The sequence below is a fragment of the Myotis nattereri genome (genome assembly GCF_964212035.1).
Source record: "Myotis nattereri genome assembly, chromosome: 1".
In the NCBI taxonomy this organism is placed as follows: domain Eukaryota; kingdom Metazoa; phylum Chordata; class Mammalia; order Chiroptera; family Vespertilionidae; genus Myotis; species Myotis nattereri.
In genome coordinates, this window is record NC_138075.1 from 190767218 (window position 1) to 190839306 (window position 72089).

Sequence of the window (72089 nt, forward strand, 5' to 3'; positions counted from 1 at the left end):
CCACATTTTTCTAAATCAGTCTCTCTCTCTCTCTCTCTCTATATATATATATATATATAGAGAGAGAGAGAGAGAGAGAGAGAGAGAGAGAGATTATATATATATATAATCTCTCTACAGTAGAGTTAAAAATTCCCTGATAGCAACTAACTGTACCTAACATGAAAGCGAATGGTAATCAGTATTCACCAGTAATCAAACCAAGCTACAAATATGGTGCTTTATTTAAAGAAGAGATAAAAATAAAAAGAATCCCTGAAGATGTCATGACAGTTTTCTTGCCCTCTGCTTATGAGTGATCTTTATGGAATATGGTGCTACAACATCATTACTTGGCTTTTCTATGATGTAAGCATTTGTAATATGTGATTTGGAGGCATATTGGTGGGAAGAAAGTCTAAAACATTTTGATAGGTAAGAAAGTTTCACCCATCTGTCAGGAAAACAGCTGATTTATGAGGCCTATCTTTCAATAATTAAAAACCACTTACAGACGTTCTGTGGTTTCAGAAGACGTAATGTTGGGCTAACTCACAGAACATGATTCTAATGTACAGCCAAGGTTGAGAACCACTGATCTAGGCTATGTGTCTTTTTTAAGCAATGAAAATGCATCTGGTACAGAACCTGCAATTAGAATCACCACATGCTTATGTTTGCAATAATCCACTGCCATTCTCCAAGATTTAGCTGTTTGCTACTCAAGCAAAATAGACAAGTTGAATGAGGATGTGGTGGAAATTACCACTCTATCCTTCAAGTCCTTGATGGTGACACTTAATCTCTTTAAACTTTTCAGGCATGCAGTATTGCTTTTGATTTATAATTTTCTTAGGTAGAAGCAGTTCTAGTGGCTTCTACTTAAAATTTCCTACCATAGTAACCCTCACTGAGTAGGTCAGGAAACCAATGCAGAAATTCTGCCAATTGTTGATTATGTCTATTCTTATTATGCATTCTGGAAGTAGCTAAATAACCACAGGCATGAGGCTCTATGGTGCCTACGGTTTGAAGACCCATTCCAGGGGTGGGCAAACTTTTTGACTTGAGGGCCACAATGGGTTCTTAAACTGGACCAGAGGGCCGGAACAAAAGTATGGATGGAGTGTTTGTGTGAACTAATATAAATTCAAAGTAAACATCATTACATAAAAGGGTACAGTCTTTTTTTTCAATAGTTTTATTCATTTCAAATGGGCTGGATCTGGCCCGCGGGCCGTAGTTTGCCCACGCCTGCACTAGACCCACAGTGAGATGGACCTGAACTAAAATTACACTGATCACCTGACTTCCATAAGCCCTTATTCTGCGTGGTGGACCATACTGGTGTTTTAGATCTCCTGAGATTAGTGTCAGTGTAGAATAAGTGTCCAATAATCCCTGAGAAGTCTGATCACTCCCTTTTCCTCTATGCATTATGCAGTCAGCCTGGTAAAAAGATGCAGACCACTTTGGGGAAGGCTGGGAGAAAGATTGATAGTGTAAAGTTTTGGCAGTAAAGTCTTTCTCCAAGGAACCCCTGCTTCCCCTTAATTCAAGGGGTTCTGTGTTGTAAACAAGCTCAAGTTTGAGAAGTTTATTGAAGGTATTTTATAATTCAAATTACACTTCTGTTTACTTGACCTAGATACCTCCCACTTATACAAGCTACGTAAGAATTTTGTAGACTACTCATCTATTTCACTTCTAGGGACACCATGTTCAATTAAGCAATGCTATAGGTCCCTGTGGACTGAATTATTCTGATTACTGTTTTGATTCTGATGTCCATTACCATAACCATGTTCATCTTTCCCTTTGGAGACTAAGTACCACCAAGTGGCTTCTGCCACCCCAGAATTATAATTATCCCAATTGCTTTTAAGGAGTTCACTCCAGTGGCAGCAGTTCTCACTGTATGTTCTGTACTAAAGAGAAGATTAACCAGAAAGCTGGACTCTCCCTGGCCTCTCACCAGGGTGAGCAAGCTGGTCTTATATGATGAATCCTCTTCAAAGTTCTAATCCCTTTAAGCCTTGGGTACTTTATTTGACCTCCGAGCTACACATTGAATCCAGAACCTCTGCTTAATGGACCAATATCAGCGAGTTCTATCTGAGCCACCTTTATGTTCCTTCCACCATTATTCCATAGCCTGACTATCCATTCATGTACAAATCCCCCCAGGATTATGTCTACATTAACCAGAAAAACCGTGCAGTTATTTTGCAATGTAGAGCACTTCTTTAAGTTTCACACATTTACCTTACTTTTCAGGGCCTGCTGGGACTGAAATCTAGTTATAGGTCTAGATACAGCGGTTCTCAACCTGGGGGTCGCGACCCCTTTGGCAGTCGAATGACACTTTCACAGGGATCGCCTAAGACCATCCTGCATATCAGATATTTACATTACAATTCATAACAGTAGCAACATTACAGTTATGAAGTAACAATGAAAATAATTTTATGCTTGTGTCACAACATGAGGAACTGTATTTAAAGGGCCAGAAGGTTGAGGACCACTGGTATAGAAGCAAAGAGGAAGGTGGATTCTGAAGTAAGTGGGCAGAGTCTCTCAGGAAAGAGCAGCACAGGCTCCTGAGAAAAAGCAGGGTTAATTAACCTTCTCCAATGAGGATTGGATCCAGGGCTGCTTCTACTGTTAAAAAAGACTTATGAGAATTTAGGGATTCAATATCCAGAGCTTGATCTGAATCTTCCCACAGAATCCCATTCCAATTCACAGAATCCCATTCCTCCCCTATCAAGCCCCACACTTTAAGAGTACACACCCTGCAAGGTTGGTAATTCAATTCGCACTGAATTTCAGCCCCTTTATCGACCTCAACTCTGCAACTATGGTAGATAAGGGTTTTGTGTTGTTTTTCAACTAAGACATAGAAACATTTAGGTAATTTATGTGACATGAGTAGAAAATTGGAAGCTATCAGCTCACCTTTTTCTTACCACACTGTTTCAAGTACAATTAGTAGCAAGTAGTCAATTTCATTACTCTGTAGTTTGACAAAAATGTTCTAAGGTAACAGATGCATAGTGATCCAGAACAGTGCCTATAAGTATTTGATTAGGAGTATCAAAAGGTAATATTTTACATGTCTTTATTCCACCTCATACCATGAACTATCATAGCTCTCTTTACTACTAGAAATAATCACCAGTGCCCTTAAAACTGATTAGAGAACCAATTCCCAAAAACCCTGAGCCAATGTAGAAAAAAAAATTCCTAAGATTCTGTTCCCCTGGAACCACCCTCAGTACCAAAATCTGTTCTCCAAAGAAACATATGTGTGCGCCTTTATGTGTATAAAATTAATGTTCCTTTTCAGTATTGCCCATTTCTAGATTGTCCCCAGACATGCTTCGCCCTCATGTTCTCTTCTTTTCCCTGTTTTAAAACTTAACCTCTGGTCCTTTTCAAACATACACAGTTTGAGGTATTGCTATATCAGATATTTAGAGTGAATTTAGCTAATGCATCTCTACAATTCAGATTTTCATCATTGTTCCTGAGGAGTAGACATTGGGACATTTCCCAGAGTAACACTAATACCAACTGAGAGGCATCGCTCTGCCTTGCTTGAAAGGGAAATACATGGTACACATCACAGATCTCTCAGAGGTACTAAATAAATCCCAAGCAAACTTTGTAACTAAGAATTTATCACACACGTACATTGCTATTCTGGGTCACATATATAGTTCTGATAAAAGACATTTTGTGGAAATGTGTGGCCTGGGGCTGAATTATAAATAAGTGGGTGAACAAAGTTTTACTGATGTTGAACTGGGCCTGCTACCAACTGATGTGACATTGGAAAATATCAGCTTAATTTGGAGAAGAAGAGCAAATTCAACCTTATTGTTGATGCCTGGGGGATTATGATTCTACATTTTCATTCTGATTCATTTATTTTGATCTTAAATTGTGAGACTCAATTACTAGAGATAAATTCCATCTTGTCTCATTGCATAATTGGTTTTAGTAGAGTCCATTATCCTAATAATTATACTCTAATTGGTGTAAAAATGAAATATTCTGATAAGGAACATCAGGAAATAATAACAGTAATTAATAGTAATTAAATTCCACATAGCCCATTATAGAGTACAGAGTTTTGAGGTGAATTTAAACATAAATTTATCTGGCCCTAGCTGGCTGGCTCAGTTGGTTAGAAAATCATCCCATGCATCAAAAGGTTGTTGGTTTGATTCCTAGTTGGGGCACATACCTAGGTTGCAAGTTTGATCCCTGATCAGAGTACAAAAGGGAGGCAACTGTTCAGTGTTTCTCTCTCATATCAATGGTGTTGTTGTTGTTTTTCCTCTCTCTCTTTCCCTTCCTCTCTCTCAGAAAAGCAGTGGAAACATATCCTTGGTGAGGACTAAATCATCATCATAATAGTAATAATAATAATAATAAATTTATCTGGGACTTAAAGCAGAATAATGAACACTTAGTATGCATTCTTTGGTTGTTCATTTACCTACATGAGGTAAAATATACTAAAACTCACAATCAAGAATTTTTTCCATACTTAAAACAATTTTGAGTGAATTTAATGAGTATGCTTATACTAGAAAGGTAGTGCAATTTCATTCATTCATTCAATCCAACATGTTTATCCTATTTTATCATTGAGTTGAACTCTGAGTCAGTAAAAACATACATAAGATACATATTGAGCCTTAGGTATGTTAAAACTTCTTCAGAAATTCAAGTTTTGAGATGAAGTCTCTTAATGGGGTTCTATATATAGGAGAAGATGTAGCCCCTGTTAGTGGTAATGGTGGGGACAAAGATTGGAAATACCCTTTCCCCCTACTATTGTTTCTAAGTGGAGGAACAACATATAAAGATAGCATTCTTGTTTCTATTTCCTCCATGACCCTACGTTCCCTTAATCCCCTGTGAAAAAGGAGTGAGTTGTCTGATTAAGTTAGAGATAGTTGAGTGGGCATGGCCACATCCTTCTTCTGTTCCTTTTAGAATGTGCCTGCCTGCAAGGGCAAAATCAGTTCTGCTGAATAGGCCACAAATTTTATGTGGGACAGATTCATACCTGTGGGGAGGGACTTAGAGTTACCAGGCATTTTCCATAAATAGGAGGTATAAGACTGTCCATTCTGGGGTTCAATTTTAGGAAGCCCATTAGGCTATATACCTATAAACTTAAGCCATTTTCTCCAACATCTCTTGTTTCATCTACGTTAGTGTTTTACTGATTTATTGCTATATAACAAACCAGCCTCAAAATTCAGTGTCTTATAAGTATTATTTTCTTGTCTCATAACAGTGTGGATTGGGCTTAGTTTGACACTTCTGCTGTACATGATTTAGCTGAGGTTATTCATACAAACTGCATGCAAAGCAAGTTCAAAGCATGTCACATTACCAAAGTTGAGGTCAAAGTGTGAGGTGATCTTACATGCGTCTGAATACTAAGATGTGTTTATCACTAGGAACTAAAATGTAACGGTCTACCACAATCTCCTTGACCCCATTTACCTAGCTCTCCATTGATTCTGAACTTGGGAGAAGGGTTGCCATTTATTATTGAAACTTATTCTTTTTCTTTCCAATTTTTTTCTCTCATTGGTGCAATTTTCCTCTTAAATGTTCTCTATATAATTTAGCAATATTTTGTTGCAATTCTATTGATTATTTAAACATTACCTACCATTTCCTTGCTATATTTGCTCCTAATTTTAATACATCTCATACATTTCAGCATTTAACCAGGTTGTCTGATATTAGCAAATTATATCCAAATCATGGATAATAGTTTATTTTTACTTTCATAGTGCCTACCTTTTCCACAAGAAGCAAGAGCTCTGTCTCATTAAAGAATTATTATTTTCACCGGATGTTTTTGACTTTATTATTTCCATAATTTTTGTGTTTTAAACCAGCTAATTATATGTGAAATATTTAATGAAAAATTTTATAATTTTATTCAGGTGCAATTTATCATGTTCCACTTTAATGTAATCAATCTGGCACACTGACTTTCCTCAGAGTCACTTATAAGATTACTAGGGGCCCGGTGCACGAAATTCGTGCACTAGGTGTGTGTGTGTGGGGGTGAGTGTCCCTCAGCCCAGCCTGCCCCCTCTCACATACTGGGAGCCCTCAGGCGTTGACCCCAGCCCAGGCCTGACGCCTCCGACAGAGGCGTCAGGCCTGGGCTGGGGGCAGAACCCGTGATGGGGGGAAATGAGGGTACCCTGCTGGGCGGGAGAGTGGGTTGGGGGCGAGTCGCCCTGCCAGCCCGCGTGATCGGTCCCGGGCGACCACCGGCACTCACGGGTTGAGGGCGTGAGTGCAGGCAGACGCCGCAGCCGCCCCGCCGGCTCGCGTCCCGGTTTGCTGGCCGGATCGGGTCCCGGGTGACCGCTGGCACTCATGCAACCAACCCACTCTCCCAGGTTGGCAGCGTGAGTGCGGGCGGACGCTGCAGCCACCCCACAGGCCCGCGTGATCGGGTCCTGGGCGACCACCGGCACTCATGCCCTCAACCCACTCTCGCGGGTTGGCGGCGTGAGTGCAGGCGGACGCCGCAGCCGCCTTGCCAGCCCGTGTCCGGCGGCGTGAGTGCAGGTGGACGCCGCAGCCGCCCCGCTGGCTCGCGTCCGAGTTTGCCAGCCGAATTGGTCCCGGGCGACCGCTGGCACTCACGCCCCCTACCCGCTCTCGCGGGTTGGCGGCGTGAGTGCAGGCGGACGCCGCAGCTGCCTTGCCAGCCCGTGTCCGGGTCTACCAGTGGGATCAGGTCTCGGGTGACTGCTGGCCCTCACACCCCCAACCCGCTCTCTGATGGCGCTTTACCATCCTGCCTGCAATATGCAAATTAGCCGCCATCTTTTTTGGCGGTTAACTGCCAATCTTAGTTGGCAGTTAATTTGCATATCTCACTGATTAGCCAATGAAAAAGGTATCGGTCGTACGCCAATTACCATTTTTCTCTTTTATTAGTATAGGATAAGTAGTACAATACCAAGAAGTAGCATTTTGTTTGGATTAAGAAGAATAGCTTGAAATGCAGATATAAAACTAAGACTTTCACAAAAAGATAGGAAAGTAGCCTTAATAAAGTACATATTATAGCAAACAGTGTAATAATATTGGATCTCACAGAGTGGTCCACTTAGCCATGAACTAATCTAAATAGCTAAAATTTCAAGAAAAAAAATATATGTAATTTTCATGAAGCTAGCACTGTGTAAAATATATAGAACACAAGGGGAAGGGAAATGACTGAATTTTTCTGTATGTCCAAATTTAAAACAAATATGTAGAAGTATATAGTAGATGATAGGCACTCCAGACCTGTAATATGGAAGGCACATGGTTTGGATTACTTTTTCCAGCATTGGGACAATTATGCACTGATACATTTGTATTCTTTTAGCCTTTCCCATTCATGACGCCACATCCTATATAACAAAAGCCTAATATGCTAAGTGTCTGACCATTCAACCGTTTGACGAGTTGCTATGATGCACACTGACCACCATGGGGCAGATGCTCCAACCAGTAGGTTAGCTTGCTGCTGGGGTCTGATTGATTGGGAGTGGACGAGACAGCCCGATCAGCTCCAATGGCCCTGATTGGGACTGGATAAGATGGGCCAGAAACACTCTGGAGCTCTCCCGCAGTTTCTCCCCAGCCAGCCAACCTCCCGGGGTCCCACCCCAGCCAGCCAGCGCCTATCGGCCCTAATCGGCCTCGATCAGGACTGGTAAGACAGGCCAGACATGCCCTGGAGCCTTCTTAGGTCCCTCCCCATCCCCAATCGTGCACCGGTGGGGTCCCTCGGCCTGGCCTGCACCTTCTCGCAATCCGGGACCCCTCATGGGGATGTTGGAGAGCCAGTTTCAGCCAGATCCCTGCAGGCCAGGCCGAGAGACACCACTGGTGCACGAATCTGTGCACTGGGCCCCTAGTCTATATAATAAAAGCCTAAGCGACCACTATGGTGGAACTGCCAGAATGATGCACACTGACCACCAGGGAGCAGACACTCAATGCAGGAGCTGCCCCCTGGTGGTGAGTGCTCTCCCACAGGGCAAGTGCCACTCAGCCAGAAGCCAGGGTCACAGCTGGCAAGTGCAGCGGTGGTGGTGGGAGCCTCTCCCGCCTCTGCAGCAGCACCAAGGAGCAGCAACCAAGTGATAAGGAGCCTGCCACTAAGGAGCAGCGAGACGAGCAGTAAGGAGTGAGCAGGTGGGTGGTAAGGATTGAGGGATCCCAGATTGTGAAAGGGATATCCCCTGGGGGATTGGGCCTAAGCCAGCAGTCGGACATCCCCTGAGGGGTCATGGACTGAGAGAGGGTGCAGGCCAGGCTGAGGGAATCCCCCCTCCCCCCGCCACCAGTGCATGAATTTAGTGCACTGTACCTTTAGTATATTAATAAGAGACAGAAGTTCTACTTAGAGTAATGGGATGAATAAAGAAAACTGATCCATGTAGGTTTGGAAAACAGAATAAGTAAGTAAAACTTGAAGGAACTGGTTATGTATAGCCATGGGGCAGAATATAAAAAGAAAAAATGATAGATGTCTTCAATTTTAAGGATTGCCATGTGAAAATTTGAAAAATTATTTTCTATTATTCCAGAAGAAAGACTTTAAGATCAATAAACAGAGCTTATTCAAACACAAATTTGAACTCAACACAATGTCTAACTTTCTGGAAATTAGAGTTATCCAACAATAAAATCCAATAATATATTAAAATTTTTTTTTATTAGAATTGTGTTAGTAGATGTAGTAATTCAACGACTATTGAAGAAATTTCTTTACTAGATGGAGTTTGAACTAGATGAACAATAACACTTTTTCTTGCCATAATATTTTATTATTTCTAAATTTTATAATGATAACCTTAATAAGAATTTATGGTAATTACCCTAATTAAACATGAAAAAAATTAGTGACTGTTTACATACTTTGTTTTTTGTTTTTTTTAGCATTTTTTTATTTTATTTTATTTTTTTAATTAAATCTTTATTGTTCAGATTATTACATTTGTTCCTCTTTTTTCCCCCCATAACTCCCCTCCTCCCAGTTCCCACCCCACCCTCCGGCCCTCACTCCCCACTCACTGTCCTCATCCATAGGGACTGTTTACATACTTTGAAGTAAATTAGTAATTAAAATTCAATGAGCTAGATTTTGTTTTAATATTATTTAATATTAAATAATGGGAGGTTGGTCGCCAGTGCATTTATCTCTGATTGTTTCACATGTCATCTAAAAATAAATGACTTGGGTCAAAGATTCTAGGCAGTTTAATAGTAAACCATAATATGACTGTACATGCATTAATTCTCTTACTAATATTTCCATTCCTATCTACCTTCTCTGTCTTAAGAATGACTGGGCCTCTAGTTATATTAGAAAGCTAAGCAACATATTTCATCTTAAGAAAAAATATCAATAGCAAGAATCCAAATCCAAGTGATAAACAGGATTAAGAACATAATTGGCATTACTTTCCTGATCGTAGCTTGATAAATATCAACCAGCATTTCAGCTTTAGTGACAAGGGACAATAAGAAATTGTGAAAAGTATGGCAAATAAGAAAATATGTTTCTTGTCTATAGGTTGAGACATAAAACATAAAGACAATGGTTTGACTGTAAATGGAAATGAAATATCCAGACTATTATGTAATATATGATTTTTAAGATTAAGTGATAGATGTAGTTTAAACGACATTTGTAAGCCAAAGAGCCTGTATATTCTGCCAGTTTAACCTCTGATCTATGCATATATTACACATAGCTGGGGAGAATTATGACAGCTGCCATGGTACATGGTTCTTTTCTGCCCTTGGTCATATACCTTTCAACAAGTGTACAAAGTTAAGACTAATGTTCACTGAATAGATATATAATAAATACCTACTCACATGAATGTTTCTGTGATTGGGCAATCACTGAGGAATTCAAAATTTATAGATATACTTTTAGCATATGATACCCTAAAAATAAGTAGAAAATTTTAAAAATAAGCAAATAATTACAATTCAGATTATACTTGTCAGACACTTAGTATATTAGGCTTTTATATCCTATGTTGTAATAAAAGGGTAATATGCAATTTGATCCTAATGGCAGAATGACAGGTCGCTTTGACATTCACTGACCACCAGGGGGCAGATGCTCAATACAGAAGCTGCCCCCCCCGCCGCACCCCCGGTTGGTCAATGTGCTCCCACAGGGAGAGCTCTGCTCAGCCACAAGCCAGTCTGACAGCTGAGAGCACAGCAGCAGTGGCAGGAACCTCTCCACCCTCCTCAGCTGTGCTAAGGATGTCCGACTGACGACTTAGGCCCGCTCCCAAAGGGGAGCGGGCCTAAGTCGTCAGTCGGACATCCCCCTAGGGCTCCCAGACTGCGATAGGGCACAAACTGTGCTAAGGGACCCCCCCACCCCAAGTGCACAAATTTTTGTGCACCGGGTCTCTAGTATACAGATAAGCAGATATATCCCATATATCTTCTTTCTGGTCAGCATTTGTACCCTTTAGAAGAAAATATCAAAATTTATAGTGATGAAGTGGGAGTAGGGTACAGTAGATAAGGGTTTATAGCAATGCCTTTTATTTATTTTATTTATATACTAGAGGCCCAGTACATGAAAATTGTGCATGGCTTCAGTCCCTGGGCCTGGCTGGTGATCGAAGTGTGAGAGTCAGGCGTGGAAGGGAAGGTTCCAGCTGACCTCTGGGACCTGGGCAGCATCTGAGTCCCTGGGCCCCCGTGCACCCCCCGCCCCCTGAGTCATGGCGCCTGAGTCCCCACACAGAGATGCGGTGAGTACAGCGGATGCTGTGGGCCAGGGTGCAGCATGGGTTTCTGGGCCGCCCAGCAGCACCACACGGAAGATGGGCGGGCAGTGTGTTCTCTCCTGGCTGGCCTAGCAGACCGGCTCTTGCACAAACACATGGGGAGCCCGACTGACCCCTGCAGTCCCAGCAGCTGTGGCCTGGCACACCTGGAAGAGGCCGTATGGGTGTATGGCAGGCTCCTCATGGGTGCCAGCACTTGATTGCGGGGGGGGGGCTACCCTGGTGTGCGAGCCCTGACGTCCTGGAGGAGGGTAACAGGGGGAGTGAGAGTGAGCTCAGTGGACACCCCACATTCTCAGTGCACCTTCATCCCTGTCATCCCCACCCCCTGGTAGCCAGCAAGAGGTCACAGCCTCCCGCCTGGGAACCATGGGAGGTTGGTTGCCACCACTCACCCCCAGTTCCCCAACCCAGTTCAGGGCCCAGCCCTGATCGGTCAATCAGGGCCTGCTGGCCACTGGTTGCCATCTGTGGGGTGATCGGTGGTGTGATTGGGCCCCTGCTTGAACCTGCCTTGGCCTGGCGCTGCCCGCTCACTTGCTTCACCATCCTGTTGTGGTCCTGCTCTCGTCGGGGCCTGCAGCACCTCCATTGCCGCCCGCTGCCAGTTCCACGCCACCCCCTGGTGGTCAGCGCTCGTCATAGTGAGCAGTCGAACTCCCTGTCAAGGGGGCAATTTGCATATTAAGCTTTCATTATATAAGATGTGAAAGTCTCTTTTATTTCACACACATTCTAATAAAATACAATGCATGTTATCATGCATATCCAATTCGCAATCCAAACACCATTAGCTACTATATAATTCTTGGACAGCAAGATGCCAAAATGTATTCATTCAAACAGTGGTAAAATTAGTGAAGAGTACAAACTGGCTGACTATTTCAGTCGAAAGCAACATAAAATGGTGGTTACCTGTATAGGCTCTAGTGTCAAAATTCTAGCTCTCATGTAACTAGACTGATCTGGGAGAATTAATTGATATCTTTGTAAATCAGTTTACATGTCTCTAAATAAAATGGGAAATATAAAAATGCTTAATTCTTAGCTTTTTTTGAGGTTTAAATATCACCAGGTAGAGTACTTTAAAAAAGTGACAGGCATAGCAAAAGGACTCAATAAATATCAGTTTTTTGTATATATGTATACAGATATGTGAGCTTTGGAAATCGATTAGTAATACTTGCTGTTATTTTTTAGTATCAATTATTTTTAGCACAAGTCTTAAAAAAGTAAAATTTTCAGTAGTGCATTTTCATAATAGATAAACCAGATGCCAGGTGTTTGATTGTTATTTGGCATATGCCATGCTGCAGAATTGAAGGGTGGTCAATTTTCAATATTTATACTGCATTTAAGAAAACTTTACTTTTATCTTGTTATTTAACCAAAACAAATGTATTTAAATGAAGCTCTTACATCCCAAAACTTCACCTAGTAGAGTATAGTATCTAACTTTGGGAAGGCATTATTGAAATTATCTCCTAATCTATATATTGGTATAAATTCTTAAGGAGCGGCTCTCCTTAAATGCTAGCAGAATCTGCAAGTGAGATCTTCAGAACAAATTACTTCCAAAAACTATCTCCTTCGGTTACATGAGAAGGACTTGATGTTTCTCCCTAACTTTAGCCAGGAAAAGGCAAGTGGACTGTTACCTGGACATTTCTTTCATTGCTTGGAATTACTTTTTCTTTATTTTGTTTTCTGTTTCCCACTATTAAATTTTCCTTAGTATTAAAACCTGAGGTGAAAAGTAATCTCATTTCAACATGGGCACAAGTTAGAAATTTGCTACTTAATTGAATAGTCTATACACTGCTGCAGATACAATAAGCAAGACTGAAAGGAGTCAGGAAGGGAGCTGGCAGAGGGCATGTCAAATGATTTTGAGTGGGGTTGATGGCCAGCCTGTGACAGGATATCAGACATTTCTGTTACTTGCTTTTGTGATTGTTTCTAGATGTCCTTAGAGATTATGGTTGTTCAAGAGTAATTTTTTGTTGGTAATTTAGTAATACAATGATTTTTTTTTACAAAAGTTGAAATAAACCAAGAACTATATCAATGAAATATGTTTTACAGGACTCATGTCACTTCCCAATGCTGTTTAAAATTTGGGTGTCATATTTTTCAAATTGGGACACTTTTTCAAATGAAAAGAGGCACTATTAATAATTATATTAGGAATATAGTAATAAATCTGACAGTGTCAGGCAAACTAGGATGTACAGGTAACCTGATTATAAGGATGTTTACTGGGTATTTTCATTCTCAAATAACTTGCTTGGGTTAGCAATTAAGACTTATTAAACAACTGCTTTTCTCTGACACAGTTTAAAAGAAGTATTCTTTAAAGGAAAACAGAAAAGGAACATAGAAATGCTTGTAGTATTTTAAAGTGAGTTCAAAGACATTAATCATCAGAAGATGCAAATTAAAATTACCATGAGGTATCACCTCACATCTGTCAGAATGGATACCATCAACAAATCAACACATGACAAGTGCTGACCAGGATGTGGAGAAAAGAGAACCCTCGTGCACTGCTGGTGGGAATGCAGACTGGTGCAGCCACTGTGAAAACAGGATGGAGTTTCTTCAAAAAATTGATAGTAAAACTGCCATTTGACCAGTGATCCCACTTGTAGAAATATACTTTAAGAAACCCAAAACACCAATCAGTAAGAATATACACACCCCTATGTTCATAGCAGTGCTATTTATAATAGCTAAGATCAGGTAATAGCTCACCTGCCCATCAGTAGATGAGTGGATAAAAAAGCTGTGGTACATTTACACCATAGAAAACTATGCAGCTATAAAAAAGAAATATATCTTTCCCATTGAGACAGTATGGAGGGACCTGAAGAGCATTATGCAAGCAAAATAAGCCAGTCAGAGAAATAAGTATCATGTAATCTCACTCATATATGGAATCTAATGAACAAAATAAACTGATGAACAATATAGATCTATATAGTAGCATGGGACAGACTGTGGAAACTCAGAGGCAAGGTGGGGGTGGGTGGGATAGGTGGGGAGAGATTAACCTGGGAACTTATATGCATACTAGAGGCCAAGCACATACTTGAACTCATGCACAAGTAGGGTCCCTAGGACTAGCCTGTGATCATGGCCATGTCTGACGCCCCGCAATGCCCAGCAAAGCTTGCCGCTGACGCCACTGCCCCGTGGCCTGCAAAGCTCTGTGATGCTTTCCTCCCCCGCCCCATGATGCTCTGTGAAGCTCCCCATACCACGACACTTGCCTCCACTGCCCCACGATGCTTGCCCCTGAGTGCTCACAGCCTGCCGCCCGCCACTGCTCAACAGTCCCCAGTCCCACCCTGCCTCCACCCCCAGTGGGGGAGGGACTGAGAGGTGGTCAATGCACCTCATAGCAACCAGTCAATGGTCATTATGGTCGTGACACTGTTATGGTCCCTGGCCTTTTATTGTATAAAACTAGAGACCCGGTGCACGAAATTTGTGCACTGGGGGGGAGGGCGGGCGGTCCCTCAGCCCAGCCTACCCTCTTTCACAGTCTGGGAGCCCTCAGGATATGTCCTACTGACCTGACAGCTTAGGTCCGTTCCCCATGGGGAGCAGGCCTAAGCCACAGTCTGGCCTTGGAGGCTAGGAGCAGGTGCACCGTGTGTGTGTGTGTGTGTGTGTGTGTGTGTGTGTGTGTGTGTGTCTGCTGGGGCCCTTCCCCCAACCGTGCCATGGAGACTCAGAGAAGCCGCCCCTCTGTGATGATCTCTCAGGCTCGGGGACACACCTACGTGTTGTTCTCTCAGGCTCAGGGCCGTGCCGGCCCCTCCTCCTGAGCTGGTTGTGACTGTTACAGTCCTGACCTCATTTGCATATTACTTCTCTCTCTCCCTCTCTCTCTCTCTCTCTCTCTCTCTCTCCATATATATATATATATATATATATATATATATATATATATATATAATGCTTGTAGTATTTTAAAGTGAGTTCAAAGACATTAATCATCAGAAGATGCAAATTAAAATTACCATGAGGTATCACCTCACATCTGTCAGAATGGATACCATCAACAAATCAACACATGACAAGTGCTGACCAGGATGTGGAGAAAAGAGAACCCTCGTGCACTGCTGGTGGGAATGCAGACTGGTGCAGCCACTGTGAAAACATATAAATATATAAATATATATTTATAAAATATATAAATTATATATATATATATATATATATATATATATATATATATATAGAGAGAGAGAGAGAGAGAGAGAGAGAGAGAGAGAGAGAGAGAGAGGCCTGGGAGGGGCTGGTGTGGGATAGAGAAGGTCAATAAGAAAAAATAAAAGGGGACATCTGTAATACTTTCAACAATAAGATAAATTTAAAAATAAATAAAGTAAGGATGAGGGTAAAGGTAGTTTTCCTTTCTTACTAATAACGATGGTACTGTTCCATGTGTCAACCTGGATTTTAGAATTGACCTTGATCACATTTCAAACATTGAAACCTCTCATCATTGTGTTCTACAGCAATTGGATCTGAAGCTAATATAAGTTTATTCTTCCTAACTCTCTCACTAGTGGATTATCTCATTCCACTAACTTTGAGATTGGTATAAAAATAGGCATATCTTGCCTGGCAATTCAGTCAGGATCTATATGGATTAGTGTATTTGTTCATCTGCTGATGTTTCTGTTGCCTTCTGAAATATTACTTTACCAACTTCACAGAATTTGCTGGTCAATTTACTAAATGTATTTATATTATATTTACATGTTATACGTAAACTACTTATATTTGCATTGTTTCCTATAGAAAACTCTATGGGTCTATGAGTTAAGAATTTTATATCCCATACTTTTATAAGTTAATGATGTAGATAAAAGCCTGTATCAAAGAATCAATAATTACCAGTCCTTGACACATTTTCTTCTCACAGGGCTTCTTAATTTTAGTGTGTTTAGGAATCCCATAATTCTATTTTCAAAAATTCTCTTTCAGAAGTTATTGGGTGATATTCAAGGACTTAGATGTTTTAACAATGTCTCAGATGATTTTGCTGCCAGTCATCAATGGGCTTCGTTTTATAAAACTGCTTTGCAACAAATATAAGAAATAAGACTGCATACAGTTAAGTCTCTCATAAGTTTTTCATATCAGTTACTTGCTGGGGTCCAACCCCAGCGGGTTCAGGGGTCCCCAAAGGTGTGGACGGAGTCGGCGAAGACTATCCACCCTCTTTCTACGGTGGAGTCCTATCCATCCTGAGAGTGGGGCTTACCTAGGGGTCCCTGTTTGGGCGCCATATGCTGGGGTCCAACCCCAGCAGGTCCAGGGGTTCCCAAAGGCGTAGACAGAGTCGGCGAAGAAGGAAGGACACGGAGACAGTGTTCAGTTGATCAGCAGCCTAGCCAGGATCTCCAACCAAGTTCTGGTCTCGATCTCCAGAGAGATTCTGCTTAGGGTCTCCAGCCAGGTTCTGTGTCCATGTTCTCTTGCTAGGTTCTCCAGGTTCTCCAACCAGGTTCTGTAGCCATGTTCCCTCACTAGGTTCTCCAGCCAGGTTCTGTCCAGGTTCTCCAGCCAGGTTCCGTCACCAGGTTCTAGTCAGGTTCTCTTGCCAATTTCTGTAGTCAGGTTCAGTCCAGGATCTTTTGCCATGTTCTCTCGCTAGGTTCTGTCTCTAGGTTCTGAGGCCAGTTTCTGTCCAGGATCTTTTGCCATGTTCTCCCCAGCGAAGTTCTTCTGTCTCTAGAGAACGTTCTGTGTAGGTTCTGTGCCAATTTCTCTCTCTCTCTGTCTCTTGCTGTCTTGTTACATCTGTATTTATACCAGTTGATTCAATCCTATCAATCTCTATTACAAAGGTTAGGGCGTTTCTTATCTCCATTTCAGGGAGTAAAGATTATGTAGCTTAAGCATGATTGTTCGTAGTTAAAGTGATTAATTACCCGCCTGGCACTTAGTTGAGGGGTTTTCTTCCCTCCCTAACTTCAGGGGAAAATCCCTACCTGGGGAAACAACCTTTCTCAGAGAGGAGACCTTGGCTAAAACACACAGTGCCAAGAAGGTGAGCAAACATATCAAGAACAGTATGCCATATATGCCAGGTCCCTTGAAACAGCAAGGAGGGACCGGCTCCTGGCAGTTACTAAATAAAATGTCTTAATATTCCAGTCGAGGAAGCTTAATATATTATTGATTCCATTCATGCACTCAGTTCCTGATTACTGAGAACACTGATGGATGCTCATGATGGGATGGTACACCAGAGAGTCTAGTTCCTTTCCTCCAAGAATCCAGCTCAGGCCAAATGATAAGACTAGGACATGTACAGTGCTTTGGAAGCACATAAACACATTCTTAACCCAGAAAAAAATACTTCAGAAAAGTCTTCTCAGAGAAAATGTCATCTATATGAAGAACCAAAGATTAGTGTGATTTAGTTAGGTGAAAAGAAAAGAAAGTGGGAAAATGATCACACATAAAGAAAGTCAGTTTGAAGAACTGAATGATTAGACATCATATAAAGTGTACTAGTATTGAGATGGGGTCAGGAGACAAGAAGAGATGATGGTGAGAGGTTTATCTTTATTGGAAAGATTTTATGAGATATGAAATGACTGCTAAGCAATGTACAGAGTTTAGATTCAATTCTAATTCTATAACAACTTTTATTTTTAGCTTTTATTTAGAGTAATGTTCTCTTTGATCAAATTAATATTAAATACCTTCTTTTGTTTCATGTGTGCTTTGTATCCAAATGATTTCTGGTGGTTTTATAATACTTAGTAACTATTATAAGGATTACTAAAATAGTTAACATATGGTGTTTTTTTGGTCACTTTTTATACTAATTATTACTATTTTTAAAAAGTAGTACCTTTACCAAGCAAAGTGCCTAAGATCAAATAAAATATCCTATGCCCATTTTAGTCACTAGTTTTATTACAGGCATGCCATTTCTAATTGCATAGATTCCTCTTTGTTGTTTTTCTTATTAAGGATAAACTTAATTGATGAGTTCAATACCCCAGCAGCTTTAAAGTCATCATTAATTTAATGCCACTCACTCTTCATTTATTAGTAATCCTAATTTCTCATCAACTTTGAATTATTTGGAAAAGCTGACCTATATTATTTGTTCCCAGTTGCAAGTATTAATTAGTCTAACTTCCCTGTGTTTCCCTGACAGCTTTGATATTGAAACAATCTTTACTGGGAATTTTTATCTCCTTCACTTACAGGACCATCCTCTTATGTCAGTAAAATTTAGAAAGAGAACTTTGGAAAAGTGATGTGTAAATCGTATCAGAATGGAAACCCAAACATTGCTTAATACTTATTTAAATAAAATTTTATTTTATTTCTTGATCATATCAAGCAATTTGGAAGTATATACTAGAAACAATTCTTAACTAGTATACAGAAAATGTAATTCCCACCACATTTATTTGTAACAGAAATTAAATTCTACTACATCTTAGAAAGATGCTTCCAATGTGGTGTCCAAGGACCACTTATGGTACTCAGGGTACTGGGTTAACATATACCTATTGAAGTAGAACCTTAGGGGTAAGTCTATCCATCAATATTTTAATAATTTTTAATAGGTGATTCTTCATTCCAAAGTTTAGATTTAACTGGTAGAAAATTTAAGAAAATTCTCTTTTCACAATTCAGCATTACATCTATACTCACTCAGACAATTGTGAATATGATTCATATAAATAACATATGGAATCAGCTCTTTTATATACAATTATAGTATGGATTTTTATTACTTTCATATGCAATAAAATTGTGACTTTTCTACTATAGGAAAGAAATTGAGCATTTACATTCATATACAAAAATTGCTTGATGGATACAATTCCATTGGGTGGGGTTGTCATTAGATATAAAGCAAAGATTTGAGAATTATATTGATTTAGAAATTGATTTCTTATATCATTAGGGATGTATATCAAAGATAAATAAAGTAAATATTAAAATTTGACTCAGTTTTCCTTGTAAAATTAAAAGGGTAATTGAAATAAAAAATTATTGTGTTCTTGTGTTGAAAATTACCTCTTCTAAAATTTAATTTCAGGAGATCACACAATGTACTAAAAATATTCAACAACTAGAGGCCCAGTGCACAAAATTCATCCACTGGTAGGGTCCTGAGTGGCTGCCAGCTGCAGGCCAGGTACTCCCTCCCTTTCCCCCATTGCCTGCCACTGCCACTGCCACTGCCTGCCAGGGCCTCCCTCCCTTCTCCCTGCCAGCCCCACCCCCACCCCTGGTTGAACTCCTGGAAGAACTCTGGCCGATGGGACAATTTGCATACAATGCTTTTATTATATAGGATTGGCCCTCTCTCTCCTAAAAGAAACCCTAATTTTTAGTGCTTGCTTATTTATATACTAGAGGTCTGATGCACAAAATTCATGCAAGGAACTCAGCCCTCGCAGCCACGGCAGCTTCCCTCGGCCTTTACAGCCCCAGCTTCATCCAGAAGGTTGTCCAGAAAGTTGCTCAGCAGTCTGGTCTAATTAGCATATTATGCTTTAGTTATTATAGATTGTGTAAATAATCCTATGGCTAATTTCAAGGTGAAAATATGAGACCATTTATGTAGATTTTAGAAGAAATGCACAGTAGCATCTGTCAGGGCCAGCATGACAGGTTAAGCCAGGCTGAGGCAGGGAGGTGGGAACTGAGAAAAGAAAGAAAGACAGTAAAGTGGGATCGGGAGGACTACAGCTCATTCGAGGAACTACAGCAAATTTATTAAGCAGGTAAAGCCTGATATACACAAGACACTGAATAGGAGGTCTGTCAAGAGGAATGTATTCTTTGTTCCTCTTAATCTCTAAGGGAGGGACAGAACAGAAGGATGAGTTCTCAGTACAGCATATTTCAGTAAATAGTTACAGACTTCTTGGTAAGCCATGAAAGGCTGTTCTCATTCTACAAAGGTTGCTCTCATTCTACTGATAACCGCCATCCAAACAAGTCTGGGAAAACTGTGTGGGTAAGGGTCCCAGCCTTGCTAGCCCCTTCAGGTGCAAGGACCTTGCCAGCTTACATCTGGCCCCCAACAAGCATCCATTTTACAGTGTCCCAATCATACAAATATAATAGATGTAATTAACTTAAAGAACCTAGATAAGCGGTTCTCAACCTGTGGGTCGCGACCCCTTTGGGGGTCGAATGACCCTTTCACAGGGGTCGCCTAAGACCATTGGAAAACACATATATAATTACATATTGTTTTTGTGATTAATCACTATGCTTTAATTATGTTCAATTTGTAACAATGAAATTGAGGATCACCACAACATGAGGAACTGTATTAAAGGGTCGTGGCATTAAGAAGGTTGAGAACCACTGATCTAGATAATAGTAAAATGGAGTAATATAAATAAGAATTTATGAATTTTTATTACCTTTTTTCATTACACGTTATTTTGTTGGTAGATTACATAATTTAACTTTTATAATTAACTAAATTTAACAACAGAATGGTATAATTTCCAAAAATTTTACATTAGCTCTCACAAGCTAATATGAGTCAGATCTAGTACACTGATGGTACAATGAGTTTGTATCCCTTTTGATATAGAAAAGCATATATCATTGTGTGTGTACATAGAAGTATATGCATGTATATGTTTAAGTGTGTATTCCATTTATGACATTCTTTTTCATTTGTAGTTTATGTAATCCAGTGTCATCTAATTATAATCCACCCCTCTAATCCTTATCACCACTGAGAAGATAATTGTATTCCCTTGACTAGCTACATGTGAAATAAATAAAAAAGTATAAAATACACCTTGGGAACAGGTAGGTGAAGAAGGAGGTCAGTTAAAAGTAAAAGGAACAATATAAACAAAGAAGCATTAAAGCTCTAGGTCTTTTCTCATTGATTCATATACATGAAATAAGTCACTGGACACAAGCCTTCAGATTTTCTGACATTTTACTACTTCTATTGATTCAAAGTTTTCTCTTTTAGATATTTGAGGATGTAAAGTCCATAATAAAAGTTGCCCTTGACAGTCTGACATAAACAGATGCTACCAAACCATATACATAATTTTAAAATATCATGCAAACTGTGAAAGAGGAGTATACTTTAATTCACCACTAGATTTTCAACCTTAAATCTCATGGTGGATCACAACTGAACCTCTATTACGTAAGCATGCCCATTTATACCCAAGCAGTAGAAATCGAGCCTCCTCTTAAAGTCCGTCTAAATGCTCTCCTCTAACCAAAATAGAAGACAGGGTCATGTCCATATTTGCAGCCTCCATCCACACAAGACCCTCAGGGTCTTTGTTGCTATCTAGTCCCCTTCTCATTCTGGTGGCTTGGTGTTGTGTTCTGCTTTTAACCATTCGATTTTAACAGCTTGCTTCTAAATTTCTTCAGATTTCTCAGTTGTCAGGCAAGATTGATACTTTTTAAATTGTTTCAAGAATGTGGCTATGAAATATGCTCATACACCTAAAGTTAAAGAACATTTTAAACACTCTCAGTGCAGACCAATATATTTTTCCATGTTGTCTTAATAAATACAGCTTTCAACAACTTTGACAACTTGACATCATTATTTCATGGAGCAATCAGAATTTTTCCAATCATACAATTCGTAAAACTTTGCTCTGGGTGTTAACTGACAAGTCTTCCAATGAACAGAAATATTTCCAACATTTGCAAAACTTTAAAGTGCTTTATTATTACATTAAATCGGTTTAAATCATTTTTAAAGTCAGACTTTAATTAGAAAATAAATATTAGAATGCTGCTAGAAAGTCTAGAAAGTAAAATAGCTAGGGATCAACAAAATCCATTAAATATATGGGACTATAATATTGATAAGACAGTTTCATCTCACATTTTCAAGCATTAGAAAGTGTTTTCATAACGGTTTTGAGGGAAATTAAAATTGTGCTGAATCCTTCAGAGGTGTCCTATGTGAAAATATATAGTAATCATAACTTCCAAGATAGTGCCTTGGCTCCAATTTATTGTATATTTAACTACTTAATCTGTTATTATAGTTTTTTTAAAGCAATTGCACTTGAAATCTATGTGAATTTGTACTCTATTTTCTTGTTTTCTCTAAAGATCTTCTTAATGCAAAGTAGTTGTCACAGCATGAATCACTTCTAATAATATTTAGCAATTTGAGAAAATTGCTGACCATTCAGTAGTTGTTCCATATCAGCAGGAATTTTTGTGGCCTTTCAATTAAAAGGAATCATTCTAATAGTTGTATTTTGATACTTTTCTTATTCACATATTTCTAAGTGGTGATAGAATGCTTTTACAATTTACGGTAATGGTTTCCTTTAAAATTTCTAAATTATCTATAAAAGGGGGTGGTTGAAATATCTGCTAACAAAATAAATAATTAAAAAAATAAATTAAATATCTGCTAACTGCTTTTTCTTTGATATTACTGGAAAGCATTTAAATAAGGGCTATAAGAAACTTTGTATTCATTTGGGACAACTGTTTAGAAAGCTCTAGAGTAGTATTAATAACGAGTACTAACAAAAATATATTTGCACTTTCTTATAAACATGATTTGGGGTAGAGGTAGTCTAAACTGAATGCACATTCACATTTTTTTGTTTATTAAAAAATGACCTTCATTTTCCTGTTCTACAATTGTGGGAAGCCGCCTATTGTCTTCTCTAGCAGAGAGGTGTGGACAAGGAGCCCGGAATGCTGGTGACCCTTGAGCCCTGGCAAAGATCAGGGCTATGCACCCACTGTTTAGTCCAGACAATGGCAGCTGAAGCAACTTCCTCACCAGATAGTCATGTAAATCCTTACTGATAAGATAGTCTGTCTGTTACTGGAAATTGCCTGCCTAAGGGCTATAGGTGTATCCCAAATTGAATAAAAGGATGGTTAGGCCTGAACCCAAGCGGAGTCTTTCCTCTTGCCATAGGCTCCTGCCTGGCCCCTCAATTTCCAAATTATTATTTCTTGTCTCATCTCTGTCATTTGCGTGCGACTTCTTCTCCAGAGCCCGAACCCTGAACCATGCAGGATGTGGGTCCTCACATACAATTCCTTTAGATTTCCAAATGTTTAAAAATACACTCAAAGGAAGTGTTTAAATGACTCTTATTCCCATTCTATTACTATGATGCCACCAGAAGTACAATGGGAATATTTTTAAAAGGGGAAAAAATGGTTAAAGCATTGTTGCCAACTTCAACCATTTGGTTTATCCATCTCTAATATTTATGTATCTGGACATACATTTTAATTGTATTTACTTTTAAAAATTATATTAAATTAGCTTTGTCAAGAGCTGAGATAGAGAGAGAAAAAGAGAGAGAGAGAGAGAGAGAGAGAGAGAGAGAGAGAGAGAGAGAGAAAGAGAGAGAGGTGGGGGGGGAAGAGAGAGAGAGAGAGAAATGTGAGCAAAGAGAACTCATAATTGCCTTTCATAATCTTGACTCTTGACTTGGCAGTCACATCGCATCACTTAGGTCACATGGTATTAATTAAGGCAATTAATTGATGGAAGGGAAGTGAATATTGTTAAGTGAAACGTCAGAGGATCCAATGTGTTTAATCCTCTTGAAGGACATTGAATGGTTCTTTCCTTAGGAAAACATTTTCAAATATAATAGACTCCACTTTTGATGGTAAATGACAAGGATCTGGAAGTGCATGTGGCGTGGTAGATATTGTTGTGACTGCTTAAAAAATAAGCTGCCACACATAACAAGCATGGCAGAAGGTAAAATCATCTCTACAGAAAAACTCAATGATAATCTGTCTCCAGGAGACGCAAACTATGAGCAGGCATGCTTACTACCACTGAAAAGTCATCCCTGTGGCATTGCCAACTGTGTGAGAGGAAGTGGAGAGTGGTTGGAGTTTCTGTGATGAGCCTGAGAGCTAGAGAACCAATAAATCAAGTTTTCAAAGGTACTAAGTCACAAACTGAAGCATTTTCCAATTGGCAAAAAATGTCCGGAAAAGCTGAAAATGGGAGACAGAGTTTCCCAGATCACAATTGCATGCATGCAAGGAAACTTCCAAAATCAGCCTCAGCACATTCAAAATTAACTCACTAAAGCTTTCTTCTAAAGACAAAGTCCTGCTCTCAGGAAAATCTTCTGAATAGAACCTATATTTAACTGCACAGAAACACAAGACACAAAGGACAAGAATGTCCAGGAGAAAGTGTGAGAAGGGAGCAGAAAAGAGAGTGTGGGATGTAAAAGGGCATATTTTTAGACACTTTAAAGTAACAGCAGCAATGGGAGTCAGAGAGTCATGAAATGAGGAAAGCTGGCTTAGCTTCCTGGCATTGCTTGAGAATATGTTTTTAAAGAAAATCTTGAGAAATAAAGTTGACTAACAAAAAAAGTATAGTTTAAATTATAAGAGTAGGACTGGCAATAAAAGCAGTAGAGAAGCTCCCCACATTTTAGAGTTACCTATTTACAAAGACAATTGTTTCAATCATCAGAAATTTTTCTATCTACTGATCAAAATTTTCAGTAGATCATAACTAATTAGAAGGTTAGATTAGTAATTACTTGAAAGATACATTTGTACACTTCATTTATTAAGATTCAAAACCAATTCAAAGTATTAATTTCATCAATTAGATCTATGTGTGTTTTTTCTACTCAGAGAACCTAAATTAACAAGACAGTTTTACATAACCATATATATTTTTTAGGGGCCTGGTGCATGAAATTCGTGCACTGGGGTGGGGGTGGCATTATCCCTCATCCTGGCCTGCACTGTCTCCAATCTGGGACCCCTAGGGAGATGTCTGACATGTCTGACTGCCTGTTTAGGCCCAATCCCTGTGGACCTAAGCCAGCAGTCAGACATCCCTCTTACAATCCGGGACTGCTGGCTCCCAAGCGCTTGCCTGCCTGTCTACCTGATTACCCCTAACTGCTTCTTCCTGCCAGCTTGATCACCCCCAATTGATCAACACCTCACTGCCCCCAACTGCACTCCCCTGCTGGCCAGATCACCCCCAACTGCCCTCCCCTGATGGCAATCTTGTGGCTGTGGGTGCCACCATCTTTGAGGGCATGGCAGTCAATTAGCATATTCCCTCCTTATTGGCTGTGGGCACCACCATCTTTGCAGCCTGCTGCTCAGTCGTTTGGTCATCCCTCACTAACCTCCCTTCCGGCCTGGTCGCCCCACACAGCCTGTTCGGTTGTCCATTCATTTGTGATGGTTGCTTAGGCTTTTATATATATAGATATAATAGAGAAATATTCTAATTAACCAGGACGCCGTAATGGGTCGACTAAACAGGAATAGGTTACGGGAGCAGCCTCAGGGGCTGGGCAGCAGGGGCCTCCGTGTGCCTGCACTGGGGGAGGGCCTGATCAGCAGTGGCCACAGCTGCTTCAAGGGCTGGAGAGGGAGGCAGGGCCAGACTAGCAACTCGAGGGTGGGTGGCACCACACAATTTCAAATTGAGCACTGAGCTCCTAGTATATATAAATTTTGCTACCTGACATTTTCCTTCGCATGATTAATACCTGATATAGCTATGGTTGTTCTATATTTGGAATAAATATTACAAAGGAATTTGACCATTTTTGATTATTTAGTTATATGTGGTTTAGAAATGCCTTTGTTTTAGCTCTCCAAAAATGCTATTACTGATTACTCCTCCCTCTACAACCTTCACTGATAGGAGAGAAGTATGCTTACTGAAATGTCATTTTAATTTCTCAAGTAAAACAATTGATATTGCTGACAGTTGCTCACCCCACTGTTTAGGGAAATTCATTTTAACCTTTGATAACCCCTTTATCCAGCAAGAAAATGTCAATTTGGCCTTCTTTAAAAGAGCTTGACCTTTCCTACCTTTACTGGAAAGGGAAAATTTAATTGATTTAGAATAATTACAGAAGTGTGTTAGCTTACTCTGGGGAAAAAAAAACAAGAAACACAAACATTTATACATTCTACAAATCTCTAACTTCATTATCAGTTAGGTCCTATAGACAGAGGGTAATTAGAGACAAGTTAGCAATTATAGGACTTACAAGGGTGATCATCAATGCTCCTAGCTGGTGCCACAGTTAGGGACATTATTTTAAAAAGACATAGTTAAATGAGCAATAATTGAAACATGGTCATGTAAACGGTGCACTTCCTTTTATTTGTCTTTGGGATTTCCTGCCATGTGTTTATAGTTCAAATGAAAGAAGTATTTATATATAACAATACATGTATAATAAATATAATGAAGTGATCAATATTTGATTTTTTTTATATTTCTTTATTGATTAAGGTATTACATATGTGTCCTTATTATCTCACTCATTTATGGAATATAATGAGCAGCTTAAACTGATGAACAAATATATGTGATTTTTATGTAAGGGTACTCTTCTTCATTATTTTGTGGACATTGTCCTTCAAACTGTGTTAAGTAAAAGAGAAGTTTCATGGCCAGATGAATTATGGGTAATGATGAATTAATAGACATTTGCTCCAGTCTTTATAGGCATGTGTGCTAATGGACTTAAAAATTAACTGGCTACTGTCACTCTTGCTTTAATGATATAGGAGGTAAATTTCTCATTTATTTTCTTCTTTCCCAGCCCCTTTAATGGCAACACTCAAGTCCTTCCTCTTCCTCTTCCTCTTCCTCTTCCAAAGAATCACACTGCAGCTCTTTCATATGTTTCTCATTTCTGTTCAGGGAATGGCTGTAGATGTGTGGTGCTATAAGGCATGAATGGAGGGACTGAAAGTTTTTTCTTTTGGGATGGAAAGATTGTTCCTACAATGCGTGAAAAATAAGTTTTCTTTGCTTATTTTCTCCATCATTCCTGGAAGAGATTGACAGTATTTTATTTAGTTATAATAACGTAGGCTATTTTTTTTCACTTTGGGGAAATTATGTTCTTATACCAACAGAGTGTTTCCAAATGATGTTGCTTCTCTGGTAATGAATATATGGTTTCTGGTTTCTGTAGGTCAACAATTTTCTGCCTAGTAGAATGTACCTATGAGCTCGAAAGCATGCTCATTTTGTGGTTAAAAAAACATATCGTGCTCAACCGACATGAGCGTTAACCTGTGAACCAGGAGGTCACAGTTCCATTTCTGGTTGAAGCTACATCCCCAGTGGGGGGTGTGCAGAAGGTAGCTGATTGATGTTTCTCTCTCTCCCTGTACCTTCCTCTCTGAAATCAATAAAAATATATATTAAAAACAACAACAACATATTGTCACTGAAAGAATCTACCATGTCATATACCTGTATCTATCAAGTTAGTATATATGTTGGAGTGAATGCAGTAGACATATTTTGAGGCAGGGGGTCCCGCGGGGGTGAGGCCGACGGAGTCCTAACGAAGCATGCCCGACTCCAGAGACCAGGTTCAAAGACGCAGATCTGACTTTATTGTGTAAGTGAAGCAACATATATAACTTTTTGGACCAATCAGAAGTTTATACCATCCTTAAGGCAACCAATGGTAGGAAAGATCAGGGTACTATGTAGGGGCTCTAGGGGGCTTGCTCAGGCGGGCGCTGCCACTTCCCGGTGTGCCGAGGAAGCTTGTATAGGCAGAGTGCGCTCACGCCATTGCATCCGCCACTGCACTGAGATAAATCTCCTGAGCTCTTCCCACAATATTTAAGAAATTTAAGATTAGATTCTATGTTCAAGGAGTCGTCTAGCTTGACAGAATAGGTCAATGCATGCAAAACAACAGTGAATTCAACAATAAATATAAATGCTGCTACTGGGCAGGAATGAGAAAGAGGCTTCAGAGTGCTCCATGCTGCTGGACAGCTGCCCACTGGTTCCTTCTCCCCACTACTATCAGCCTCAACATGAGTATTTTCCTCAGAGCACCTTGGGATGAATCTCACATACCCTACATCTCATCCATCAGTCCTCACAAAATGTCATGGGTCTATCTCCTTCTCAACCTCACCAGCTAGGCTCACAGCTCCATCAGACTCTGTATGCCCATTATAAGCCCATCTCCCACTCATACCTACCATGAAATCAACTAATCAGTCTTGTGGAACTCATAGTATAACATAAATACAATTTCTTTTTTTTTATCTCCAATTTCCTTTGAAACTTTCCCTTCCAGGTCACCTTCTTCTTTTTTTCTTTTTTTCATCTTTATTGTTGAAAGTATTAGAGATGGCCCCCTTTCTTCTCCATTTACCCCCTCCACCTTACTTCTGACCCCCACCTCCCCACACACACATGGCATTTACTTCACTATTGTCTATGGCCATGGGTTATGCATATGTGCATATAAGTTCTTCGGTTAATCCCCCTGCCCTTTCCTCTGAGATTTGTCAATCTGTTCCATGCTTCCATATCTCTGGATCTATTTTGTCCATCAGTTTATTTTCTTCATTAGTCTCAACATATAAATGAGATCATATGATACTTGTCTTTCTCTGACTGGCTTATTTCAATTAGCATAATTCTCACTCAAAGGATAAGAGATCCTTCTTTTTAGTACAGCTGCATAGTATTCCAAGGTGTAAACATACCACAGCTTTTTTATCTACTCCTATACTGATGGGCACTTGGGCTATTTCCAGATCTTAGCTATTGTAAATAACGCTGCTATGAACATAGGGGTGCATATATACTTTCTGGTTGGTAATTCAGGATTCTTAGCATGCAGTTTCCTCAAAGTTTTAAATATGGAACTTCCATTTGACTCAGTGGTCCCACTTCTAGGAATATATCTGTTTTTAATTTTTTGAGGAAACTCTGCACTGTTTTCCATAGTGGCTGCACCAGTCTGCATTCCCACCAGCCATTTACTAGGGTTCCTTTTTTCCCACAGTCTCAGGCAGCACTTGTTGTTTGTTGATTTATTTATGGCAGCCATGCTGGCAGGTGTGAGGTGATACCTCATTGTCATTTCAATTTGAATCTCTCTGGTGATTAGTGACACTGAGTGATCTAACTGAAATCTGCTTCTGTTCTGGAGAACTAATTTTTCTTTGGTCCTTTCAAATATGGCTGCTAACCCACATTCTTCATGTCACCTGGCCTGGAGGTAATGTGACAGTTTCCAACATTCATTATTGTTGCTTCTAAAAAAAATTCCCTCCCCTGTCCATAAAAATGCGGGACTTGATGCACAGGCCATGACATCATATTTTTCAGTATTGCTCCTTAGAGGAACAGCCACAGGCTCCCAACAATACTTGGTCTCTGTCTTTGACTAATTCAAAACCTAGTTTACACTCACTCTCCCTAATGCTATTCCCATCATAGTTATTAATAATTTGAACTTCTATGTAGACCATAACTTTGTCATTAAAAATTACTGCACCCTCTTTATAATCTTGTTTGCGAGCATTTCATTCTTGCAACATTCCTGCTATTTTTCTACAACTCTCCTTGGATTTCAACTCTAACTTTTGTTTGATTCTACTGAGACCTTCAATCCATTAACCTGGCAACATTTTAATGTCCCTCACTTCCTGGTATTCACATTCCTTTTTTCTTGGTTTAAGTGCCATGGCCTGTCAGCCTATAGCCACTTGCTTGCAGATAATTTTATCCCTATTTCTTCTCTACTTCTCTCAGACTTACCAGACAAACATCTGACTGGCTAAAACCATCTCTCAGTGTGCTTTTCTCTGGAGCTCTACAGCTAAATGTGACTGAAGAAAAACTCACTATGATGTCAACTCATTTCACTTTCATCATAACCAGGTATTATAAGCAGAATATCAGCGATAGGGGAAGGGCACAAGATAGAAATAGAATCACACTTGTCTAACAGCTGCTCTATATAGATCAGAGATTTTCTTACAGACCCTGGGAAACTGGAGGATGTGTTACAAGAAGAAGAACAGGCCATGGAGATAAGGCAGCCTCGGAGCCCATGAACCTATCACTCAAAAGAAAATACGTTGTAAATGCAGCTCCCGGACAGGACCTATCTGAAAGGAGACAATGTTCTGGGCTAATCTGCAAGGCCAGTGGTAGAAGGCAGGCCCTGGGAACTCACTAACTTTAGATTTTTTCCCACCCACTAACCCTGTATAAGAGCTTTTAGAAATGAAATGTCAGAGTGGTTTTTTCAAGATGTTACACCTGCCATTCTCTGGGATTGCCAGCTAGCTGGTTAATATAGCGCAGCATAAAGATTCAACCTCCTCTCTACTCAGCAGGAAGCCCAGACCCTCCACGTCCAGTATCATTAGTGCTGCCCAACAATTTGATCCCATTTCAGTAGTTGTTAAATTTTCTTCTCTCTATGTGACTATCTCATACCTTTCCTCCAATACAACATCTATTGTTTATTCTTAGTTAATGATGCTGCTTCTTGTTTTTTCCAGAAAACAGAAAACACTAGAAAAAAATCAACCATAAACTCATACTAAAACTAGCATCTTACCTGAATGCCTCTGAATGCACATGCTTCATTCTCACCTCAATGGACGGACTGCCCTAGTTCCATGCAACACCATTCCTTCACTCCTTCTATGGATTCTATCCCATCATCCCACCATGAGGATGCTGCACCACTAGCCCTGCATCATCATTTCTTTCCTTTCTCTACTGGGTCAGCCCCCAAGAGCATACAGATAGTCTCTAATAGCTCCTGTATTAAAAATAAAAAGAAACTTCCTTTACTACAACTCTTGTTCCATTTATTACCTCCACATTTATCACAAATTCTTTATGTTCTTGTCTCTACTCACAAAGACCCACGATAAATCAACTAGTAATCTTATTGGCTTTAAGTTGTAAGTCAGTATCGCCATGCCTCAAAAGAATTACTGCAAACACTTGAATGGTTTCTAAGAATCCATTCATTCTCTTCAGAGGCTGATCCACAAAATAGCAAAAGTGATCCTTCTAAAATATAAGTCTGAGAATACCATTCCTCTGCTAAAATCCCACTTTGTTCAAAGCAAATTCCAAATCCTTATATGGCCTACAATACCCACATGATATAAACACCATAAACTTTTCCTACTCCCTTTCTTTTCTCATTTCTAACTTGTTTGGTGTTTGTGGGGTTTTTTTTCTTTCTATCTCTCCTCAAGCTTCTAAATGTAAGACTTCTTTATAGATATGCCCCTCCTCCGGATTTCCACATGATTTTTTCCATACTACTTATTGCAGATCCATCCTCACATGTTATGATATTATTTGGACCTTGCTAATCATACTATATAAACTAACAGTAACACCTCATTCCTTCCTGGCCTTATTTTCCTCTACAGCACTTCTCACTCTCTGATGTATTATATAATTACCTGCTTATTTCCTTATTGTTGAGTGGCAATTTTACCATTGACTGCCAAATACCTACCTATAAAGTTGCCAGGTACATGCAATATGTTCATTGAATATCTATTAAATAAATTATTTTGATAAATACCTCATAGTAAAAATTTCACATGGAACTATATATTTCATCTATTGTGTGATGGACATGTGTTGTAAACTTATAACAAGTTGTACTCCAGGGTGAATTATATTGAAGCAGGGGTTTCAGTTTATTATCGTTTTTAATTCCTAATCTCTGGTTGAAATAAAAGATGACATAAATATACTTTCTGAGGCTAATTTTCTACATTAATGTGCAAATGACACTATATTGATAATGCTAACAAGACAGTTATAAGTGATTAAAGCTGGTGGAACACATTAATGTTTAATGAAATGTAACATAAAAGCACATATTTGTATCAAAAAGTAAAAAATTTACAAGAAAAGGAAACATCTTTAGTGTGAATGTTTTTGAAACTCCTTTATTTATTTATTTATTTATTTATTTATTTATTTATTGCTATATCTCTGGAAAGAGAAATCAAATATAACAGTTATGTTGAATAATTTTTCTATTCTGGTTTATCTTACAATTGCATGTAAAAGCCAGTGCCTTTCACCATAGTAGCCTCTCAGATTTATTGTTCTCCTTAGATGGCCTGTCCTTAGTCTCAAATCTTCAGGATGTGAAGTTTAGTTACTTTAAATGATAACAAAGTGGGAATAATTTTATGTAACATCTGCCAACAAGAGATTCAATACATTAATTTATAGCCATATACCTTGCCCTTTGAGGGTTCTATTGAATGTATGAAATCATTCTTCTCAAAATGTGTATTCTGGTTTTAACATGAATTAGGAGCATTTGACTAAGTTTATATTTTGAGAGAAGAACTTCATATCTTTGGGGATGGATTTTTAAAATGCCCCTGAAAAGTATACTTTGTTCATTTCCCTTTTTAGGATGACTTGCTATTTAAACATATTATTATTGATAATCTCTTTACCTTCTAAGAATAGAGTTTTATGTAAAAAATATATCGTTTCTTTATTCTTATTACCTAGCATTATGTGTGCTGCAGATAGTAAGTGCTAATTAAAACTTGAATAAATAAAAATGAACTATGTATAAGGAAATAGATTTTCTGCGTGTCATTCAATTTTGTATTGGCTTTATTTGCTATGGCAGATCTAAGTAATTTGTTTATATGTGGACTTATACAATAACTAGAGGCTTAGTGCACAAAATTCTTGCACTCAGGGGGGTCCCTTAGCACAGACTGCACTCTCTTGCAGTCTGGGAGCCCCATGGCCTAAGCTGTCAGTCGGACATCCTAATGTCGCTACGGAAGCAGGAGAGGCTCCTGCCATGGCCTCTGTACTCACCAGCTGTGAGCCCGGCTTCTGGCTGAGCAGCGCTCCCCTGTGGGAGCGCACTGACCACCAGGGGGGCAGCTCCTGCCTTGAGCTTCTTCCCCCTGGTGGTCAGTGCTCGTCATAGTGACCAGTCATTTCACCGTTTGGTCAATTTGCATATTAGCCTTTTATTATGTAGGATTACATGTGGAACAATTATATAAAATTTAATTACAATATAACTTATTTTATAGCTGGGAATCTGAGTAATATAATTAAATAAGTTAGAGAGATACATAGTTGTCATTTTTTTTTTTTTCAAATCTTCACTGCACCTCGCCTTGATTTTGTCATTGGAAAAAAAAAGTGGGAAAAACTGTTTTAAAGTTCTTTTCCAATTCTAAAATTTTATTACCTCAAAGCACAGGATATCTAAAAAGTTGGCCAGTTATATAGGACTCCATTCCAATGCATTTAATTACAGTCTATTTCTCTCTCACTCGCTTTTGTCTCTCTCTCATCTTATTTCTCTCTCCTAACATAAGTACAATAGGCCAATTCAACCTCCGGTCTAATAACTTGTTAATGTGATCTTGGGTAAGTAACTAAATATGTCTGTAGCCCATTCTTTTTATCTTCAAAACAAAGATGAGTATAGTATCTACTTCAGCAAGTTGTAAAAATTAAATTATATATCATTTGTAAAGTACATAGTAATTTTCACAATGTAAGCAACCTATAAATTTTAGCTATATTAAGTGTATCATATTTTTCACCTCCTATTCTATTGTTAATTTTCATTTATGTATTCATTCACCCAACATTTATTGAATTGCTCTGAATTCACTTATCTAGTCAACAAAGCAATCTGAATATTTTTCTAGGAATCTGGAAGACATTAGAGAGACAAAATCTTTTTTAGTCTTATGGAGATTAAATTTTGTTGAAGAAGACAGACAATAAACAATACACATAATACTTGAGTAAATTATGTAGTGGAAGTTATAGGTGCATGGGGAAAAAAAAAAGTAGAAAGAAAGCAAAATAATGAAAACCCAGATTCAGGGAGGATAAAATACAGCTTTAAATGGTGTGGTCAGAATAAGACTGAGTGATGAAGTGACATTTAAACAAAGCTTTAAGGAAGTAAGTAGTAAGAATCCATATATGTCTATCATATGTTTTCACATAATTTGGGGCTAGATCTTTTATCAGGTAAAAATTGTCTTCAAAGTACATTTGTACTGACAATATGGTGTAGTGGGAGGACATCTCCTCCAAGAAGAATTCTAAAACTTCCTTGAGTATGCATCAGTCCCTCTTATATGGCCCTATGTGCATAGAGTATACCAGATCTATTTTTATTCTCGTTTTAATTATTTTAATAAGAACAACTTACCGATTGCCTAAATATTATTATTTATTAATTAGTAAACAATTGACTTAATTGACCTGGCTTAAACTGCTGAAATCAAATAGTGATAGATAAGAATTTAATGAAAACAAGATGATTTGCGGTCAGCTTTTTGACTCACTCTGCCGTGAAATAGTTACATTACATTGCAGGAATACTATTTTAAATGAAGAGACAATTCCTTTAAGCCTTGATACTCACTCAATCATTTACACGTTAATCTGCTATTTTTTTTTCTTTCAAAGCATTTCCCTTATATATTTGAGGGACTTTAAAAACATTATTTATTATAAATTGTTTTCTTTTACTATGGGAGACATTATTCTCTGGCATTTATTCAGGAAAATTTGATTTACCAATTAAAATCAATTGGAAATTTTATCTATGAGTATTTAATTCTTTTATTTATTTTTAAAAGATTTAAGAAATAAATGATGTGTCATTTTAAACTAGATTAAAATATGCAACTGTATAGGATAAATAGCAAAATAGGACAAAAAAGAAGGGAGTTGGTCCATACAAATGGCTTTAATTTGTAAAGAGCTCAGTATTTAACGCTAGGAATGGCTCCAATGACTGGGGCTACAAATGGTGAACTGGTCTCTGAGCACAGGCTAAACTCCTCCCTCCTTCAGAGAGGGGGGCTTCCCTCCACTTTCCAAATTGGATATCTTTTCAAACTCAGTTATTGAAGGAACATCATTATCAGTATAGGAGTTCAGGGTGACGTATGTGATCATGCTACCTGTAGAATATAGTATGAGCCAGATGAAAGGAAACAGCTTAACTAGCAATGTTAATATGAAGTCAGGAGAAAGCTCTTAGTGACTTCATCACACTTCTATGCAGTTCAGCAACTTTTATGTTCCCCGTTGCCCAAAGTGAACAGATGCCACATTTTTCTTACAGGTAGCATAAACTTAATCAGTTGTAATTGTTTAAAAAGAAACACAAAACACCAGAGCTCTAGAGATAGAAATATAAATCTAAGCAGTCTCATGCTAATTTTTTTTTTCCCCGATACCTGAACAGCACAAAAATATATTTGTTCATTCACTCTGGCTGATAAGCATTAAATACTGAGCACTTTACAAATTAAAGCCATTTGCTATAGACTAACTCCCTTCCTTTTTGTCCTATTTTGCTGTTTATACTATACAGTTACATATTTTAATCTAGTTTAAAATGGCACGTGACTTACTTCCTAATCTTTTTGAAATAAAAAATTAAATTAAATACTCATAGATAAAATGTCCAGTTGATTTTATTTTTTCCAATTGATTTTAATTGTTAAATCAAATTTAAAATTTTCCTGAATAAATGCCAAAGAATAATGTCTTCCATAGTGAAAAACAATTTAAAATATCGTTTTTGAAGTTAGAAGTTTCACGTCAATAAAAATTATGTAACAACAGATTTCTAACTGGATAGATATTTTTATGACTAAAAAGGAATTTTTAAAGTACAATAATTGAAAGGCATATATATTTGCCAAAAAGAAAATTATTGTGATAGTTAAGTGGGACTGTGAGTGATTTTTTCATTTCTTATTTTCCCAAATTTTTCACAATACATTATTTTAGTAAAACTACAATTGAGAGAGCAGAGATTTTACAATACAAGAAAGATCAACTCTGAGGATTTAGCTGGATAATATTTACAAAGTTATTTAACCTCTTAGATTCAATTTCTCATTTGTAAAATGGGAGTTAAGATCATCTACCTCATAGGATTGTTAAAACCAGTGATATAATATTGAAAATCGCCTCTGTTTAATTTAGCACATTCTATTGCATAGTAGCAGAGTTCACAATGTCTTAAGAATTGATAAATTAAATAGAATCATTTTTCATTCAAACTTATTTTAGAGACCAGCTCCAAGGCTAATAGTCAAGTATCATAGACGATGTGAAAAATTTGCTCTTCATGATGATTCTATGAGCTATGTATTATTTTACTCTTTTTTTCAGATGAGAAAAGTGAATCTATAAGGGATCCAACAACTTGCCTATAGTAATGTAGTAATTAGTCTTCCACACATAACAAACTCATGCTCTTTAAACAACCTTTTGCTAAACTGTGCAGTGCACAATAACAGCATTTATGCATCTGCTTCCCTCCTTCCCCAAGTCTCAGGGGAGTGAAGAGAGGTGGTCCCAGTTGTATCTGTGCACGTGGGGTCTGTTTTATAGCTAACAATCTCTGACATTAGAAACTCTCCGATCTTATAAGAGGATTGCCAGCAAAATTGACCTGCTCCCCTCCAAAAAGAGATATTTTATAATCCTGGAATATAAGTAAGGGAAGCAAAAAGACATTCTCTATCTTTATTATTCTGCAAATTTACTGCCTGACACACACATACACACGTAAAGGCATTATCTGTAGCCTCTAAGACTGCTCTAAGACATCATTGGAAAAACCAGTTCAGGACAAAACCTGTACAAGACCTGTAGAAACATCATGCATAATTCACACACACACACACACACACACACACACACACACACACACACACACCTCCTCCTGCCACAACAGTTGGGTGCAGTGGGTATCACTGTCTAATTTGCTCCAACTTGGGTCTTGAGAGCACTTTAGGTCATTTAAGAATTTGCTATAATCTGCATTGAACCCCTGATCTAGCTGTTATTATAAGCCTCTGCTGCAGACTTACTTCATTCCTTGCTACATGGACACCATGGTCATTAGCTCAACTCATATACCCTCCAAACTCTCCTTAGGACCTGAAAAAAATGAAATTGCAGCTCAATCTCTATTCAGCCACACTGTTTTTCTTGTTGACTTTTGCAACAAGGTGGGGTAGGAGCAACTTGTCAGGTAATCCCATTCTATTATCTACATGCAAATATGAGCAAGGGCCCTTTATTTTCAGGTTATCCTTAACCTACATGTTTACTTTTCATCCAGCTGAGGGCCATAAAGGGGAGCTCAGAACCGAAGTGACCCCATGCCTCTGTCCTCAACCCTTTCCCCACCATACACTAGGAGTTGGACTTCATGTTTCAACTTTCAATCACCTTTTATGCCAAAAGTGTATCACTTCATCTATCATCAATCTATCTATCTATCTATCTATCTATCTATCTATCTATCTATCATTTATCTATCTATCCATCTATCTATCATCTATCATCATCATATATCTAATCTATCATCTATAACAAATGCTATTATTTGAGTTATCCCTTGATTCTTTTTGTTTATAGCAACTTAGAAAACCCTTGCTTTCTTGTTCTTTACAAAACCTATCTTTCAAGCATATTGCCTTACAGTAAAACCTGTATACAGAACTCCAGAACCTGAATATTATTAGTATTTTTATTTTATACTTAGTTGATGATGACACAAAACTCCCATTATTTCAACTCCAGCCTCAAATCTTGCTTTCACTGGGGAAAATGTCACATTTTGGTGTTAAAATAGATAAAAGAAATCTCATTCAAAATGGAGATGGAATTGGGAATCCAAGAAGGTAGTTTTCACGCACGTTCTGCTTATGCCACTCATTGCAACTTACATAGTCAGCACCTCTCCACTCAACAGGGAGAAGGAAGAACCTCTTGTTACTGATTGCCTCAGTAACAATCAACTGCCCATCCTCATTCCCAGCAATAGCAATCAGCTACCACCAGCCACCAATGAAAGACCACCACAATCTTATCTTAAAACCCTGCAACAGCTGGCTTCTTTTTTATTTTTATTATTTATTTATTTATTTATTTATTTATTTATTTATTTATTTCAGAGTGGAAGGGAGAGGGAAAGAGAGATTGAAACATCAATGATGAGAGAGAATCATTGATTGGCTGCCTCCTTCACACCCTCTACTAGGGTTCAAGCCCGCAACCCAAGCATATGCTCTTGACTGGAATTGAACCCAGGACACTTCGGTCTGTAGGCTGGTGTTCTATCCACTGAACACAACTGACTAGGGCCTGCCTGACTTCTTTTTTATCTCCTTTGATTTGCCTATGGTTTACCATAGTTTTCATGTCCTGAGTTGCAGTTCCTCTTGTACTCTCAAATAGACTCGGTTGCCACTCAAATAACCTTGCTGCTTTATTTTTAAGGTTGACACACAAAAAATGCAAATAAGAAATCATGTCACTCTGTCACTAAATATTAACCCATTTACAACTAATAATTTATTACGTCTTAGTTATTTAGGTTTACATTAAGGACCACCATAGTTGGCCAACAGTCCAACCTAACACTGTCTGTCTCAGCTATTGCATTCCAGAGAATTATCTTGTTTTTCATCAGCACTAGGGTCTATGTATGTGCTGGCTCCACTGTTTTGAGAGGGAAAAATTGGATGCAGTTTTTGATAGAATGCTGACAAGAAGATTATCCTTTGACTATATTGTGATCCCCTCCTATGGCTTCTTCTTATTCCTGTTCCTAGAGCTATGGACATGAACAACAATAAATGCTACAAACTGCATCCCATGATCTAACTTCTATCCATATTTAACCATTTAACTTTTTAAATATATTGGTTATGACCATACTCATTAATTGTTAACATTATATTTTTTGGTACATTGTGAAAATGAATCAATTTGGTCATCGAAGCACTCAGTTATTTTCAGCTGCTGAGCACTCATTACTCTCCTCCCAGATGCTCAATTTTATATCCATTTTTATCTTGTGCATTCATTTCAATATAATGAATACAGGCAATAATAATTTTAGAAAATTAGCATCTCTTAGAAGCTTCAAACAAATCACTCCCCCTATAGCTTATGTTACTATTCTTCTTTATTTTCAAATATTCAGAAGAGATTCTTGAATATTCATACATTTTTGCTTTTAACCATGGCAAAAAAAAACACAAAATATTGGCAAAAACTCAACTCTGGATATTAGGAGGCCTGACTTTTCTCTTGGCCTAACAATAACTAAATATAAAGCCTTGAGAAAGAAACAAGCTGTGTGAAACTGTCTTTTCATCCCTAAAGTTAGGAGGTTGAATTGTATAGTCCTAAAATCCTTTTCTGTTCTATAATCCCATGAATCTTTCTATCTATATATAGAAAAGCCCAGTGACCGGACAGCAGAAAGACCAGAAGGACCGGTCAGCCAGTTGTTATGACATGCACTGACCACCAGGGGGCAGATGCTCAATGCAGGAGCTGCCCGTGGAGGGAGCAGCCACTAGCAGGCCTAGGGTGAGCCTGAGTCTTTGCACCTATCAAATATGTGAGACAATCCAGACTCTGGTCGGACCCACCAGCTGATGCAGGCCCTCTAAGTTGTGTTCTAGAAAGAGCGCGGGGAGCTGACATAAGCAGATGGCAAGAGGGGACCTGACTGTGGACCCTCCCCAGGAGGCTGTCCTGATGGCTGAGGATCCTGGAGAACGGCTGCCGTGAACATCCCCAATGGTGTTGCCAACCTGGCATCACACATCAAGGACATTCACCGAGTGGCTTTGGGATGCAAAGCTCTACGCCAGGTTTCTCCAGGACACAGAACAAGCCTTTACCTAAGACATTACCCTGAAATATCAGCTCAGACTAATTTCCTTATTCAGCAGTCGCTCAGAGGGTGGGTTCACAGCCATTTGGCTGGCCAGGATGAGTGGGGCTCCCACAATGGCCAATCCCCAAAGGCCACACCCCCCACCAGTGCATGAGTCCATGTACTGGGCCTCTAGTTTATTATAATTAAGTATATAAATAAAAGTATAATTTAAACAAAAGAGTAATTGCAATAAAAAGGTTTCAATAAATCTAATTGCAATGAATTGGCTCATTAAATTATTCAATAAACATCTATTGAAGTTGTAAATGTTAACAGCAGGTAGTCCCTCCTGAGTACATGCAGAATGGTGACACACAGTTCCTGTCATTAAGAAGTCTGAGTATATTTTGATAGTCCAAATAGACAGCACTTATTTGCTACTAAATCAGAACTAAAATAATCACCAAATTAATTTAAAAAAAATTTTTGAAGACGTTTTTAACCAATAAGAGCAAAGCAAACTGTATTTAAAATCTTAATGAAAAAAGAACTAAGAAAAATATTTTCACATTTTGTTTGATCAACTAATCCACTCATTCAACAATCGGTTATTGTTTACATACTGTGTGACTAAACATTGGTAAACAAAACAAAACAAAAAATCCAGGGCCTATGCACTTGCTCTTTTGCTCCCTCGCTTCATTCATCACTGGAGGCTAAGCTCTGTGAAGACAAAAAGAAGTGAATGAGGGAAAGAGAAACGTCAAGGATGATTCCTATATATATATATATATTTTTTTTTTGCCTGATCACATTGGTGATAATAATGCCAACTCCTCGAACGCTGAAGACTGGAGGATGTTCAGAGTTCTAGGAAGAAAGACACAACTTATCTCTGTATGTTTTATGTTGGAGAAGCCAGCTGTGTTTAAAAGTGAACATGTAAAATTAGCAATGGCTTGTCTGCGTCTGAATGCCTGGAAACTCATTGGGACTGGAGATATAAATTTGGGATTATTCAACATATAAATTATATATAAAGTTGTGAAGCTTTAATAAAATTGCTTGAGGAGTTAAAATTGACAGAGAAAAGAGTTTTTCATTATCTTAGTTGAGACAGCACTGAATGTGTTATAAATATAAAAAGATAATACATTTTAGAAAAAAAAATTGATTTGTTTTTACGCTTGAGTCTGACTTGAAAGCTAATTTTATTTGATGTATCTCTCTTACTGCTAAGCCTCATGGTTTAGAATGAGAACTATTTCAAAGAATTGGAAAATAAAATCGGGGTAGAAAAAGAAAAGAAAATTACCACAGAACAAGTAATAGGGGAGGGCGTTGAAAGAAGGAAGTTCCAAGATCCGTGTTATCTTTTATTTATGTACTCATTTGCATTTAAGTGACTATCTCAAGCACTTAGTTTCTTTTTTATTATAGTTTGCTGTATTATTTTCTTTTTGCCAATAACTCATGATATATTTCTATGTGAAAATGAAGGGTGTTTAAGATTTTCTTCTCTTTTTTCAATTGATAGAAATGAACTGAGTTACTGGAAAATTGTGTTTTACAGTAGAAGTTAGAAATATTATCTAACTTGTTGACATGGGTGGAATATATGTGTCTTTATCTGCACTATTGAACTGTAGAGGAGGAAGAAGAAGAATAAAAGTTAAATTGCAGGTAATGTTTAGACATGCATCCATCTTTATTGAAAATAGCCCTATTTTCCTACTCGTAATTGGGCCCTATGACTATGGGGACTTTATGTGAGTACTTCTTGAGAATGATAAACTTGCAGATTTTTTTTACAATTTATACTACATTTATATACCTAAGGTATTATTAAAAGATTCATGTAAATCCAAGTTATCTATTATATCAGAGAATTGTGCTTTTTCTTAACAAATAGTTTTACATTTTAATGCTTTTATTATACCTTCAAAGAAGACACAGAAGCATATATATAGAGAAATCCTCAAACTCTTTAATAAACAGAAAAAGTAAATTAAGACCAAAAATCACTTTATAAATATTCTACTGGTGAAAGTTGAAAGGTTGGATATTGCCAGCTATTGTCCACAACATGTGTTAATCTTGGAAATGTAAATAATACGGTCATATTTGAGGAGCAATGTTTCAGTTATTCTTTTCCTAAATATTTCAAATAAACTATTTCAGAAATCCTGAAAGACACATATAAATATATGTTCATTTCAACTTTACTCAGGTCAGTGAGTTGGAAGTAACATGTGTTCATCATGGGAGAGGAAATACGTAAAAAATGTGGTAGCTGCAAATAGTAAATACACACGCTGGAGCAACAGAACTAATAAACTAGATGTACACATGGCAATAATTATAGGTCTTACAACAGTGTATACAGTAGAAAAAGAAAGGGGAAAGTAAGAAACAATGAGATGTTTAACACAATACAATCTACTTAGAAGTACATGCACATAGGAATTTTATAAAACATGCAAAATGTATATTAAACAGAATTGTATGGTTGCTTATTGTTGGGGAGGGGAGTGGGGTATAGAAGGAAGAGGATCCTTGAACAGAAAAAGAAAAGATAATAACCTCACATAAATAGTGGTTCAAAGTATTAAAAATAATATCGAGAGTCAGAAACCTATAGATGTTGGTTAAAACCACAGGACTTAATGAAGTCCTTCAGGGACTAATGTACAGATAAGGTGAAAGAGCTACCTATATAATTCTGTACACCAAAAATATGTAGATGGTGGATAGAGAATATGCAGCAAAGGAGGTGAATATGGAACTACAAATTAAATATTACTGAGTACTTACATAGTCTGTCCTTACTGTGCAATGATTGTTCGAACTCCATACCACAGTTAGCTTATTTAACACCAGCAACAATATAAGTTAGGTAACATTATCTTAATCATCATCTCCAGTTCACAGATTTGGGGAAACTAAGGAAAAAAAAAATTTTTTTTTTTCTGAAGTCACCCGGAGTGGCAAAATTGGACTTCAAAGTCAAGGAACTTTCCTTCAGAGCTTAAAGACCTAACTACTACACTATGTCACTGTGCTGTCTGCACACTTACAGAGCCAAAATAGAGTTTTGGAATCATGAACAAGAAAGTTTTCAAATCAAGGCGGTGACCAGTTGGGTTAGATGTAATCTGTCATAAAGAGAGAAGAGCTACCTGCAGCAGGAAGGCAGTTAAGTCACTAACTTGGTAATTTTATAGAGCTCATGGCCCTGAAACTTTTCCCCATCCTCCTGATCATTTCAACTTTATGAAATATTGAGTTGGAGGCAATCACAGTTTGTGCATCAAATTCAGGTTTGGGTAAGGAATGAAACAGAAAATTACAGTGAAAAGCAAAAAGAGAATACAAGGGTGAAGAAAAAAAGAAAATAATGCTGATTAGAACAGATGGGGTTCTTGAACAGCAGACTAAATCATGCTCCTGAGCAGTGGCAGAAAAGCTTAGAGCTCTCAAAGAATCCCAAAGAGAGAGCTCTGTTAAAGAAGCACCATTGTGCCGAGGTTTAGAATGAAATAAAAGATGAGCCCAGAGCCATTCAGTATCCTCTGAGGAAGCATAGCATCATGGATAATGTCAGATACTACTGCTGTTGATTTTTAGTGATGAAAGATAAACTATGTTTAGTAAACTTTATAATACATATTATGAAGTGTTCTATCTAAAACAAAGGAGAGTGAGATTCAAAATCAACTGGGACCATCAAATATATATAGCACAGCACTCCTCACTGAAGTCATTAGATAATGAAGGTATCCTAATGAGTAATTATAGATTGCAATGATATGCTATGAAGAGAACATAAATTCTGTATGCATAGTGTAGATTTAGTCAATGTTCATAAATCATCATTCGAAGTAGTCTTGATGGAAGCCAGAAAACAGTTGAAAAGATGTTAAAGAACTTATTAAGTAGGATAGAAGGTACCCATAAATTTGGAAACCATGTTATCTAAAAACAAAAATAAAGAGGAAATATTAATAATTTATACTTATAGAGGCAGACACCAGGGGGGTGAAGGCATGAACGAGAGTGGAGTGGGGGGCCATAGGGGGGTAAGGACACATATGTAATACTTTAATCAACAAAGAAAGAAAAATAATAATTTATACTTAAGCCTGAATCAGAAATTATTTTCTAATTTGTTTATCAAGTGGTTTTATTACGTTTGAGTTGTAATGATAAAAGGACAATAACTGGGCTGACCCTACAGGTGTAACTTGTTTCTCTAAAGCTAGAAAAAGAATAAATGAAGAATTCAAACAATACTTGGTCTTTATAACCATAGTTGTGCCATTCATTAATTTATTTTTAAATGGAATGGTAATATAATCAAATAAATCATGTTATAAACAACAAACTTGAAAACATTTTTATATTAATCCCAATGACATTATAAAATCCCATTGTTGCATTTTTTTTTTTTTTACTAATAAAAGGAGAAATCTAGGAAATCTCAAGAGAGCAGAAAAAGTATCTTAATTCCAATTATTACTCATCTATGATTTAATGAAAAATTACTGTCTGTATGATGATACCATCAATCATGTTAAAAAACTGTAACTTGGGTGTTAGAAATTGTGAAAAATTCCTCTATTTAACTGTTCAGGAATAATGAGAAATTGTGTTTTGTAAAGACATAGCCAATTGCCAAAACCGGTTTGGCTCAGTGGATAGAGCGTCGGCCTGCGGACTGAAGGGTCCCAGGTTCGATTCCGGTCAAGGGCATGTACCTGGGTTGTAGGCACGTCCCCAGTGGGGGATGTGCAGGAGGCAGCTGATCGATATTTCTCTCTCATCGATGTTTCTGACTCTCTATCTCTCTCCCTTCCTCTCTGTGGAAAATCAATAAAATATATTAAAAAAAAAAAAAAAAGACATAGCCAATGAATTCGGAAAAAGACCTAAGCTAAAATCCAGGTCAAGATTGATCTTGACCAAGTCGTTTAAATTTCATCTCAAATCCATTTCCTGTAAAAGAAAATGAATCAAACATGTTTTGCCTTCCACAGAGTTATAGAGTCAAATTAAGGAAGTTGTAGGTAAAATATGTAAAGTGTAGAATGTACTATAGATAGATGCAAGTTATCCTGAAGGTGACCACCAGAGAAAAGAGAATTAGGGGATAAAAAAAAAAATAAAAGAGTGCGAAAATGATATTGAAAAAAGGAAAAAAAGTGAGAGAAAAGAAAGAGAATAAAAAAGAAGGGGGGAAAAAACTATTTATATGGGGAGAAAACTTCAATAGAACAACAACTAATCCAAAAACATGTAAACAACTAACACCCAGATATGAATGCAAACTACAAACAACAACTAGTAACAAGTGAGGAGAGAAAAAACAGAAGCAAAAAAAGAGAGAAAGAAACAATCACACAAACAAACAAACAAAATCTAATCAACAATAAAACAATCAACAACATAGGATAGAGAGAAAGAAGGGCAAAACAAAACAAAACAAAAATACATAAAAAAACACACACAAAAAAAACAAACAGAAAAAGGGAAGAGAGAAAAAAAATTGGATAGTGAAGAAAGAGAAGAGAGAAGTATATATGGATTTAGAGCAGGAGATTGGAAATTAGTTATATAAGTAGGATGAATTTTTAGCAGGGGGTAAAAAAAAGGAATAGGGAAAATCCAAAGCAGAAATAGGTAAGAGAAACAGGACAATAAAAGGGGAAAAGTGAGGAAGAGAGTGTTGGCATAAAGGTAAAGTTGAGATAGAGTAAAATGATGCTAAAAAAAAGAAAAGAAAATAGAATGTAGAACACTAATCCCAAAATAAAATAAAGTTACGAGAAAATAAAATGAAACTTTAAAAAAGTAAAATAATAGTAGTAATAATACTGACTAAAAATAAAAACATAATAATTAAAAAGGTAAAATCAAGTGAGAAAATAAAAAGAAAAAAAATTAGTTTCTTAAGTAAAAGATAAAAAATGAAAACGTGCAGTAGTGAAGGTCATTCACTTCCTCTACTGCTCTGTTTGGCACGCCTGTTCCCTGTCAGGTAGTCAGGACAGAATTGAAGTTCCCTGTGTTCCACCACTCCTCTGTGTCGTAAGCCACAATCCTGTTTCTAGCAGGCAGTATTTCTTTGTTTTTCAGCCTGCCTGTAGTTGTATTTAGACAAGAGTCAATTTGTTATTCAACCCCTGGGTGGCAGTGTTTCTGTATTGACATCCGGGGCTATCAGTTCTCTCTACCCAGTATTTAGAATTTGTTTTCCCTGCTACACTTAATACTGGTTTGGGGGAGTGGACTGTCCCAGAGCTGTTTTTCTATTGTTTCTCCCCGCTCTGATCCCCAGGTTCCACAAAAAGCAACTTTCCCCTGCAGTCTCTGAGAGTGTTTTTAATTTGGTGATCCTATGTACTGGGTTTAGTAATCAAAAGCAAGGATTTAAAGAAATAAAAAGCCAGAGTATGTGCGCAAACTCGCGACTTTTTCGCTCCGGCACTGGGCATGACTCTGTGCATGTCTTTTTCCCCTGGCACAGTGTAGCTGGTATACTGGTAAAACTTCAGGCTGCCTTTTTGTGCCCAGCCCAGCTATTGGTTGATTTCTAGAGTTCCCTTCTGCCAGCAGCCCTCTGGACCCCCTTCCACATTTGTGGACTACGCTGGTACCAACGGCCCCGGATTTTATGGGGCCCAGATTTCCTCTGAACCTCTAGATTCCGCTGAGCACATTTCTCCCTCCAGTCTGGATCGCAGACCTCACCTTTCTCTGGGTGAAATCTGACCTTTCCGTGAGGAGGTGCAGAGCTCCTCTGAGTCCGCATATTTGTGCTGCTTGAGACGCCATGTTCATGGGTTCACAGCTGGTCCCTGGGTGTTGTGGTTGTAAGGTCCCAGGAGGTATCTGACTCTTCCTGGTTGAAGGTAAGGCTAGGCTTTCAATCACAGCCAATCTCCCCTTCAAGATGGCGTGGTCTCTGTGGCAGAGCTGGTCGCTCTATAATAATAATAATTCTTCATATTTGTTTTCTGATCATCAAAAATGTAAGCAGAATAATTACCCTTGGCATATAGTCATTTACTGTAATCACTTTCTTAGCCATTGATGTCTCTAATACTATGTCATAGTTATTTTTCTGAAAATGCTTTTTCTCAAATATGGTCTAATTATTATTATTGGTCCCCCTATATTTTATGACTGTATTACATAGTACAATTATTTCTTTATACAGTTGGCAACAATATTCTTCAAACTACCACTTAATGGCTAATTGACTCTTCTCTGTAGATCATGACATTTTAATCAATAAAATATTCTCTGTATAGATATTGACATACTCGATAACCTCAGGAAATATTCTACTGAATGGAAGCTATCTCCAATCTCATAGTTTCCATGTTAAAATATGTACATATCTCAGATTTAACATGTCCTTGGGTACTACATATTTTTAAATATATTTTTATTGATTTCAGAGAGGAAGGGAGCAGGAGAGAGAGATAGAAACAATAAAGATGAGAGAGAATTACCTATTGCCTGCCTCCTGCATGCTCATGGGTACTGTATTTTTACCTTCAAACATAATCCCTTGTTTTGACAAATATTTTATGAATGTTATATGCATACTCTGATGGTTTTTACTTATTACTCAAATTGCACTCTGGAAAATTTATATATTTCCAGAAACAATAAATTTTAAGAAATATTTCCTCATATGTAGAATTTACCTTAAAATAGGTTTTGATTGCTTTTGTGTATTGGCTATTCGATGTGTGATACAAATAGAATCTTATTTTTAAATACTGTGATTACTTGAAATTAGCTTGTGAGGATTAAAATATATTACCTATTTGTATTTTTATGTGTTATATTATTATGAGCACTAGAGATGGTAATAATAAAAATAATAGTATATCATATATTATCACAAGCAGCAATAACAGATTATTTGATAATTACATGAGACAACTCATGTTAAGTGATTAGCACAGCTCCTGTTCCATAGTGAGAGGTGAGTACTTTATCTGCAATTGTTATTTCTCTAGTCAATGTTCCATTTATTTACTTTTTCCAATTTTCAATCAGTATTTTCTTCTTTTTTATTATTTTAACATATACATATGTTAAAGTCATTCATCTTTTTTACACATGTTGCATTTTTTCCAGTTTATCATTTCCTTTTAACTTCAGACACTGAGACTTGAATATCTAGGAGGAGGATATGACTGAATACATACTTTATTTAGTTCCCAGGTAAATTTGCATTTCTTCAGGCATAATCCTGAATGGAGAATTTAAACATTAGACATTGAAAATAAGAAAAGATTAAATGAATCCAATCTTTGCCCTAGAAATTTCATAAGCTAATCCTCTGTTATAGTTAGGTAATAAAGAATCAAACAAACAAATCTATTTTAAAGCTTACTTTAAACTTTAACTAAAGCAACACTTTAAAAATTAAAAATTGATTGCTCCAATATTTGGCATGGTCTTAATAAGTGACCTGCCTTGAGATCAGGATGACATGGGGAAAAGCAGGATTATTCACTGAAACTAATCTCATGTTTCTTTTATATAAAGGCAAATCCAAAATCAATGTTGCTTTAACAGAATTGATTTGGGATCAGGACTACATATAAATACTGAATCAACATTCAAGATAACAAACTATATTGGAGACATTCTTAATGCAGATTGACAGTCACTAGATGAATGTGACATGATTGATCCTAGTTCTTGTTCTCATAGTATTTATTCATTCATGTCCAAATGGTGTCCAAGAAAAAACAACAAACTCTTCTCATTTCTTCTAGTTATAAATTATCGCCACTGTCCTAACTTTCAAATTTCTAAAAATTTCCAATTTAAATGTATTAAATATAATACCTAGAATCCTAAAAGCCCTGAAAAATTTGCTAACTTAATTATCTGAATAACTCCCTGGGAGAGAAGCAAATTAAAGATGAACAATAATAATAAATAAATATATAACAATTATTATCTATTAGTAATAAATAATTTAACATTTATTAATAATAAATGGTGTTTTTTATTATTTATAATGTATTAATAAATATTTTATTATTTATTTATTAAGAAATAACAAAAAGCTTAAAGTATTAGGAAATGTTATTTTGAAGATAGTCTCTGGAAGGTTTTGTAAATGCACATGAAAATTTTTGGTTTCAAATTTGAAAAAGTAATATACTTTATGTTTGTTTTAAAGTTTCTTCTTTCTGGATATAAAAGCTACCCTTTTATTTGTAGTTTCACTGTAACTACAATATCTTAGGTTGAAAGATATATTATTTTAATTACCTTGCAAAAATGCTCTTGTTTTCAACATATCACCCATAGTGCTATAGAAACTTTATTTTAATGGGACAATGATCTTTGACCTTGACAGTAAGAGTAACAGAGTGTGGTGAATACCTTGACTGCTATCATATGGGTTCCAAAGAAAGCTCTGTCCTTTACCAACACTGTTAAAGCTGAACAGTTCTTTTCTGCATAAGCCTTCCTCCTATAATTCACACAGACTCTTGACAAATTCATTGGCCTTATGCAGTCTGAAGTTGGTCTTACACAATATTATCTTCTATGATAGGGGAATTTTTTTTTTAAAGTTAATCTTGCCTGCCCCAACATTTGTTTTGTACCATGATTCTTTACATAGTCTAATACACTCAATTCCAAATAAAAAAGAATAAAGTTGTCTGATTAAGATACAGAAAAATGTCTCCCTCTCTCCTTTCTTATACATCTTGCTTTTTCTCTGTCTTGTTCTCTTTGTATCTTTCCATATGAAAAAAATATTCATTCTATTCTGTTACTTCTTTCAAAAGATTTGCACCCCCTACCCCCAATATGGCTTCTTCTAAGGCAAATCTGGAAGCACATTTTTCTCTCTTCTCCAAGTGATAAGACTCTAAAGATGGAAGGTAAGCTTCTAAATTGAGTGTATCTTCTCTATAGATGAACAATCTCCTTTGGTTGGATTGCCCAAGATTCAATCATTTAATTATGCATAGAAATTAAAATAATGCATGCTTATGATCTATATCTAATTAACAATTTCTAATTCAGTATTTATTGTCAATACCAATTATTTGATATCTTCTCTTTGACTCCATTGCTTGATTTCTTAATTGATTCTGAGACATTAGAGGGATGTAGGAAAATCAAAATTAGCAAACCCTAAAACAAAAATAACCCCCAATCCAATAGATCTGTAGCCCTGACAGCCATGTTAGCATATCTTTTAACCCTAGAACAGTTAAATGACCAGAGTTAAACATTTTGACTCATAAATAGAAGAAATTCTATTTCTTCAGTATTTAAAATTTGTACTGAGATATTCTCTATCTCTATGAATCTGAAAACTATCAAGTGACCAATATTTGGACTGCCCTATAGAAGGGAGACTAGTGTGGTAAATGTTTCCCTCCACGTCCCACGTGGTTCAGGGTTCAGGATCTGGAAGAGGAGCCGCACACGAATGAAAGAGGAGACAAGAGATAATTTGGGAATATTGGGGGGCCAGGAGGGTAAGTCCAACTCAAGGGGAAGGACTTCCACTGGTGCTCAGGCCTCACCAAGCTTTTATTTGGTTCGGGATCCACCCATAGTATAGCCCTTAGGCAGGGAGGTTCCAGTGACACACAGACTACTCTTATCAATAAGGATTTACATGATTAAAGGTGGGGAGGTTGCTTCAGCTACCATTATCTGGATTAACAGAGGTGGTGCACAGCTCTGACCTTTGCTAGGGCTTCAAAGATCACCAGCCTTCTGGGTTTTCTGTCTACACCTCTCTGCTAGTGAAGAAAATAGGTTGTTTCCCACAACTAGAAAGATATAAAATGAGAGAAGAAAAATGAAAATAAATGATATCAGACCAGAGATAATACATTGATGTTTCCATAGCTTGGTTTTAAGATTTAGTTTGAGCTGAACATATAATTTTGTATCACTTGCATCTATATGGCACTTAAGGTAGTTTTAGGTGTCTTAAAACAAATAATTTATTACAGAAATAATTCTGCCTGTAGCAGAGACTAATGTCTAGTTAACTCAAAACAAATTTCCCAGCTCATTCTTCCTTGTCTGGTGAGGTTAAATATTAACCTCCCCAGCTTTCCTGGAAAGTATGCATTATAAAATCTAAATCTGCTTGGGGCTTCTATGAAATTTTTGTATTCTTCATAATAATAACTGAGAGAAAATACAAAACCTTCCCTAAAGGGAAGTTATAGGGTTGAATATTTCCTATAACTTATTTTAACAAGGGACATGACTCATTAGTAATTAGCTATTCCAGGAGAAAGGGAAGTATTGGATCAGATAATGTATGTTCTTATATGGTATTCTGGATTCCTTATATGCTTTGATTTCAAGGTAGGTTTTAAAAGATTTTACAACTGTTGTTCTAGGGAGGATACAGGTTTCAAGAGTAGAGCTTAAATAACTTTCACTGGGGCCAGTGTTTAATTGGTTCTAGATATCTTCTCTACTTAAGGCTGAGAGATTGACTTGTTGGAGCTTTATTTTTCATTGCTAAAGCCCCAGGCTGATTAACTTGTTCTATGATCTGTGTGATCAATTGTTTATCATGAATTGAACTAACAGCTGCAGAACACAACTGGAAGTAACCCAGGAGCAAAGAAGTCATGATTTTAGGAAGAGAAAAACAAAATGTAAGGAATCCAGCCAACTAAAATATAACTTATGCAAAGATGAGTTTAAAGGTGTCTCTTGTGTGCTACTTCTTATGTATTAACAAGAATTAGTCACAGCCCTCAGGTCCTAAAGTAACAATACTGACACACAGTAGGAATAAATTATCTGTGAGCATAACTGAAAAGTCTATGCTCCTGTTTTTACACTAAAAAGTTTATTTACCAGAAAAAAATAATGGTATTCCTCAGGGTCATTTTATTATTGTTGTTCTAATAGTGTATATAATTTAACTCCAATTCCTTTATGTTTTCATATATGAACAAAACTCAATATATTAATTTTTAATACATCTATTAAGAAATGCCTATTTAAGATGATTTCTAATTTATTAATTCTCTCAGCTATCTTAAGTGCTTTTAATTATAATGATGAATTTATTATTAAATTATTAGTGTGAGCTATAAATAGTGAAGTGTGTAGCAATAAATATTTATTTGATATTTAAATTTATTTTTAATTAATTTGTTAGCATTAATACTAAGGTAAATTAGGTTTGCACAAAAATATTTTATATTTAATTTCAAAATTATGTTTTCAAAAAGAACACATAAAACATGGAATGAATGATATTAATCAATTTTTTCTCATAATTCAAAAATTTTAATTATTTTCTTCATTTTGCTTTTGAGTGATTTTAATTATTTTTTCCAGTATTTTGCCCTGCTTTTTTCACAGGATTTATGCCCTATAAAAATTGTTTGCACATTATGCTCTACCTTTAATTCTGCTTCTGGAGAACCTAATTTGTGACAATATCCTATACAATATTGAAATCAGATAAAGTTCATTCAATAGCATTTTCTTTTAAATAGTATTTGCCCTATTAATTTAGTCTACTGCATTTTTCTTTCTTGATATAATTTTAATGACTTAGAGAAAGTACAAAGTTACTTTATATAAAATGATTGATCTTATTAGCTTTAGCAGCTTCATTCAAGAAAATTAATGTCTTCCTGTACAGCTCATTGACTGTCTCTACTATATCAAATCATTTTCTCAGTAAAAGTGAGTTAATGAGATTACAATATGGATATATGAAAATATGTAACAAAAGTTGAAAAGCAATGTCTTTCAAGCTTTCCCAAATTATTTGCTTTATTATTTTTCTATCTTTTTTCTATCTAGCATCAATCTACCAATAATCAATCAATCTTTTATTTATTATCTATCAATCTTCTATTTATTACCTATCATCTATCTATCTTAATGTCAGAGAGGAAAGAGGTAGTATTGTATTATAATTTTTTAAAAGCAATATTTGAAAAACATTTTAATTTTTTAAATATAATTTTAAGGTCAGTTTTATTCAGGATTTTTTAGTTGTCTAAGTCATTGTTACTTTTAGGCACATATAAATTCACTATATTATTCAGAAGTAAATATTCATTACCTATATTTCATTGTAGATATTTTAAGCTTTAGAATATAATTCTATTTTTGATGTTAAAAAAACATGTGAGAGGCATACATAGTCAGAAAACATGAATATATTCATTCATTTACAAATTGTTGGAGTATTTATCAAGGTCCATTGTATAAAAGATAGTCTGATACACGTGGCAGATGCAAAGATAATTAACAAATTATGCCAAGATAATTAACAAGTTCAAAGGGCTTACAGCTTACTGAGGGGAATAGATATATAAATACTAGAGGCCTGGTGCATGACATTCATGGATTCGGCGGGGGGTGGGGGGGTGGGGGGGATCCCTCAGACTGGCCTGCACCCTTTTGCAGCCAGGGGGCCCTCAGAGAATCTCCAACTGATGGGTTAGGCCCGATCCCCAAGGGGAGTTGGCCTAAGCTGCAGTCAGACATCCTTAGCACTGCCACGGAGATGGGGTGCCCTGCTCACCAGCCATCAGCCCAGCTTGTGGCTCAGTGGTGCTCCCCTGTGGGAGTGCACTGACCGTCCGGGGGAAGCTCCTGCATTGAGCATCTGCCCCCTGGTGGTCAGTGCACATCATAGAGACCAGTCATTCTGCCATTTGGTCTATTTGCATATTACCCTTTTATTATACTAGTGGCCCGGTGCACAAATTTGTGCAAGGGGGGGTGTCCCTCAGACTGTCTGCACCCTCTCCAATCTGGGACCCCTGGGAGGATGTCCAATTGTCAGTTAATGCCCTGTTCCTGCAGGATCAGGCTTAAACTGGCAGTCGGACATCTCTCTCACAATTGGGAACCACTGGCTCCTAACTGCTCACCTGCCTTGCCTGCCTGATCACCCCTAACCACTCTGCCTGCTGGCCTGATTGCCCCCAACTGCCCCCCCCCCCGCCAGCCTGCTCGCCCCCAACTGCACGACCCCCTGCTGGCCTGCTAGCCCCCAACTGCCCTCCCGGGCCAGTCTGCTCATCCCCAACTGCTCCCCTCCTGCTGGCCTGCTTTCCCCCAACCGCCCCCCCGCCAACCTGCTTGCCGCCGACTGCCCTTCTCTGCCGGCCTGATTGCCCCTAACTGCTTCTGCCTTGATCCTGCCACCATGGCTTTGTCCAAAAGGATGTCCAGAAGGTCTCCCAGTCTAATTAGCATATTACCCTTTTATTAGTATAGATAGGATGTAACTGCAGTATGAGGTAATATCTGCTGATAAAAAACTGAGGTAAAGAAAATCATAAATGCTTGAAGAAACAAATCACACTTGTATATTAATTGAGAGGGGGATGAAAAGAGATCAGGGAACTCACAAAACACACACATACACACACGCACACACGCACACACACACACACACTCCTTCCAACTTCCAATATCACAATTGTCTAATTATGTTCCAATTTTGGTTTAGTCAACATTGTGAGCAAAATGGGTATTTTAATACAATTTATGACTATTTAAATACCAATTCAAACAATAGCTGTATAGTATATTATGCTTTCATGTCATCCTTTAATAAAATTTGTTTCTTCTGAAGTTATTTGGTGCGTTTCTTTTTGGTTTCCTAATTTTCTACCTGCTTATCATTATTTCTTACCCAGGTGCTCTTCACAGTTTCATTTCATCAGATCTTTTCAAACCCCATCACCATCACTTGCCCTCACCCCTCACCCTACCAGCATACCTCATACATTTTGGAGTCTCATCATCTAAACTAGTCTATATTGGAGTTTCTATGTGTGCTATTCATTTTCATCCTGAGACATCACTTATGATCATCCTTGGGATTCCTTTATCTCTATCCTGATTGGATACAAAATTCTGAATTTCATATTATTTTAGTTGATGCTTTCTTTATGTAGATGATATCATATAATTCTGTAGCTCTTAATAGTTTTATATATTTTTTTACTATTTGAAAATGCTATTATTCAACCCAGTGATTTATTAATGTTTCTGACTGATTCTTGATATTTGTCATATCTTTATACTTTGGGGAGCTCTTAAGACCTACTATTTAGCGGCCTTAGCATATCATTAGCATATTATACTTTATTTGGTTGAACAACCAACCAGACGACCTACACTTAGCATAGTAGGCTTTTATTATATAGGGTTACCTTCTTTCTTTTTCTTATATTTTTAATTTCTGGGTATATTATTGAATTGGAACACTAGACTTTACGTCATATTTTCTAAAATGTTTCCTTTTCTGATTTGTCTTTTTAAAAAAATTCCTAAACCTTCTCTTCTAATTATTCTTTTTTAAAATTATAATAATAATATTTTAATTTTAGGAGATATTTCTTATTTTCTAAATTCTTCTTTTTATAGCATCCCAGTATTTTTTCTCAGCTGAAATATCTCCATTTATCTCTGGTTAGTTTTCTAAGCCTTTTCTTTTTCTCTGAACCCCTTGATTGTCTCTGTTTACATGTTGTTCAGTTTTTCTTTTTGAGTATTTTGGTTTTGGTGTCTTGTATTGAAGACTTTTCTCAAATGTCTGATGATCTGAAAACTTCCATTTATATTTAAGATAAACCTTTTTGAAACTGATTAGGTCATAAGCATGGGTTGGGCTTGTGAACTTGTGGCTCCCCTGTGGAGGATGCGACTTGTCAAGTCATTAAGAAAACCCTATACAAGCAACAAGCCCACATCGCTTTACTCACTTCCTTTATTGAAAGGATGTCACTGGGGGAGAGGTGAAATGAAGGCAAGTGACCTGGTCAAGTTAATCAATCTGAATTCTAAGTAAACAGACTAGTGATATTTGCTAGGATTAAGAGAGCTTAACTTTGAAATATCCTTAGCAGGATGTCCCTAGCTGAAGGTACTCTATAGTAAATAATAGCCAAGGATCTATGAAGCATTGCTCCCTGGTGGATGTCACATGGATTGCATATTTGGAATGAAATATAGAGATTTGTGATAATTCTTTTTTTAAATCTTATTGTTGAAAGTATTACAGATGTCTCCTTTTTCCCCCATTGTCCTCTTCTAGACCACACCTGCCCTCCTACCCCAGGCCTTCACCATACTATTGTGTTTATGGGTTATGCACATATATATATACAAGTTCTTAGGTTAATCTCTTCCTACCCACCCTTCCTTCTGAGACTGAACAGTCTGTTCCATGTTTCTATGTCTCTGGATCTATTCTGTTCATTGATTCTATTTATATGATATATCTAGAGTAGTCAGATTCATAGAGAGATAAAGCAGAATGGTGGTTGCCAGGGTCTGGGGAAAGAGGAGAATTGAGCATTAGTACTGGTATTTAATGGGTAGGGAGGTTCAGATTAGGGGGGAAAAAAGTTCTGGAGGTGAATGGTGGTGATGCTTGCACAACAGTGAGAATGTTCTTGATGTCACCAAACTGTACACTTCGAAATTATTAAAATAATAAAATTGTATGTTATTATATTTTACTATAGTAAAATATGAATGGGAAGAACAGAGACAACGTTTCAGTGGATACAAACTCTAAGTAATTTATACAGACAATTGGCCATCATTAGTGTCTACTCATAAATATGAGCTATATATAGGGATGTATTTTCCATGGGCATAGTTTGTAAAAGAGGAAAAAGCAATAACTTACACTGGAGAAACCTGATAAATAAAACCTCAGCCAGGTGATCAGGGTTAATATCAACAGTGATAAGTCAGTGATAGCATGTACTCTAGATTTGAGATTATAAGAATGGTATGTTTCCTCCGTGGTCTTCCTTCCAAAAATCCATTACAAAACAAATCATAAGAAAACTATATAACTAAGAAATCCCAGCTGAGTACTAGGATGAGTACTCCAGAACTGTGAATGTCATCAGAAGCAAGAAAAGTCTCAGGAACTGTCACAGTCCAAAAGAGTCTTAGCTTTGGGACATGGCAACTAAGTGAAATGTGATATCCTTGATGGGATCCTTAAACAGAAGAAAAGATGCTGGGTAAAAACTAAGGACATTTGAACGAAGTATAAACTTTAGTTAGTTAATAATATATCAACATTAATTCATTATTCATAACAACTATATCATAATAAGATGTTAATAAAAGGGGAAACTGTACAGCAGTGATGGTGAACCTATGATACGCGTGTCAGAGGTGACACGTGAACTCATTTTTTTGGTTGATTTTTCTTTGTTAAATGGAATTTAAATATATAAAATAAATATTAAACATATACAATCTTTGTTTTACTCTGGTTGCAAATATCAAAAAATTTCTATATGTGGCACAGCACCAGAGTTAAGTTAGGGTTTTTCAAAATGCTGACACGCCAAGCTCAAAAGGTTTGCTATCACTGGGTAGAGGGTAAATTTGAATTCCATGTTCTATCTTTACAAAATCTAAAACTGTTCTAACATAGAAAGTTTATTTTTAAAAAGGAAAAGCAATGAGAATATGAATAAATAAACCACAGACTATAAAAAATATTCATAAAACCCTTCATAAAGGACTTTTGTTTAGCATATATGCGTTTTTTACAATTTAGCAATAAAAGAAAAAAAAACTTGAAAATGGGGAAAAGTTATATTCTTATTTCCAGGGAAACTGTTTCAATTGATTTTTTTTCCTGGATGAATATTTTGCAGGGGAGATCAAAGTAAAAAGTCACTCTGTTCTCTAATGAACGTGCTAACATCTGAAAAAAACAAACAAAAAACTCACATGTAACCAGACATTAAGAGTGGTATCATCTTGGGATACAAGTGCAAACTTTCTCTATGAAATAATATGGCTTTGCTTTGATTCTATTTGAGTAGATGAAATAGAGGGAGAAAGAAAAGATGAATCCATAACTCATGTAGCTTAGATAAAAATTGAAATTTCATAGTCTGCTTGAACTGAGAAACTAAATTGCATTATCTATAAATAGGCAATATTAAAGAATTTGTCAGGGCTTTTTGTTTGTTTGTTTGTTTTTGTTTTCCTGATTTAACTTTGTTCTTAAGTTTTTAAAAGTGCTTGTTTCTTAATTTATTAAACTTTAGAGATGGTATCATATATACAAATTTGTTTTCAACTTTGGGAGAACATTTATGTGTTTTACTACTAAGCCTTCTCTTTTGTTCTGTAATAGGTGGAATTGGTGGAAAAGCTCTGGATTGAAATGGGGCACAAATATGGTCTGGGATGTCCCCTAGATGAACATATCAGAATAAAATAAAGGGGTAATATTCAAAGGTTATGGACATAATGCTTTGTTTCAAGTAATAAATTGTTATATTTTAAGTTCTCAGTAGGAACCTCTTCATTTAAAAGTAAAATTGAAAGAAACAGATACTGGATTTATTGCTTATTTCAAAATTAGCATTCAATTAATGAGAGACGTTGGCAAGGGTTAAGGATCAAGGACTCTGCTTTATTCATTCGTGTGTTTATTAAATAAAAATTGGGAACCTTGCAACACAGTGAATACAAATGTATCTTAGCTGTGTAGAAATGTATTACTTGCATATGCATTAAAATCATAACACATTAGACTTGGAACCTTATAGGTCATTTAGTCCAATTTTATCATTTTTCAAATGGTATAGAATGGGCAAGGGAGTTGTTTTGCAGAACTGAAAAAAAAAGAGACTATGTTAAATAGCTTCTCAAATTTCCCAATCATACTTAGTTTCAGAACTAAGTTGAGTTAGAATCTAGGCATCTTTATTTTCAATGAAACACATCCTTTACTTCACTAGGCTGGTAATTTAAAAAATGTGACAATGTTATATCAACTTTATGTGAAAATGTATAAACGCTATAAAAATTAAATAACATATTAAATATCTGCATATATATTTTAAACTACTAGTTTCAAATATAATATAAAATATAATTTGTCATTTTTTTATTAATTGAAAGAAAATCAAAGTACTAAATAATGGAGTCAAATACTTAACATTTTGCATTTCAAAACTTTGAAGTCCTTTTTCTTTTCATCATATTTGTATCCCTAGTGTTAGTATTTTTTCCTGAATATAATTATAAATTATATGAATAGCCATAATATCTGATTCAATCAGATAATCTTACTGCTCCTACAGGTAAGAAGGTAAATAATTAAATTCTGACACTTTCCTATCTATAATTAATTTTAACAAATTCTAAATATTTAGCAAAATGAAAAAGAATAGAACATGGTCAGGACAGTATTTTATTTGAGGTTGGCTAAGATATCACAGAGTGTTTCTATCCCTCCATTTATAAATCTCCTATTTCTCTTATGAATAGGCATTATCTTAAAGCTAACATTAAATAAAATAAATAAAAGCTAACCTTATTTTGTAGAATTAGAAATTTTTCTTTCATATCTTTTCCATAAATAATTGATATATATATGTATATTATTTTAATTTCAGGTGTACAAAATAATGATTAAATATTTGTATACATTGTAGAATGATCACCACAATTAGCTCAAATAATATCCATCAACTTATAGGGTTAAATTTCTTTTTATGATGAAAACTTTTAAGATCTACTCTTTGCAACTTTCAAATATGCAATACAGTATTAACTACAATCACCATGCTGTGAATTATATCCCAATAACTTATTTTATAACTGAAAATATGTAGCAATAAAAACTAACTTTAAATAAAGCTGATGATTAGAAATAGCTTAATATGCTACAAAGAAAAATAAATGGGAGTTATTAGGTCATATACCATATCTAGCATTGTAACTGATATGTGTCACTGAACATTCATTGGTCCTTATTTTCCTTAATTTTGTGGAACAACAAGGACAAGTAACTTCACTTTGTTAACGTTGTATCTGTTTCGTAAATTCCATGCTGATGAATTTCTTTACTATGAAAAATGTCAGGTCTTGTAGTTTATTTCACTGATTTTACTTTATATATGCTGAAATTAAAAAAAAATAATGACAATAATTAAAAGAAGACACAGTGTTCACTGAAAAAATATAACTCCAAGAACATGCTATTACTTAAATGAATGTAGACTACCAATCAGCTGCTTAAGTCACTGCAATTTAATTAAAGGCTATTGAAAATGCCACCGATAATTTGTTTCTCAACTCTTCAAGGTAAATAATAGTTCTTCCATGTTTACTTTTACAACTAGTTCTTTGAAACTCTAGCAGAGGTTCTAAAATAAAATTTCAGCCCTAACCAGTTTGGCTCAGTGGATAGAGCATTGGTCTGCGGACTGAAAGGTCCCGGGTTCGATTCTGATCAAGGGCATGTACCTGGGTTGCAGGCATATCCCCAGTAGGAGGTGTATAGGAGGCAGCCGATCGATATTTCTCTCGCATCGATGTTTCTAACTATCTATCCCTCTCTCTTCCTCTCTGTAAAAAAATCAATAAAATATATCTAAAAAAATAAGATAAAATTTCATTACTGGAAAGACATACATTTTTATCAGATGTCCTATATCAGGGTCAAATAATGACTATCTGAGCAAAGTTTAAAAAGAATCGGGCCCTAGTTGGCTTGGCTCAGTGGATGGAGCGTCAGCCTGCGACTGAAGGGTCCCAGGTTCGATTCCGGCCAAGGGCACATACCTAGGATGTGGGCTCGTTCCCCAGTAGGGGGTGTGCAGGAGGCAGCCAGTCAATGATTCTCTCATCATTGATGTTTCTATCTCTCTCTCCTTCTCCCTTCCTCTCTGAAATCAATAAAGAAATATATTTTTTTAAAAAAAGAATCTGGCTAATTAATGATTATTGGTCATGGAACCAATTAGGCCTCAGGATTGTTCTAAAAACCATAATCCATGTACTTGTTTTTGTACACAATTTAAATGCAGAGGATCAACTAGGAAGACTTCTATTTCTGGCTATGTGGCAGATCAATGACATGAATCGCCTTTAACATATATAGCTGAGTTGCTAGGAAAACAAATAAAATTCTTATTGACCAAAGAAGAAAGAACTAACAATTGGAGAGATGAGCACATGAGATGATATTATAATAGTTTTAGATAGTGCTGCTTACTGCTAGTCTCAGGAAACACAATTCTTAGTTTTAATGCCAAGACAGGAAAATGAAGGATGAGATCTAGGGTCACATAACTAAGATAGGCTATGATCTCAGTGAAAAAGTAGCACATACACAAAATTAAATCTTACAGACAGAAACATTATGTCTACTTTTTTAAAAAATGTTTAAATGCTATAATTTTTAGTTTTATTTTGTTTTATGTTAGTTTATGTTATGCTATTGTCACTTCTGTTTAAAAGCACTTACTGAAAATATACTTATTTATTTGCAGATTTCTGCCAAATATATACAAGATCACTTAGTTCAAATATTCTTTAATGTGAGAGATTTTTAAGAGTTTATGCAAAGCAGGGTTTATTTAAGAAAAGTAAGACTAAATATAAGATTGTAAGCCATTTTTATATATTTATGCCATTTTTTCATGCAAAAATTATACATGCAGAATAGCAATTAAGGAAGTTTTTATAGTCACCAGTGGGAGGATTCTTTTTTTTTTTCATACAATGAGAATAAACCATACTTTTGATTGAAAGAATAGCTATTGTATATGATGCATCTGGAGCTTTTCATTTAGAAGTCACATGTTTCATTCATGAATACTGCAGTCAGTGAATGTTAAAAGAAGGCAATGATTCTAGATTGATAAGGCTGTACTAGCATCCTATTTTGTAGGGCATCTGTAATAGCTCTATAATTATAAGGGAATTACATGTTTCTACAAATTACTTGATAATTATACTCGACATTACCAAGTAATTCAAAGATTAGTTACTATGTAACTTGCAATTTTGAGAACTCATTGGCATGTGTTGCCTTCCTGATTTTAAGGGTTTGCTGATACCCTACCCTAAATAGTGGACACTCAGAATATATTTCTACTTATTTTTATATTATTTTGCTACATAAATTTGTTAAAAAGCAACTGTTGTTGTTGTGTGTGTTTGTTTTTTTTTCATGAAAGGACAAATGCAAATGAATGTATTGCAGTCATTTATCTTCATACGTAATTTGTGTTTATGCTATATTTCAGCATTACATTTACTTTCCTTTAGATGGTTCAATGAGGCCAGCAAGAGGTTTCTGAGAAAAGTGACTTTTAAACCAAAATAGTAAATTAAGTAAACTAATGTGTAATATAACCAATTTGAAATAATCAAAATGTTACATTGCACCCAAGTGTGTGTGTGTGTGTGTGTGTGTGTGTGTGTACACACATACACACATAAATATACCTATACAGTTAGCAGACTTTAAAGATCAAATGTTACACCAGAGACTCAACAACATTTGTACATTACTTGACATATGGAAACCATAAGATTTCAGAAATAATATAATTAATAAAAGTATAAATGTAGTGCAATTGATGTGTGTGTTTTAATATTTGAGTCTAGTAAAAATCCAGGAAGAAAAAGAATTATAGAACATTTCTTTTATATCCTATGCCAGTTAATTGTAATTAATGTTTTATATTGATATTATGGAATATACAGATATTTATTTGCAAGGAGACAACCTAAAGAGAGTAATAGGGTGGTAGCACTATACACTCCTTCAATATATGGAACGAGAATCACTTAGTTCAGAAAACAAGAGGAATTTAACCAGGTTAGCAGAGCTCCAATTAAAGTTGAAGGGGTTAAGCACCTCAAAGGAAAAATCAGGGTCTCTTATTAAAAAATTAAGAATATTAAGACAGTAACCATTGAGCATTAAACAGATATTAGGGCCTTCTGACACTGGGGTCTTTGCAACTGTAAGTTGCACGCCTCTATAGTTGGCCTGATACCAGGGTCCAAAATATTTGCTTTTGTGATCAATATTGATCAAGACACAACAAAAAAGATTCCAGAATGGATAACTCTTAGAAATCCAAGCTAGCAACTTGAAATAAAGAAATATTCTTAACCTCTAGAATAAAGTATAATTGATTGACCAATGATATAGAAAGTGATTAAATGATTGCATCACAAAATATTTAAGACTCCTGTAAAATTTCACTTTGGAAAAATATGACCACTTATGTTTAATCATTTTTTAAAAAATTATGTATATATCCATCTAAAAACTCATACAAATACTGAATTGCACACACAAATTTTATGATGGGTTAATAGTTTAATTGAGAGAGAACTATTTTATCTATGAAACATTATAAAAATCAGTAAGTGTTGACTTTTAAAAAATTATTTTTCAATTCCAGCTGACATTCAGTATTATTTTGTATTAGTTTCAGGTGTACAGCATAACAGTTAGACAATCATATACTTGACAAGATGATCCCTCTAATAATTCAAGAACCCACCTGGCACCATGCTTAGTTATTATAATATTACTAGAGGCCTTGTGCATGAAATTCCTGCATGGTTAGGATCACTAGGCCTGGCCAGTGATCAGGGCTGATCTGTGAGGCAACCGGCAGGGCGATCAGGGGCCCCTGCTCACACCAGCCTTGGCTGGCCTGGCACTGCCCGCTCACTGGCCCTGACCCCCGCCTCTACCACCAGTTGCTTCCCCTGCAGGGTGACCAGTGGGGCATTTGGGGGTGCCCCACTTTCACCTGTCTTGGCTGGCCTGGCTCTGCCCACTCACCAGCCCTGCCCCCTGCCATCAATGCTGCTCAGGGTCTGTGGGCTGGGGGCAGCTCCTGTGTTGAGCATCTGCCCCTTGGTGGTCAGTGTGCATTATAGGAGTTGTTCTTCCAGTCATTCCACCATTTGCTCCATTTGCATATTAGGATTTTATATTGATAGACTAGAGGCCTGATGCACGAAATTCGTGCAATGGACTCAGCCCTTGCAGCCACAGCAGCTGCCTCGGGCCCTCGCAACCATTGTGCCAGCTTCGTCCAGAATGTCATCTGGAAGACTCGTCTGGAAGGTTGTTCCACCATTCAGCCATCCAGTATAATTAGCATATTACACTTTTAATATTATAGATAGGCTATATTATGTATGCTGTACTATACACCCCCATGACTATTGTGTAACTACCAATTTGCACTTCTTAATCCCTTTACCTTTTTCACCTATCCCCCAAACTCCATTCCCCTCTGGATAAAAAATGTTGTAGTACAAAAATACAATGGAAAAATGGAATATTACTTAGCCATAAAAAGGAATGGAATCTTACAATTTATGACAGCATGGATGGACTTGAGTGGTATTATGCTAAGTTAAATAAGTAAGAGAAACAAAGACAAATACCATAAGATTTCATGTATATGCAAAGTCTAAACAACAAAAGAACAAATAAAAAAGATTCACAGATACAAAGATAGGTATTGGTTACTATAGAATTGAGCTAAAAAAAAATAAGAAAATTCAGGGACTTTGTGTAGGTTCTAACTAACAGAAAATCAGTGCCACAGAGGGGGAAATGGCACTAAAACTATTATTCTGGATTACAAAGTAAATGTACTAAACAAGTAATGCATAGTTCAGATTAGTGATGGGGATAGAGACCAAATATCTGTGTTTTTCATGGGAACTATCTATTACATTAAACTAACATGAAGAGAAGGGAGGGATGATGGAAGGAGGGAAAAGAAACAGCTGCCAGAAAAAGATGCGTGAGGAACCTGAAGTGTTCTGTTATTGGTTGGGGGGTGTAGCCTTTTCCTAGGAAGATGAGCAGTTCATTGGTGGAATGATAAATAATTCAAACAGAGGTTATAAGTTAGATTTTGCTATAATCCAGTATGGGATTTTACTGTAAAGTTATCTCAATTTATTCAGCATTAAATATTGAAGAGCCCCTTCTTAAGGAAATAGAAATGTAATATGTTATAGTAGCTACAAAGTATGCTAAACATAGCTCTAATGCAAATAGTTCACTTAAGGAATATTAGAATGAGATTCTATATAAAACAATAATATACATAACTCAAGAAAGGAGGTAGCAAAATATGAAAATATTTTATATAATCGGTATGGGTTTGATGGAAAAAAAGGAAGAATAAATGTATTCACTTAGTGACTCAAAGAAAGTAATTTTAGAAAAATAGTTTTCCTAAAGAATAAGAGGGGATATTCCATCTCAAGAAAGAATGATTCAAATGCATAAAAAGCCATGTTTTGGTCCTGCAGAGGAAGTCCTCATAATTATTTAAATATATTATTTAATCTATAATTCAATTAAATTCATAATTTCAATGCAACTAGAATTTAAATACCAGCAGAAATCTGTGGATAAGCAATCAGAAGGGAGAAACAGAGAAAAAGTTACAAATATTCACCTGGGAAATTAAACAATATAAACAGAAATTTTCAGAAAATAAGAATGATGGAAAATGTTAAAATGTATTTAAGCAATAGTAAAACAATTTCATAATGCAATAGGCATAAACAGAATGATGAGAAAATGCAGGATACATCTATAGAGAAAGCTCATATAAAGCTTTTTAAATTAGTACAGTGATGGATTATATGATAAATAATGTTGATATATCTGACTATAAATCTTGCCCGAAAAACAAAACATTCTTCACCTCACTCCTTTACTGAAATATATTCAGATTTAATCAAGATTTAAATGTTAAGAATGATCATTAAGCCTTGTCAAATCTCTGAACAAAAGCCAAAAACGTGATAACGACATACTTTATAATTATAATAAAATGAAGAATTTATAGAGGAAGAAATATATAATAGACCATAAGTAAAGTTATACTAGCTTCTCATTTCTTGTAACAAAGAACTAATATCTTAATATATAATGAACTTTATAAATCAGTTAAAAAAAAAAAAAAGCAGTCTAAAATGTAATTGAAGAATCTGAACTGAGAATATGAACATATGGTTCACAGCAAAAAACAATATTCATGGATAGCAGCCACGTGAAAATATTCTCAACTTGCTCCATAAAGAAATGAAAATTCAATCAAGTCCGTTTTTATTACCTTACTAGAGCCCCAATGCACGAAATTCATGCATGGGGGGGGTGGGTCCCTCAGCCCAGCCTGCACCCTCTCCAATCCAAGACCCCTCGGGGGATGTCCGACTGCCTGATCAACCCTAACCATTCTGCCTGCCTGCCTGATCGCTCCTAACTGCCTCTGCCTCAAGCCATGCCACAGTGGCTTTGTCCAGAAGGACTCCCAGAAGACATCTGGACTATCCAGTCTAATTAGCATATTACCCTTTTATTAGTATAGATTAGATTGTCAAGGGTTAAAGATCTGAATTATAGCCAGTCTTGGGAGGTTGTGCAGACACCGGTACGATTAGGCATTGTTTACACAGTGTAAAGTGACTCTACCTGTTCAAAAGGCAATTTGGTGTTATTCATTCACCTTTAAATATACACGCCAGCAGTATTGTTTAGGAGTTTAATATAGAGAAATACATATGTTCTCAAAAATGTCTCTACCAAGGTCTTGGTTGATACGAAAAATTATAACTATTGAGATATTAATCAATTAGGGACTAAATTGTGCCATACCAACTTTAGGAAATGCAGCAAAACTAAATTATGGATACCATATATTAATTATAAAGAACAAATTGTAGAATGGTATCATAATACACTCCTACTTTTATAAATATACTAGAGGCCCAGTGCACAAAAATTTGTGCACTCAGGGGGGATGGGGGGCCCCTCAGCCTGGCCTGTGCCCTCTCCCAGTCTGGGAACCCTCAGGAGATAACGACCTGCTGGCTTAGGCCTGCTCCCAGGTGGCAGAGGGCAGGCCCAATCCCTAGGTGCAGCCCCTGGTCGGGCTCAGAGCAGGGCCGATTGGGAGTAGAGGCGCCGCCCCCTGTCACACTCAAGGCAGGGTCGATGGGGAGGTTGCGGCGCCACCCCTGTCACGCACAGAGCAGGGCCCATCTAAGGGTTGGGGAGCTCCTCCCTGTCATGCACAGAGCAGGGTGGATCAGGAGGTTGGGGCGCCGCCCTCTATCACCCACAGAGCAGGGCGGATCATGGGGTTGGGCCACCGCCACTCTCACACTCAGGGCAGGGCTGATGGGGAGGTTATGGCTCTACCCCGTCACACACAGAGCAGGGCCCGTCCGGGGGGTGGGGGGGTGGACCGCACCCTGTCACACACAGAGCAGGGCTGATCAGGGGGTTGGGGCGCCATCCCCTGTCACTAACAGAGCAGGGCGGATAGGGAGGTTGTGGCCCCGCCCCCTGTCACACACAGAGCCACAGGGCGATCAGGGGGTTTGGGTGCTACCCCCCTCACACTGATCCTGGTGCTGGGAGGCATATTACCCTTTTACTATATAGGATAGAGGCCTGGTGCACGGGAGGGGGCTGGCTGGTTTGCCCTGAAAGGTGTCCTGGATCAGGGTGGGGGTCCCTATTGGGGTGCCTGGCCAGCCTGGGTGAGGAGATGATGGCTGTTTGCAGCTGGTCACACACCCTTCAGGGTGGGTGTCCCCACTTGGGTGCCTGACCAGTCTGGGTGAAGGGCTGAGGGCTGTTTTCAGGCTGGTGAGTGACTGAAGCTCCCAACTGCTCCTTTTTTTCTTTTTTTTTTTAGCTCTGGCTCCAGCTCTGAGGCCTCTGCTGCTGAAAGCAGGTATCTGGTTTGTTTCGGTTCTATAATCAAAACTCTGTATCAACTCCAGCTCTGAGATCCCGGTGGGCTGAAAGCAGGTTTTTGGGGTTTTGTTTAGCTTCTATATTTGTTACAATGTTTCAAACTGCAAGCTCAGAGGCCGGCAACGCAGGCAGGGAACGTTGGTTTCCTCCATCACTGAAGCAAGCAAGCCTCATGTTAGTTTCAAGCTGCCTGGCTGTCGGCCACCATCTTGGCTGGAAGTTAATTTGCATATCTTGCTGATTAGCCAATGGGAAGGGTAGCGGATGTACACTAATTACCATGTTTCTCTTTTATTAGATAGGATGTATATGTACATAAGATTGTACAGTTGTATGCATAATATAAATACATAAGCATTTATTCTTTTTATTTTATTTTATTTTATTTTTTTAATATATTTCTTTTATTGATTTCAGAGAGGAAGGGAGAAGGAGAGAGAGATAGAAACATCAATGATGAGAGAGAATCATTGATTGGCTGCCTCCTGCACACCCCCTACTGGGGAACAAGCCCGCAACCCAGGCATGTACCCTTGGCTGGAATCGAACCTGGGACCCTTCAATCCACAGGCTGACGCTCTATTCACTGAGCCAAGCCAGCTAGGGCCATAAGCATTTATTCTTAAATGTATGTAGAAATATTATAAAAAAATATACCAGAAAGAGTCATCAATATTTATTACCTTCTAGCTGGCTTGAAGCATTTATATTATTACTAGTGGCCTGGTGCATGAAATTCATGCAGGGGGGTGTCCCCTCAGCCCAGCTTGAACCCTCCCTAATCTGGGATCCCTTGGAGGATGTCTGACTGCCAGTTTAGGGCCAATACAACAGGAATCGGGCCTAAACCGGCGGTCGGACATCCCTCTTACAATCTGGGACCGCTGGCTCCTAACCACTCACCTGCCTGCCTGACTGATCACCCCTAACTGCCCTTCCCTGCTGGCCTGAACTCACCCCCAACTGTCTCTGCCTACCTGATCTCCCCTAATTGCCCTTCCTTGTCAGCCTTATATAAACCCCAACTGGCCTCCCCTGCTGGCCTGTTGCCCCTAATGGCCTCTGCCTTGGCCTCTACCACCATGGCTTTGTCTGGAAGGAAGTCGGACGTCTGAAAGATGGTCCGCACTCCTGGATAAATTAGCATATTACCTTTTTAATAGTATAGATAGATTATATAGGATAGGATTGCTTAAATGGCCAGGGGGAAGCCTTTTTCATCAGGAGGAGATGTTCTTGGCAGACAAAAATACATAATCCCTATATCTGGACTGATAGCCAGCTGTATGCACTATTGCCAAACCAGTCATTAAAAAAATTGCCGAAACTGGTTTGGCTCATTGGATAGAGTGTTGGCCTGCGGACTGAAGGGTCCCAGGTTCGATTCCGGTCAAGGGCATGTACCTGGGTTGCGGGCACATCCCCAGTAGATGTGCAGGAGGCAGCTGATCGATGTTTCTCTCTCATCGATGTTTCTGACTCTCTATCTCTCTCCCTTCCTCTCTGTAAAAAATCAATAAAATATATATTTAAAAAAAAATGAACCACTTTCTTACACCAAACTGCTGTTGCCCTTAAAACCCCTCCTCAGCCCCCTCTTGAGGTTCTGCCTTTGCAATTCACCCAGATTTGGTTCTGATTGGTTGGTCTCTATGCCAGTCAGCATCAAAAGCTCCACCTCCTAGGCAGCCATTGGCCCCTCACACTTCACCCAGATTTGGTTCTGATTGGTTGGTTTCTATGCCAGTCAGCATCTCCGGGCTTATCAATGGGCATGATCAGAGAGGCGGGGCTGATCAGCACCCCCAGCAGAGGCCTGAGAGAAAGAGAGGTGCAGCTGCTGGCCAGGCCTGAGAGAAAGAGAGAGGGAAGGGCTGATCAACAGCTGCCACCAAGGCTATGGATCAGACCCTGCTTCTCTCTCCAGGCCTCTCTTCAGGCCTGATCCACAGCCCCCTGGGCAGTCAGTGCAGGGTCGCCACGGCAACCCTGCACTGACTGCAGGACTGACTTCTGGTTGGTCGCATCTTTGGTCATTTTGGACATTACAGACCCTGGATTTTTATGTGTGTTTGTGTGTGTGTGTGTGTGTGTGTGTGTGTGTGTGTGTGTGTTTCTGTTCTCTATTTATCTTTTTATTATGAGCCTATATTCATTTAATAAAATAATAATGCTAATTATAATCTATTATTGGATAAAAATTAACAAATACTACTTAAAGTATTTGGCAAGGCTTAAATCAGGGGTCCTCAAATTTTTTAAATAGGGGGCCAGTTCACTGTCCCTCAGACCGTTGGAGGGCCGGACTATAGTTTTAAAAAAAAACTATGAACAAATTCCTATGCACACTGCACATATCTTATTTTGAAGTAAAAAAACAAAACGGGAACAAATACAATATTTGTATTTGCATGTGGCCCGCGGGCCATAGTTTGAGAACCCCTGGCTTAAATTGATGTGGAATCAATATTTGAAGTAGTTTGATTTTAAATTCAAAGAGGATTCCAAGGGTTTGAATTTGAATGACTGCAATAATAGAGTCACTTTGAAGAGACTATAAAATGAAGGCTATCCATCATTTACTAAGAAAAGATTTTCATTCTCTCTTTTTGGAATTGGGCTTGACATAGCATTAAAAATACAGGAATTTTGGTGTGGATCTCAATTAGTGTTTGAATTTAAAACTACTTAATCTAAAATTTAAGTCATAACTTGGAAGAACAAAAGGAAATAACATTAAGAAATAGCTCTCATTTTACTGTGATACAGTGGGGCCTTGACTTACGAGTTTAATTCGTTCGGAGACTGAGCTCATTAAGGAGCTCGTTAAGGAGCTCATTAACTCAAATTACTCTGTCAACTCAATGCAAAAAATCGGCCGAGAGACAGCTAGTATCTCAAAAAACTCGTTAGTCGGGACACTCATAAGTCAAGGCCCCACTGTATTTTGAATATTTTAAAAGTCTTCAAAACACAAATAATTAAATTATAATGCTAGAAGTTAGGCTTTCTTAAAATTCCATCACACACACACAAATAGGATATTCAGAGGATTGGGGCAATAAAGTTTGAAATAATCAGTTGTGATGTCTAATGATGACAGGGAAGAAATTAATGCCATGTTGGTGTCCATAGGTTAAGCTAAATTGTTTCATGGAATGATGGTAACACAGTTTCAGAAACTGAGGAAAGGGTGGAAATCTGTAGTTAGACATGGATTCCTAGAATTTAATGTGTTAACAGTAGAAACTCTCAAGAATGGCCAGGCCAATCTTCTGCCTCATCTACTGTTTTGATATAGAATAGGCTCAACATATAAAATAATCCTCATTTAAATAAGCAATGAAACATGCTTTATTTCCAAATAATAACCTGTCAAATAGAATGGGAACATATGTATGGAAATTTATAGATATATTGTTTTTATACTTGCATAGTCTAAACATATTCCTCATGTGTTTATAGTTATTTTCTTTTACCCTCTCCTATAACCTATGTTTTGAAGAAAAAAATTAAGATTGCTTCTGAAAGTAACCAAAAGTATACACAAGTCAGTACTAGCCAGAGGCCGGAGAGTTTCTGGCAAAAATTAAATTACTAGCTAGAAAATTTAAGGCAAATGGTATTCTTTCAACAACAAAAATGTATCCGTATTTTTTGCTGCAGGCCATGTGAATGAAAGCCACAGGGTGAAATGGTGCTTCAGTTCTCCAAGGCTATGTTATAGATTGTGCCTTTTCTTAAAAAATTGTATCAAGCCTAAAATATTTGGAACTTGTTTTCAACTAGAAGAAAAAAAAAAAAAAAGCTTGCAAGCATCCAGGGCACACTAGTTGGAAGCTTATAAAGCAGTGAGGAAAGTACTGAACACAGGAACGGTGACACATGTTATAAAGCGGCAGGTAACACTGTTGCCTAAGGTAATGTGGGCCCTTTGAAAATGTACCGAACTTGTGGACATGGCTATGGAGAATTCCAGGCAGAATGTAGACAGTGCCAAATGCCTCTTTTATAATTTGGGAGGAGAGAAAGATACTGAACGAGGAATCGTCCAGTTTCAAGGAAAACTTAGAGAAATATTTCTACCCAAGGACTTGCTTGGCTGGAAAATAAAACTATTTCTCTTTTCAACTTAACCAGTTGGCAAAATGTTCTCAAAGTAAGAAACTGCCTCAGGGCAGCAATGAACTTCAGGGTAAAGATTATGCTGGCAAAATGTTCTCAAGGTAAGAAATTGCTTAGGGCAGCAATGAAATTGAGGGTGAGGATTATATCCATGGTAGAGAGCTGCAAGACTATTTTAATATATCAGAAAGACTTAAGGCAATGCCCCCTAGACATTCTGTTCCAAATTAAAGTGCTTCTAAAAATCACATGGGCCTCGATCCCCAGTTGTTTGATTGAGGGCCCAAAGTAGAGAGCAGAACGCCTTGGAGTCAGTTGTGTGTATGGCTTTTGTCTAATGATGCAAAACTGAGTAAGATTCATGGAAAATCTTCCGTTTTTTTTTTTTTAAAGAGTTTTGTATTGTCAAGAGTGCCATTAGTTCGGAAGAGAAAACGAAAGAAATATAAAAATGAAAAGAAACCTCTGGGTCCCAGCACTTGTTTGGGTAGCAGAAAGCAGTCTAAAAATAATGCTACTCACCGGCAAGAATGACTCAAATGGGGGGTGTGGGTGGAGAGGATCAAGATTTCAAAAAGTGGAGCAGAGAACCAAGGTGCACCAATCTTGCAGACCCGGTCCTACTCTATGCACGGTTCATGCTCTTAATCAGAGAGACCTGCTGACAGACGCTGGCCTGAATGGCAGAAATGCTATGGAGCAAGGCTTACTCCATGTTTTTCATCTTCTCTGTTTTGAACTGTTGCTATATCCACAATACCATCACCATGATGCCTGTTTCTGTTGCTATATAACAACTACCTTCCACTTTGTCCTTTTAAATTCAGCACCCCCGTTTTATTAAAGTACACACACATATAAACCGGTTCATTGCCCAAGTATTTTAGACAGCTGATAATTACAGTTTTGTTAGAACTGTGGTTC